Here is a 72,089-nt window from a genome sequence, read left to right as displayed (position 1 = left end):
ACTTAATACTGCCACAATACCCAAGCTCATGTACAAAGGCTTATGTATACAAACGCAAGAGAGTTAGTTAAATTATGTGTATATGTAAGAAATTTTAAGTGAGAATAATGAAAGTGCAATGAATGAAGCACTTATATCACTTAATTAGCATTGGTACAAATGCCCCAAATTGAATGCCTTCTACCCCATTGCTATTACTGAATACATATTTTCTTTAAAAATTGTTAATTTTTAATATGCATGTTTTCCAGTCAGAGAAAAAATTTAAAAGCAAAATTTATTTGTTTCACATTTGGTTCAATTACAAACTTAATTTGGCTGTTAATTATTTCATCCAGAGCTTCTAAGTGACTTCAGTTAATAAATATTTATATCTTGAAAGAACTAATCTGAGGATTAAGAAAAGTGTAGTGCCCTAATCCATACCAAAACGTTTAGGTAAGATATTAACATTTTATTGTCCCTTTAACTTTTTTAAATACCTGTATTTTATATAACAAGGTTAACTGAAAGTAATCCATAAAAGTCTTCTTGCAAAATACATGTTACTGAGGCTCTATTATGACTTACATTTAAGGAAAGTAAGCAAATATCTTTCATCGGCTATAAATTATTATATTTTCTATAAGTCCCATCATCCACTAAAGCATCAACCATTCTTATTATACTTCAAAGAACTTTTTAACTTATGCCAAAAGAAACCATATATAAATAAACACTTTCTCATAACATAATTATCTTATACATACAATAGGAAGATTTTGATCCATGATGTTCAGTGGATATATTTTTTTCACTGCAAAATGATGATGAAACTTAAAGGAGTGTGGCAAAAATCACAGTTATATGGAGAAGATGTTCACATTTTCATAGGTATAAAAGTGAGCTATCAAGTTACCATGTGACCTGAGCTAACTATCAAAAACAGGGTGTTATCTGACCCACCAAGCCATAAAGTTGGGCGTGCAAAGCAACACTCCATCATCAAATGGAAGTGGCATATTTGTGATCTGGCCCCAACAGGCCCCGAAGGCATAAGCAAGTTACATGAAGAAGTGGCCCAAATGCCTACAGTTCCCACTCTGGCTTCACTGCCTTCTCTCTCCCAGCCTGCACATGTGGCTTCATGAGGAGTTCTTGTGATCAGGGGAGAGAAGATAAGACATGGGCCTGGTTAGCAGAAGGTTCTGCATAATATTCAGTCATCACCACTAAGAAGACAGCTGCAGCAGGAACAGAACAAGAAGACTTAGAAAGGGCAAATTTGCTCTTGCTGTTTGTACTGGGGCATTCATCTTCTCCTGCCCTTGGACACTGGTGCTCTTGTTTCTCAGGCTTTTGGACTCAGACTTACTACGTCACTGGCTTTCCTGGCTTTCCAGCCTGCAGGTCAAGGGACTTTTGACCTCTACAATCATGTGAGCCAATTCCTTAATCTCTCTCTCTCTCTCTCCACACACACATACACACATACATGTATATAGATAGATACAGACATAGATATAGACATATTCCGCTGCTCAGTTTCTCTGAAGAACCCTGACTAACACAGATGCAGGATGGTTGCATCATCTTCGGCAGAATTGTGACCTTGTTATTGTCTTTATTTGGTGATTACGTATGGTTTAAGGAGATGCATAGGGGTGCCAAGTAGGCGAGTGGTGAACTTGTGGTAGTTAATGTTATGTGTCAACTTGACTCAGCTAATGGATGCCCAAATAGCTGGTAAAACATTATTTATAAGTGTGTCTGTGAGGGTGTTTCTGGAAGAGATTAGCGTTTGAATCAGTACGCTGAGTGAAAAAGATTGCCTTCACGGGTTTGAAATAATACAGAGTTTATAGGAGGATGCGTTTGTCACAAATGCCCACAATTGTTGTGTTCTTGAAATCATAGGTTTTAGCAAGCCAAGGGGAGAAAAAAATTCTAGAAATGAGTGATGAAGAGTTTCAAGTAGAATCGAGATTTTTGTGGAAGATAATATTTGAGAAAAGCCCCAGAGAAGGATGTTGTTAACAGCAGAGAGAATGATTCATCGGAGGAGCAGAGGCTCCAAAGTGCATCAAGAAAGCAGGAAATTAATGCAGGACTTATCAGAAATTTGAATATAGGCTGGGGGCAATGTGTCTCATGCCTGTAACCCTAGCACTTTGGGAGGCCAAGGCGGGAGGATCACTTGAGGCCAGGAGCTCTAGATCAACCTGAGCAGCATAGCAAGACCCCATCTCTACAAAAAATTTGAAAACAAAAAATTATCCAGGTGTGGTGACACCACTACACTCTAGTCCAGGCAAGGAAGTGCAACCCTGTCTCAAAAAAAAAAAAAAAAGAAAGAAAGAAAGAGAGAAAGAAAGAAAAATTAGCTATCTAAAGAAGAGGCAAAGATAGTGGAAATATTTTTGTTGTTGGTTATTTGGTTTTTCCTGAGTAAGAAACAATCTTTAAGAAATTGAAGGGAAAAAATTCATTGATTATGTTGCCATCAATTAGTACATGTCCTGGCTCAATATATATGGAATGAATAATTGAAAAATAGATGAAAATGGTAAAAATTATGAAAATAATATTTTTGGAAGTCAGAGAGACTGATGATATAAATGAAGAGTTCACGACTCACTTTTCCCATGAAACTTAAATTATATATTTGCTTAGTCATTTACATATATCACTGATTGCTTCTAAAAACAAAACTCTTACGTAGAGAATAGTTACTTTTCAATCAATTTAGAAATAAAATGTTACTAAGTCATTTGACCAGGTTTATATAGCTCTCAGAAACAAGAATCGCACTAAGGTCCAATAATTTCAAATTGTAATCCATGCCATCATGCCTTGAAGCCTTTGTTGATTTTCTACTTTCTCCAAACACTACCAGCATTTATAATTGATAATATGAAATCGGAAAGGGTTTCACCCTAATTGTTTCAGTTCTATTTGTCTTATACCCATAGATTTCCTGCAGGAAGCAGCAGTGTGGTACATTTGGGAGGAAAGAACTTAAGAGCAGATAAGAATGTCTAGATTTGAAGCCCAGCATTATCACGTTCTAGTTCCATGACCTTGGGCAGGTTATTACACGTCTTTGTATTTCAATGTCCTCATCTGTAAAGTGGCCATAATGCCTGAAATATTATTGGTAAGAGGATTTAATGAGGCAGTTTTTGTCAGGTAAATGGAGCAGTGTCTGAAAGGGGGTAAAAATTAACTATCATCCTCAATGATTGTGAGCTATTGTCCTGAACTGCCAATAGCCCCTTAAGTATTAAGCATGCAATAAACATCATTTGCATATTTTCTTATTTTTAACAGGTCATTGAAATACTTGATTTGATTTAAAAGCTGACTTAGTACTGACTCATAGTAAAATTTAACTTGAAAATTAATTGAAAATGTATATTCCAAATCACACATTAGTGAATTTAAGGACTTCTTGATTAATAGCTTTTGGAAAGGTAGAAATATACATAATTTTAAATGTTTAAAAAAATGTGGCTTCTAGGCACATTCCTTCAGATGCATTTGTTTTAGCTTTGCTACTTACCTAGATTAACTTCAAAATTGTGGTGACGTGGTAGATTCAAGATCCTGGACTAAATTTCAAAAATGTCATTCGAGATTATCAATAGATTTCTTTATAGAAAATATTGATGAGAAATACTAATGTCACTGTGCTGTTGATGCTAAATAAAACTCAATATTTAATTGTGTGTGATATATACAATAAAAAGGCATAGAATATAAAGCTACGGATACTAACATGTGAGAAGGAATCAATATTACAGGAATGAAGCATACTATTTGTACTTCATTAACTGAAGGTAATGAAAGTTCCCGTGGAAGGATAATTACCGTTAAAATGAAAATTCCATAAGAAATTGAAAGCCAAGGAACTGAAGTCACTGAAAAATATAAACAATATTTTACACTCTTTGAAATAAAAATGTAACTATAATCTATGATATAAGGAGATTCTTCTACCAAAATTCACACATTTAAAATAAGTAAAACATACACAAGGCATTTTACTTTTATTCACCACATCTGCTCAATAGGAACATTTCAGTATCTGCCCTCCCTGAAACTCCAGTGAAATCTTTATCAAATGTATTTTCTTTATTGCATAAAATCTTCTGATATAACAATTTACAATTGTTGACACTCATTTTATGCATAGAGTAATTTGAAAACTTGAGTAACTTTATTATCGTAGTATTTGCTCTGCCCAAGTTAAGTTCCTGACAAAAACCGGGACCAACCAGCCAGCCAGCAATCCACATTTAGCCCAACTCATTCCCACCTAGACACAGGAAAATAGTTCTAATAGTTCTAAGAAATAGTTTATTCTAGAATCTTCCATTTCTCTTAGCCATAAAACTCTACCAGTTGTCAAATCTTATCAATTCTATCTCCTAAATATATTTTGATTCTCATTTTTCTCATCATAATCATCTTTGTAGCAGAGCTTGTAAAGTAACTTCTATGTTCTTTTGCTTCTAGTTTAAGCTTCTTCATGTTTAACCTTCGTATTACCACGAGAAGAATAAAACCCAAATTTGCTTATGACTTTTATACATATATAAAACACACACACAATGCCTGGCATATATAAAGATTTCATTTTAAGGTAACATGATGTTCTTTTCCTCTTTAAAAATCCTCTTGTTAAATTGCTACAATGCTTCCTCATTAGCTTCACGATGAAAATCCTTTGCCTGATGAATTGATTGGATGAATTCACTGCAAGAAACCCAGACTCAAACAGGCTTAACAAGAAGGACATTTTATTATTTTTTTTAAAGATGTAAATCATATTTTTTTATTTTGAAATATTAAGGGGGTACAAATGTTTTTTGTTACATGGATAGCTTGTATAATGCTTAAGTCAGGGTTTTTAGTGTGCCCAATATCAGAATAGTGTTCATTGTACCCAATAGGTAAGTTTTTACCCCTCACACCCCTCTCACCCTCACCTCCTCTTGGTTTCCAATGTCCTTTACATCTCTTTATGCCTGTGCGTACCCATCATTCAGCTCCCACATGAGAGAACATGTGGTGTTTGTTTTTCCATTCCTGAGATACTTCACTTAGGATAATAGTCTTCAGTTCTATCCAAGTTGCTGCAAAAGACATTATTTCACTCCTTTTTATGGCTGAGTAGTACTCCATGGATGGAGTCACATTTACACCATATTTTCTTTACCCACTCATCAATTTACGGGCATTTAGGTTGATTTCACATCTCTGCAATTGTAAATTGTGCTGAGATAAACATTAGAGTGCAGGCATCTTTTTGATAAATTGACTGCTTTCCTTTTAGGTAGATACACAGTAGTGGGATTGCTGGATTGAATGGTAACTCTACATTTATTTTTTTGAAGAATCTCCATACTGTTTTCCATAGAAGTTGCTCTAGTTTGCAGTCCCACCAAAAGTGTATAAGCATTCCTTTCTCTCTGCACCCATGCTTGCATCTATTATTTTTCAACATTTTATTAATGGCCATTCTGGTAGGAGTAAGGTGGTATTTCATTGTGGTTTTAATTTGCTTTCCCCTGATGAATTAGTGATGTTGAAAATTTTTCAAACATTTTTGGCCATTTGTCTACCTTCTTTTGAAAACCTTCTGTTTATGTCTTTTGTCCGCTTCTTGATGGGGTTATTTCTTGCTTGTTTTTGTTCTTTGTAAATTCTAGATATTAGCCCTTTGTCAGATGTATGTTTGGGAATATTTTTTTCCCATTCTGTGGGTTATCTATTTAATTTGTTGATTATTTCCTTTGCTGTGGAAAAGGTTTTTAATTTAATTAAGTCTCATTTATTTAATTCTGTTTTTGTATTTGCCTTTGGGATCATTTTAAATCTCACATAACATGGAACTTAGAGATAGAGTGGGTTCTGGGCCTGGTACCTCAGGTTTCCAGCTCTGCTTTTCAGGTTTTCTTGACTCTGCCTATATCCTTGGACCAGATGCTTGTTCTCAATATGGCAAGCAATGTGATCTTTCCTCATGGAACAATAACTGTGGAACATAATTCTCATCATGCATCTAGTTGGAAAAAAGGTTTTTTCCTCTTTTTCATGGAGCTAGAAGTTGTTTCTCCTTGATTTCAATTTGCTTAGATCCACCTAATCCTGAGCCAAACATTAGAAAATGAATAAAATTATCATGATAGGTTTATAAGTATCTGGAGAATAAATATCTGGTATATAATGAACATTGAAGTATTAATTGCATATTTCATATAACATAACTGATTTTTGCATGTTATTGCCCTAGACTTGCCTATGCACCCTATAAATGCTAATAACAACTACCTCTGGTTTCCTTAATAGGTCAAATCCTTCCTGCCCTTTAGCCATTTTTTCCGCTTTGCCAAGAATTACCTTCACCATGTCTCCATCCAATTAATAATAAGCATTCTTTAAAGCTTAGCTTAAGAATAACATTTTCTGTATATATTTCCCTGATTCTATCAGGTTGAATCAAGAGCATCTTTCTGATCACCTTGCTTGCCCAGAGTACAATCTTTCTCAACCTCCTGAACATTGGGATTACTTGGTAGAACATTTCAAAATTCTAACAACCTGAAACTACTTCCAGATAATATTTAATTGGTTTGAGGTAGAGCCTGGGCATGGGATTTATTTTTTTTAACTTCTTACATGATTCTAATGTAAAGTAAGGCTGGAGAGCCCTGCTCCAGAATATCACTTGCCACATCTGATTATGACTACACATTTGTCTTTCTCCTCTACTAGAGTTTTAGTTTTTGAGGACAGGACTGTGTTTTTTGCCTTGGTAGCCTAAGTACCTAAAAGAGTGCCTGATACAAGATTAGTGCTCCAAAGTTTGTTGATGAAAAGAATTGAGTTTCAAAAGATGGTTATTTTGATTGAACTTAACAACTGTTAATCAAATGCCTTCTCTATGATGGACTATATATGAACTTTTGGTATACAAGGTAAATAAAATAGTGTCAGCATTTAGTGAAATTAATATTAAACTGAGTGCTTACAAATTAGCAATTATTATCAAGATGAGAATAGCATTAGGCCACTACATCTTAAATTATTCTTCCAGAACTCCAACACTCAATCTAATAGACCAATAGTCATACTTTTCTTAAATAATATTCCATTATCTTAAGTAATTGAATGCATAATTTTAAAAAAAGACTAGGTCTTGTAAGTACATACTTTTGAGTACGTAAAGTCTTACTATAAATAATTCCCTCCTTTTGTTTTCCCTTTTTCCAAATATTTAATACTTTTGTGTTTTTACCAAACAAAATCCAAGTTATACATAGGTTTTATATCCAAGGAAAGGCAGGTGTTCACTAAATAGAATGAGAAGATTAAAAGCAGCCTAACTGCAGAAAAATCCCTTTGAACCACAAGTTTAAATTTTTAATGGTTTTACAATCTTCTCAAGCTGTCAATGGAAAAACGTGGCTTGACATTGAACACATACCAAGTCAGTAGCATAACTATTTTATAATGTCTGATTGGTCATTGAAAAAATAGTTTAAAATTCAATCCATGTGATGGAAATGCCACTGAGAAAAAGACCATTCATACCACAGTGCAGCAGGAAAACTGTGGTTATAACAGCTCCCAATTCATCCAGCAGCAGAAGGGTTTTTAAAGAATTACAAATGGAAGGGTTCCTAGAATATCGCATGTTGAATATTATTAATACAAATTTTACCATCATAAAGTTCACCATTAAAAGAAGGAAAAAAACCCATAATATTACTTTTTTACTCTCCTGAGTTAAAAAAAAAAAAAACACAACTTTATATGTTGAATGAAGATTTTTAGGTTTATTTATGAAAATCCTTTAGGAATGTCCATTCATAATTTCATTAGGTCATTCATTCATTAATTTAACTAAAATATGTAGAACACTTGTTATATTGTTTCTCAGAGTGGAAAGGGTTTGCCTAGTCATCTGTCCAACTGGCATTTATATTAGTCATGGATTTTGTATTCTATTTGGGAAGTCTATGAGTAGGTATCAATGGTTGCAGATTACAGAATTACAGATTACTTGAAACAGGACTGGTTGCCTCAAAGGGTTTATAACAAACAAAAAAAAAAACTAAGTAATCAAAATAAATCAGATGATGAATTTCTTTAAATTCAAAAACTATTCTGGAAGATTGTAAAAAATTAAATGGACTTCATCCACATTTAGAAATCAGATTTGTCTCACACATCTCAGTACCAGACAAGCTTTAAGGACTGTAAACTTTGTACTTTTAAACTTCTGCTAATTTCAGCTAAATCTGAATTGCCTAAATTTGAGAAATCCAAACTCACTGATTTTCTTTTGTGCTTATTTTCCTACCTACTTCTAGACTTTTCATGGTTGATTAGCAATTTCAAAAGAGTAGGGGCAAGGAAAGAAAGTGTTACACAAATCAAATGGAATTTGCCCTCTCATGGTTATCAGCTCTAAAAAATGATTTAGAAGAAAAGGAGGTTGAAATTAGCAGCTAAAATGAAAGTTTCAGATAATGTGAGGATTTCCAAGATCTCTTTTACCCCTTTCCCTCATCATTGTAGAAAATCAAGAATTAGTCCTACCGTGTAACTGTTTAAAATTCATTCATGTTCTCATCTATAAAATGAAGTTAAGCATTATAATCCACTTCAATAATTGTTATGGTAATGATAATAAAAACTCCCATCAAATATTGAGAAGCCTTCAAGGACAAAATAATTAAGAATTGATGTCTAAAAAGTTCTTTGAGACCTGGGCAGGAGAGTGCTTTATGGCTACATTTATAGTTTTTGTATAACTCAGTTTACTTGGCTCCTTAAAAGAAAACATCATATTAAGACCTTGTTTTGTTTGTTTGTTTTTGTATTTGTTCTTTTTTTAAATAGACTTTATATTTTAGAGCAGTTTTAGAGTCACAGAAAAATTGAACAGAAAGTATAGAGAATCCTATTTACCCCTTCCCCACTCCCCATGTATAACCTACCCCACTATCAAACATCTAGCACCAATGTGGTACATTTCTTACAATTGGTAAACCTGTATTGATACATCATTTTCACCAAAAGTCTTACTTAACGTCAGTATTCACTCCTAGTGTTTAATAGTCTATGGGTTTGAAGAAATGTATAATGACATGTATCCATCGCTGTTATATCATACAGAATAGTTTTACTGCCCTAAAACACCTCTGTACTCTTGCCTATTCATCCCTCCCTTTATCTAAACTCCAGGCAATCACTCACACTTTTACTATCTCCATGGTTTTGCTTTTTTCAGAATGTCATATAGGTGGAATTTTACAGCATGTAGTCTTTTAAAGATTGGCTTCTTTCACTTAGTAATATGCACTTAAATTTCTTCCATGTCTTTTCATGACTTAATAGCTCATTTCTATTCAGTGCTGAAAAATATCTCATGGTCTCACTGTATTACAGTATATTTATCCATTCCTGTACCAAAGAACATCTTCGTTGCTTTCAAATTTTGGCAATTACGAATAAAGCCTTTATAAACATCTAAGTGAAGGTTCTTGTATGGACATAAGTTTTTAACTCTTTGGGTAAATATCCAGGAGTGTAATTGCTGGATCATATGGTAAGAGTAAGTTTAATTTTCTAAGAAACTGCCAAACTGTATTCCAAAAACATCTGTACCATTTTGCATTCCGACAAGCAATGAATGAGAGTTCCTGTTGCTCCACATCCCCACCATCATTTGGTATTGTCAGTGTTCTGGATTTGGACCATTCTATAATAGTAGATGTGTAGTGATATCACATAGTTGTTTCAATTTGCAGTTCCCTGATGACATATGATGGGACACGTTTTTTCATATGCTTATTTTCCATCTGTATATCTTTTCTGGTGATTTGTCCATTCAGAACTTTGGCCTAATTTTAATTGGGTTGTTTATTTTCTTATTGTTGAACTTTAAGAGTTCTTTGTGTATTTTGGATAACAGTCCTTTATAAATTAGGTTTTTCATCCCAGTCTGTGGCTTATCTTATCCTCTTGACAGTGTCTTTCACAGAGCAGAAGTTTTTTATTATAATGAAGACCAGCATATCACTTATTTCCTTCATGGCCCCCGCCTTTGATGTTGTATTTAAAAAGTTATGACCATATCCAAGAACATCTAAACATTTTCCTATTTTATCTCCTAGGAGTTTTATAGTTTTTAATTTTAAATTTATGTCAATGATCTGTTTTGAGTTTGTTTTTGTGAAGAGTGTAAGGTCTGGGTCTAGGTTCATTTTTTTGCATGTAGATTTCCAGTAGTATTAACATTTTAATGTTTGTTGATTTCACCTATCCTTTTGTGATTAAAAACTTTATAAATTTCATTACATTTATTTTAAAAATGCATTGTAAATTTAACCTTAGGGTAACTATCAATGCCAAATAATCAAGAATTATAGGGACCACAATGTTTACAGAAACAAAACCCTATATCATTACAAATATACAACATTTTTATAGAAATAAGGAGAAAACACACTGAAAACATTTTACTATTACATTTAAAATAATATCTTACTGAATTTGATTGAATAGTGATTTTACTATTAACTTGGGTAATATTAGTAACTAATTATTAGACAAATTCACACCTGAACCTAAATTAGAAAATGCTGTTTTTAAATGGAATGGCATAATTCCTATAAGAAAATTCAAGCCATTGCCTTCAAGAAATGATGAGAGGAAAAGCAAGGAAGATAAACATCTAACATGTTCAGCCTCTAACTTTAACAATTTGTGGATCATTCACTGTATACTCACTTCAAGTATTGCTGCCAAAAAATATTCTAAGTCTGGGGACTTACTTTAGAAGGTAACCTTTTATCATTTAAATGTAAAAAAATGCACATTTACCTTTAAAAGTTGTATGATGGGAAGAGTTTTGAAGAGTCATTGTTTAAAATGGTAATACATTAAATATCTTTTCCTCAATAGACAAATAACATCCTTTTCACTGTGCATTCTTAGGATGGAAAGTCAAAAGTTGTGGTGTGTGTGTGCATATGTGCATATACATGCTCTTTTTATGTACATATATTACAAAGTAAGTAGTGATTTTTTCCCAGGATTTTGAGAACTTCATATTTACATCTCTTCCTAAATCAAGTACAAGAAAGTGTTAAAAATGATGACATATAATAAGGAATGAGGGGAATGGAAATCGATGACAACAAAATTATATGATAAAGAGAAGAGTTAAGTATTTGTGCAGAAGAATTAAACTGATTAAAATTTTTCTGGATGTAGCTCCATACACACATTATTTCTATAACTTATCCTTTCTGGGGGTGATAAAAGAACATATTTAGTTATTTTGACCTGGGTATATTATTAAACACATTCCCCCTTATTTTTCCTGCTCAACCCCAATCCACCTTCCAATCCTCTCCCCCCCCCCCCGCCCCGATTCCATGTCAGCATGCTTTATTTTTGACTAGACAAATAATACACAGATTTATTTCTACAGAAACAATCTCTGGTAAAATCATAGAGTGCCTACTTGAATAATACCCAAAAGTTAACTGCATGCTTTTCACTGGCCAGAAATAACTCACAGCAAATGAATTCACAGAGCAGTCAATGGAATACTGTAACCCTCTTAGGGGAGCCATTGTACTATGAGAGAAATTTGAGGCAGTGAAACAGCCTTTTTATGCATACACACACACATACACATGCAACACACAAACACACACACACACTGTATTAGATATGGTAGAAATTATGGTAAGAATAAGTTCTACTATTGATCTGTGACAAATTTCCACTTGAAGCCACACAGTGTTAGCTTAAAATTCCTTTCTTTTACATTGTTTTATGGTGATAATTTATTCTAAATGATTTTTATATATTATTGTTGTAAGACTGACAATAAACTGGATTGCAATAATGCTAAGAAAGAATGGACTGATGTTATTTCTTAGATATAAATCCACACAGATTGGAAAGTTGGTGTTCCTTAAACTGAATCTCAGAATTTATTTGAAAGAAAAAAAGTCCTCACACTTTCAGTGCATGCACAGTATTCTGTATTTCTGGGATTAATGAGAAACATTCATTTAACAAATTTCTTTTACTAAAATCACTTTGGGATTGGGGGCAGGGTTAGAGCTGACAGTATGGAAAAGTGAAGATGGAAATAATAATTTTTAAAAGTAAAAATTATCACATGGGAAAAATTATTAACTTTTCAAGTTAGAATGTTTGACTATTGTTATTTATATGTATATCATGGTTAGACCAATCTACACATTCATTGTTTTATGTTGACATGCAGTGTTATAATTTTTTTTGTCATTCTTAGAAGCTAACATACTTTTGAAAGATTCTGGGAACATTCTGGGAGAGTATCTAATGTGCCTGAAAACAAAGAAGGGTAATTCTTTTAAAGAAATCAATGCACAATTAAAAGTGGAGTCACATTCTCAATTTTCATCCTTCTAATTTAAATATGCCCCTTAAATCTAAATGTCACTAAGAATTAACAGTCTTATTTCCAGCCTTGGAATTCACAAACCCTTTTCTCCTTCCAAAATGATATTCCAGGGGATTTCCAGACCTTCTTCCCCTATTACATTTGATTGATTCCTATCTCATTATCTCAAAATCTGATGTTCCCTAGAATATCTACACACTTACCCTCTCCCCATGCACACACTAACTACAACATCTACATTGTATTCCCTTTAACCGTAGTCATATTTCTTACTTCATCTAAATTCTGGGCTAGTCGCTTTTCTCACTTCATCTAATTTCTGGGATGGGCACATTTCTTACTTCATCTTAATTCCCTACAAGGGCAGGATTTACTGTGTCAGGACACATAGTGACAAAAGGCATGAGGAAGGTGAAGAGAGCACACTCTTGCCTCCCACCTCTCCCACTCCACCTCCGAGGAGGGTACGTAACTCATTCCTTCATTCTTCCTTCAGAAGTGACGCTCCAAGAGATAAAAGGAAGTGATCAGAGATTCGCTGCTGGTTAGAATGCCTCTGAGTACACAGGACTCTTCACAACCACACTGCAAGTTTCCGCACCTCTTACAGTTATTACTCCTGTTTGCTTTTATGTCTTTGTATTCTTAAGGGGGAAAGCAATGGGGTAAGGAGGGAAAATTAGAGGGAGATAAAAAAGGTGCCCTCTTTATAGCTTTTCATGCCTTTTGCTAACAGCTATGAAGAGTCTTTAAAACATCAGTGGGCGTCTGTGTTTTTTCTTCAGGGAAAGGAGACAGGAATGAAGCTGTTGACTTCATCCTGTTCATGGGAGGAGACAGAAAATAACAGAGTCTAGTGGGAACACGCAGAGCCAGCAGAGGGTTATTATGCAGCCAAATTCAGACCTCCAGGAACACAAAAAAGGGGGATAGGAAGATTTCAGGACAGAGAAATGTGCTCCCAATAGAGCCTTTTTTTCGACCAGCATTTTAACTTCTTCCCTGGGCCTTGTAGACCCCTTGTCCCAGACATGGAGTCCCCAACAGTAGCTTAGAGCTGATTCAATGAAAAGTACTGCAACCGGGCAGTCTTCCCATTCAAATGTCACGGCCGGGGTGTGATCCCGTCATCCGAACTTGGAGTTTTGATTGAATTTATCCAATGTTTAGCAATTTTTTTGGCAATGCTAAAACAGAGTTATTCTTTATGCACACATAGAGATTAAGAAGAACATTGTGGGTCAGGCTGGAAATATAACCACTGACAACATTGATTTTATTTGCTTGCTCAACAAATATTTAAGCACTATAACAATGCATTCCAATTTTCAAGCAAGGAGAATAAAAAGAGAATGAGATTGGTAAATGAGTAGTTATCTGAAAATGAGTGGAATTAAAATGTGCATGTTGAAATTTATATTTTTAAACTCAGTTAAATTCTCTTTCAGAAGATGACAAAGGATGAATTTCAATTTTTTTATTTTAATCACCACTATTGATTTAATATAACTTCTTCAATTAGAGTGTTATCTTCTGCCATAAATGTAGTAAATAGAAAATGACATGATCTGAAAAGTATTTTCTTCTAATTCAATTTCTTTGACATTTATTTTAAATTCGTAAGATGGTCCCTAATTTGAAGAAAGCAAGCTTGCATTTGAAAAATACAACAAAATTTATTTCTAAGTCCAGTTTCATGCACAGAGAAATGTTGAGACATTTTATTGTTAATCATTGTATATAAAGTAAAATTTCTATCTATAATTATTGCCTTGTATAATTTAAATCTCTATTTTATCACAGAAATAGAATAATGTAATATTTAATTTTTGTTGATACATATTTTAATTTAAAACACTCAAAATTTGAGTTTATTTTAAAAATAAAAGAATGGTTTAAGGAAAATAATATCATTGAATATAGCTAAAAAAATTTAAATATACATTTAGAAGCACTAAGCTGAATTTCTGACTTCTTGTCAAATTCTAATCATTTGCTTTTTAATTTAAATTTAGAATATTTGGATATATGTTTTAGTATGAAACATTTGGTTCAAAAACATTTGGGCATTTCCCATAACACCTTTAAAATGTAACATTCATATTTTAATATTATGCTTGATACACTGAACCACAAAAGCTATTTTCTTGAACTATTTAGAACATAAAAAGACTCTTATTTTAACCAAATGATATTCCAAATAGTAAGTTTCCTTTTAAAAAGACAAATGACACTAAACAGACTGAATCTGAGAGTTTGTAAAACGCTTATTATTAGAGAAGACCTGACTGAGGTTTGTGTTATTGAGACCACTACAGATAAAATAAGGATAGTGTCAATGTGCATGATTTACAATTGCTGTTACCATGATGACAAATCTTCACCTAGTCTTGAAATAATTTAGACCCCTGATGTTCTAAAACTCTACATATTCTAAATGTATATGCAAATATATGTGTATGTGTCTATATATACAACTAATATATGCATGTGTATATAGATCATCTCCCCCCCAAAAAAACCCACTAGAACAATAGAAAAAGAAGAAAGAAAAATATATTGGGTGATTGAAAGTCATTGACTTGATTTAAAATCTGGTCAAAAAGATTATGGCTCCCTGTAAACAAAGAAGCACAGGCTGCATGATTAACATCTCATTCTTTCCCACAGTTGTGTCCTGATGCGGGAGGATATATATTTGGATTCCCAAATTCTTGCTTCCCTGAGGGAATTTTAACTTCTATACAATTCTCAGCAGTAAATATGAACCATGATTTCACACTGTAAAATATTTCTGTCAACATAGCATATGCTAAAGGTGATACATATGACTGAGTCACATACCCACATGATACAATGCATTTTGAATGGGTAATAGTTGGAAATAAAAGTAATTTACACAAGTAAAAAAAAATATTCTAATGATATATTTAATTTAGCCAACACACATTTTTTACAACTTTCCCTTTACTAGTTTTATAATTATAGCAAGAAAAAAATATTTTTAGATCTCCCAGAGCTGAACTTGAAAATAAAAGTCAAAATGTTAAACTATCTACTTTTTAAAAATAATGTTGTAGAGTTTAATGCCTCAAATTTAGAATGCTTAAGTGCCCAATTTATACATGGCCTGCATTAAATACCATGTGAGCTTTACAGAGAAAAGAGATGACATAGATATTACTTTCAAGAACCATCCTTACTTGTTTTTAATATAAAATTCTAATCTAAAAAGACATTTAGGTGGTCTTTACTGAATGTTACAACTACAACCATTAGAAAATGGGCATACTTAGCTGACAGATGATCCTTGTTAATTTTTACAATCCATTGAACAAAAACATTTTGCAAAATGTTGTATTTGTGCACTATTTAAAAGTTTATATTTTAAATTTAGAATATAAAGCAATAGGCCATAACTTCTCCAGGTAATTAAATTTTAATTTTTAATATTAGAGTAGATCTATGGACAAACTTGTAAGAAGTGTTTTATTGTTGTTGTTGTTATTCAAGAAATGACCCATAATATGTAAATGTGGAAAATCCCTATTTTTCCAGCAGTTAGATATTTTGAACTTCTGTTGACTGAACCCTAAAAATGGCTGACTCTACCACTCTACCACTAAGGAAATGGAACCTGAAAGATATATTTCCTTGTTTTGTTCCTGTGGTTTTTTTCCTTCTAAATCACTTGATTTTTCAACAACTTCAGAATCCCTTTCTTATATTTTCAAATTATACGTTAACCGCTCAAGCAAGTGAATGAGAGTCTTCCCCGCTTGAGGTGACAAAAAGAATTGCTGCACCACACAGCTTATTATCATTTTTTAGCATACGTGATTTTGAAGGTTTAGATGTTGTGAAACGGAAAAGTTGCACTGAAAAGAATACAGTTACAGCTACAGATAAGAAGGGCCTTCCTTATTCCCTAAAGAGCCTCTATTTCCCAGACCAGTAAGATCCATCACAAGGACCCAAATGTGGGGGAAAATATAAAAATAAACAAACAAAAAATAAATTAAAAAAAGAAAAAGTGGAAAATACGTTTAAGTGTTGGAGAAGTGAGAGTCTGTCAGGAAGGCTAGAAATAGACGTCTTAATTACCGGGAACAATGATTGCCCAAAAGTACTTTACGAAATACAATGACATTCCTGAGAACTACCTGGAAAATTAATTCTCGGTATGCTTAATATCTAAGAACATTCCCCAACAGACTGTAGATAAGGAACTGGCTTTAGAAAAGCTGAGGAAAGCATGGGGAGTGTTTCCATCTGTAGCAATGAATCACGTCCTGACTGCGCCACCTACCAGTCAGAATTCAAACTGCAGTGCAAAACTTCATTCTAAAACAAAGCCTCTAACTATAAATAACCCAAACAATTTCTGAAACAATATGTGGTTTTGTCTAATATATGAAACATTTTATTTGTAACTCATCATTTTATACTTTTATTATGATCTCATAGTAAATGATATAGCTGGCTTCTTGTTAACCAAAAAGATATGGTCACATAGTCCATGAATCATTATGTATAGATCTATGTAGCACAGAAAAATATAGCTTCTTAAGCTAATTACTATTCCAAAATTGATTCTATTTTAGTCACTACCAATACGTTATCTAGGACAATAAAGTGTGCATGATTTTCCCATGTCCTTCTAACTGTGATAGTGTCTCATGCCATGGATCATTTCGTGACTTCCTGTATCACTGGCTTTCTCATGGTATCCTAAGGTCCAGAAGAATCTGATTTTTTAAATTCTATCTACTATTTGAGTAAAGGCCTAGAGGGCTAGTCTTTCTTTTTCTCTTGTGGGATTTGAAAATAATTGAAATGAAATATTACTAAATCCTGAAAATGTTATCACAAGCTGTTTTTTACAGTCATTTGGTTTGGAGCCTGTGCAATGGGAAGCCCATTATTCCAGGTTTTGCCTCGAAACCTTGCTTTAGGTAAAAGACATTAAAGTCTCTCATGGGCATGTGGTATAAGTTTTTCTGTCCAAAACCAACAGTCAATCGGCTCCATACTCACTCATTTCCTTCCCTCCTGTTCTTCCTTTCCCTCCTCCTCCCTCTCCTCTTCTGACAGAGGCAGAGAAATTATTTGAGCATTTTAAAATAAATGTCTCTTTGGGACCTAAGATGTCTCTCTTTTCTACTGCCCAATTAGAAAAGCAGAGGGGGCCACGTAAGCTTGGGAACTAGCACAAACTGCAGGCTGAAGAATAAGCACATTTCCAAGATGAAGCACAAATGCTTCTATGGGTAACTGAATTGGCTTTGGCACTTGAATCCACTCTAGGGATTCAAAAAAGAAAGCTTGCTCATAAGCATAAACAATAAAAAGATGTGAACATTTGTTATTTGCCTCAAAATATGTTTTACATGTAACCTCCATTATGGATCACAAATGAAATGAATGAAAAGAATATTTGTGGAATCAGAAAGCTCTGGTCAATTTCTTCTTGAAAAACTTTATGAAGAAGTTTAAGGGACTCTAATAATGTTCCTTTTTTGTTTTCTTTTAGGAAGAAAGAGAATTTAGTTTGTACTTGTTTGGACATCAGCCATATAAAGATCATCTCCTTTTTTGGAAAAGGAAACTTTTTATACCCTTGGTTGACTTCACAATCTGGTACACAAATGTAGGCAATTTAAACCAGTCATTTGGGTGAAAATCTCTCTGTCTTCATCTCACTCAAAATATTACCTAAATGTAATTTGAACCATTTAGAGTAGCTCTACTTAAATCCTGTTATGTTTTCAGTAGTAAAGACTGATAACTTGATAGTTCCCAAGGGTTTGATGCTTACGGTTTAAGTACAGAGTTGACATTACATGCTATTTTTCTGAAATCCCCAGGGTTATATTACAGATGAGATAAGTAAAGATATATAGAACTGTGAAGAAATCTGTGGGTATCTTCAAACACAGTACTCTTAGTCAACAGCCTATGGGTATCCTTCTCATATTTACATAATCTTGTTACTGGTAGTTAATAAAAGATAATTAAAACTTGACCTCAAAGTTTTAAATATTTATATATTTCTTGGGAAATAGAATTACTATGAAAACAGCATTTACAATACATTGCAAAACACTTCAACAGTATTAATTATTGAATGTTTCAAGTTCATGTTTTTCACTCATTCTCTCCCTCTAACATAGAATTAGAGTTTTATGACCAGAAAGGCTCACAGGTAGGTTATCATAATTTCTCCCCTCAATATTTCTTCACTCCCTGTGTCCTTAACTTCAGTCTCACCATTCTTTAATTCATCCTCTGCACAGTTATCAGATTGATCTTTCTAATCTTATTATTCCACCATTACTGCATAAAAATATGCACTGACCCTCAACAATGAGGGGGGTGACACTTCATCCCCCCATTTCTCCATCTTAAATCTGAAATTCAGCCACACTGAAGTGATGACAGTTGTTTTAAACGCTTTGCTCTCTCCCACCCCTATTTCTCAATTTCATATGCTTAGGACATTATTTTTTAATGCCTACTAAAATGGAACTCTTAGGAGAAACCTTTCCTGACCTCTTGAACCCTTCTATTCAGTACCCCACGTTTCTAACTCACATCATACTGTAAATACCTACTTGCAATTCACCAGACTATAAAACTTTTATAGGCAGAAAGCATGCGTGATCCATTTGGAAGCCTAGCACTGAAGACCATGCCTGATAAGAGATAGTTCTCAATATAATAAGTTCAATGAATAGATAAAGGGTTGATTGAGTAAACAGATCAACTCAGTAATGTTAGAAACAAAGAAATTGAGAGGTGGTTTGATCATGAGGCTTGCCTAAGGTCACTTTTTGAAGGAATGACACCCTAACTCCAGATCACAATTATCATTCAGTGCCCTTTCTCCGTACATCTTGACAACAGTTCCTGAAAATTCTAGTATCAACAGTATTAATTTATGGCTAAATATTAGCCATATACAATGTCCCAGTAAGAATAATATGCTGTGCTTTTTGCTTTGTATTTAAACAAATTGTGTGATCTAGAAGAACTGTGCAATTTGAATTTAGTGTCCTCTGTCCCATGCCTGAAGCTGAGAACACCACTTTGGGAAATATGATTATGTGGCAGCCTGTCCAACGAAGCAGCAAGATTACACACACTTAGTTCTCTTTTCCATGGTTTCTTAGGATTTTCCTGACTTCCTCCAGTGGAGAAGTACAGCCAGCTGGCTAGAATCTGCTTCCCATGTGTTCTTAATAATTATTATTTCCCCAAGGATTACTGGCCTATGCTTCTCAAACCTGGCTACACATTAGAATAACCAAAGTAACTTTTTTTATAAAAAATACCCATATGTGGACCCACAACCAATGATTCTGATTAATTTGGTTGGGGTTGAGCTTGGACAATAGTAGGTTATAAAACTTCCCATCTGATTCTAATGTGTGGCTCAACCTGGCCATCTCCACTCTAGACCTTTTCAGGTAGAACACTGGGATGGCCATCTGTTCAATTTGCACACCCTTCTGTCCGCAATTCCCAGCATGGGGATGCTGCATGCCCAATTATATACTGATTATTCAAATGTGAAATGAATGATGCATACGAAAAGATTGATTGTTCTTCCCTTTTAGTTTGGAGATATGGCTGATCAAAGATGCCTATGAGGACCAATAGAAAGAGAAAGTATCATTGGATTCTTAAAGGTCAATGTTTGACATTGTCTTGCAAAAAATGTACTAGAGTACTATTTGGAATTGGCTTTGGAAAGTCCTTCCTTGCCCCGGGGGCTGAAGCATATGATGAAAGAAGTTGAGTACAGAGAATCATTTTCATCAATTTAATTCTTAATATTTCCTTACTAAATTCCCATTCTTCTAATTTCAATACTGTCTTGCATTGAATATTTGATCTGAATAGGTACTAAATCAATGTTAGTTGCTAATTAAACCAAAGTGTTAAGCTGTTAGTCTTATCACAGTAGAAAACTAATGAAAAGTGAACAATCACATCCTGTACTTGACATAACAATGCAAGAGCTAATAGCACTCTGGTGCTTTATGACTGCCTAATCAGTTTTTGTCATTTATGGAGAGACTTATAATTCTCTTGAGATATTAATTTTGGTGTTGGCAAGAGTTTAGGGAAAGGAGGTATTGCTAATGTACCAGTCAATTCACCATCTTTTCTATGCTTCTTTTTTGGAGTTGATCTGGCCCATAGTGTCTGCTGAGTAGCTGATCTAGAGAGCCCTATATTTTTGTCATTGCTTATTAGACAAAAATAGGCATTTGATTTAAAGCTATTCAGTTTATTGGTTGTTCAGTGACCAATCTGATTATTTTGCAATGATTCATATTAACAGTGTCAGAGATATTTAGAGGGTTTTGGAAACTGACAGCTTAAAATTATATATTCTGAAGCTGGTGGCCAATTTCAGTTATGTGTAAGTTGATAATTAAACAGAGAAATATGGTTGCAAATAACAGGTATTGAGTGTTTGGCTTAATAAGCATACTTTGGAATGAGCAGCAGAGAAGCCAGCCACCTGCTGACTTTCTAGTTCCTGGGAGTCCTGGCTATGCTTTCTTTGAATTGGCTGGTGAGATTCCTTTATAATCATCCAATACATTAATTTTTTTCTTAGCTAGTTTTGGTTCATTAAAATAACACTGTCCTTAACCAGAAAGAATAATAAAGTGTTCCAGAACATAGATATTTAGATTAATCTGCACTTTGAATTTCTTTTAGTAAAAGAAATTCAAAGAAAGCATTTAGTCTTGGATTGACAAATTTCCAACGGAGGCTTTTCACCTAGAGAGATAGACTGTGGAAAGAACTATAGGCTTATGTGCTGGAAGAAAAATAAGGAGAACTCAAAAGATGAAAAAATCATCTTGAATGTTAAATTCTGTGTTACTTTGAACAAGTAATTTTTTTTATCATTTCCACTGTAATATTCTCTAAATGAACAAAACTATTTTGTGTATTTTAAAACGCCATATGCATACATTGATAAGAAACACATAAAAGTTGAAAAAACAATATTGACTTGCCTAAGAATGATAATGATAACGATTGTGAATATTTATGTGCTAGGCTCTATACCAAAACAATAGCACTTACAACAGCAAACTTTATGGATTATAACATTGAATTCTTACAGTAATTTTACGAATTTAGAAATGTTATTATGTCTATCTTATGAATAAGAAAACATAGGCTTAGAGTGGTTAAATCATAGTCTAAAGTTATACAGCTGCAATGTGGTGGATTCAAATTGCAAAATCAACTGAGTTTAGTTTTAGAGTCCATGGTTTTAAGCACTCTGATTTAATATACTGGGAGGAAAACTTTCTTCAATTTCTGGAGATGAAGAAATGGAAAATTGTCCAAGCTAGTGGCAATGCAAACCATCTGAGAAAAGAGAGACATCATTTCTTTACAGCTGGTATTCTTGGGAAGAGTTAGGACTTTGTAAGAAAGATTTAATTTAAAAAAGATTCTCTTGACACTTCTGTGGAGGGTTTATCAGAAAAAGGAAGATAAATCAGAAGACTACTTTAGTAATTAAAAAGAAATGGAGACATGTAGTTTGGGGTTATGTTTATCAAGGTTTGTAGAAATTGTTAACATAGAAAAACAGTTACAGATAATTCTAAATTTTGAGCCTGGTGGGCTAAAAAAATAATGGTGTCATTGGGGACAAAAGGAAAATTAGAAGTGTCCATTTTTTGATGAAGGAAAAGAAAATAATTTATCTTTTGAATTGTGTACAAAGATGTGAGATAGATCTTCTCTCAAGTGAATTGTCTTCCCGTTCTATTCTGGTCAAACCTCCTGAGTGTATAGCTCAGCATCTCAGCCACAAATTAATATTTTAGCTTATCTTATTGTGGTCTTTATTTTGTTCTTGGAGACTGTGTCTTCTCATATCTTATTCATATTTCAGTAGCTGGATAGTACACTGTTTTATGCACTGATATCCTGTCTTGTTTCCCAAAAGGATTCAAGATTGTGGAGACCTATGGCTTAGCCAAGTGATTGGAGATTCTAACTAGTACTAGCTGATTTGTGCCAATGTTATACATAATTAGATTTTGGCTTGCTGACTACTATGCCTGGTTCTCATAGTGCCATATTCCTCCTGCTTTCCACTATATCAGCTTGATAACTGTCCCTAGGTAACCTTGATTCCCAAAGGAATATCATCATAGATATCTATCAGTATTCCAGAAACCAGCCATTTCTAGTAGAGCTAATTATACCACAGTCCAAATACATATAGTCTTTAATTCCCTTGCATATTCAGAATGCTTTGATTTTAATAGAGCAGATATATTTATTAAATCTATAGGATAATAGTCAACATGCCATAATCTTTTCTTTCTCTTGCTTTATATACTTGTAATTATAAAAAAGGGAAATGACCAATAACCTGAATTTTGCACATTCTAATTTACACAATTAAAGTTATTATCCTGCTTGCTTGATCAATTCCATCCCCTTGAAGTAACTACTACTAAATTTGCTAAATATAATTTTCTGATTTAACATATATTTTTATATACACAGACATGCACTCATATATTTATTAGTTTCTTTAATTATAAAATTGGAATTATACCAAAAACATTGGCTTGTTTATTTATCAACTTATTAAATTATCATATGTTGTTTTACAGGTTAGTACCTTATTCTTTCTAATAGTTTTTTTTCTTATTTCAAAGTATTACAGGAGTACACATGTTTATGCTCACCTGGATTGCTTTTATAATGGTTGAGGCAGGGTTATAAGTGTACCTGTCACCCAGATATTTTTCATTGTACCCATTAGGTAGGTTCTCACCCATGCCCTCCTCCATGTTTGATTTCCATTGAGGTATATATGTCCTTCTATGCACATGTGTAATCATCAGTTAGCTCCAATTTAATAGTGAATACATGTGGTGTTTGTTTTTTCATTAAGTACTTCATTTAGGATAGTGGTCTCCAACTCCATCCAGATTGCTGTAAAAGGCATTAAGTAATCTTTCTTTATGGCTGAGTAGTATTCCATGGTATACATATGCCACATTTTGTTAATGCACTCATGAATAGATGGGCATTTGGATTGATTCCACATCTTTGCAATTGTGAATTGTGCTTCAATAAACATTCAAGTTCAGTTGTCTTTTTGATAAAATGACTTCTTTCCTTTGGGTAAATACCCAGTAATGGGATTGCTAAATAGAATGGTAGGTCTACTTTTAGTTCTTTGAGGTATCTCCATACTGTTTTGGTAGAGATTGTACTAATTTTCAGTCTCACTGGCAGTGTATAAGCATTCCTTTCTATCTGCATCCACACCAGCGTCTATTGTTCTTAGACTTTTTAATAAAGGACTGGGGTAAGGTGATATCTCATTGTGGTTTTAATTTGCATTTCCCTGATGATTAATGATGTTGAGTATTTTTCATATGTTTATTGGCCATTTGTCTATCTTCTTTTGAGAAGCTTCTGTTCATGACTTTTGCCTACTTTATAATGGGGTTGTTTGATTTTTTTTCTTGCTGGTTTGCTTGAGTTCTTTGTAGATTCTGGTTATTAGCCCTTTATCAAATATATAGCATGTGAATATTTTCTCCCATTCTGTAGTTTGGTCTACTTGCTCTGTTTATTTCCTTGGCTGTGCAAAAGTCTTTTAATTTAATCAAATCGCATTTACTTATTTTTGTTGTTGCTGTCATTGTTTTGGGGGTCTTCTTCATAAATCCTTTGCCTAGGCCGATATCTAGAAAAGTTTTTCCTACATTTTCTTCTAGAGTTCTTATGGTTTCATACCTTACATTTACGTCTTCAATCCATCTTGAATTCATTTTTTTAAGAGGTGAGAGATATGGATCCTGTTTCATTCTTCTGCATGTGTCTATCTAATTTTCCCATCATAATTTATTGAATAGGGATTATTTTCCCCAGTGTATATTGTTGTCTGCTTTGTCAAAGATCAGTTGGCTGTATGTGGATAGTTTTATGTCTGAGTTCTCTGTTCTGTTCCATTGGTCTATGTCTCTATTTTTGTGCCAATACCATGATGTTTTGGTTACTATAGGCTTGTAATACAGTTTGAAGTCTGGTAATGTGATGCCTCTAGATTTGTTCTTTTTCCTTAAGATTGCTTTGGCTATTCAGGCCCTTTTCTGGCTCCAAATGAAGCATAGAATTGTTTTTTCTAGTTCTGTGAAATATGACATTGGTATTTTTACAGGATTGAATTGAAACTGTAAATCATTTGGGTAGAATGGACATTTTAACAATGTTGATTCTACCAATCCATGAACATGATATGTTTTTCCATTTGTTTGTGTCATCCACAATTTCTTTCCTCAGTGTTTCTTAGTTCTTTTTATAAAGATCTTTTATCTGTTTGGTAAAGTATATTTCTATATATTTTATTTTCTTTGTAGCTTTTATTAATGGTACTGAGTCTTTGATTTGACACTTAGCTTGACTGTTATTGATGTATAGGAATGCTACTGATATTTTGAATTTGTTGAGACATGTTTTGTGGCCTAAAATATGATCAGTCTTGTAGAATGTTCCATGTGCTGATGAGAAGAATGTATATTTAGTCATTTTGGGGGAAAATGTTCTGTAAATGTCTGTTAGGGCCATTTGTTCTAGAGTCTGGTTTAAGTCCCTTGCTTCTTTATTTTCTGCTTGGATGATCCATCCGGTTCTGTCAGTGTGGTGTTGAATTCCCTGGCTATTATGATGTTGCTATTTATCTCTTTGCTTCAAACCAGTAGGGTTTGCTTTATGAATCTGGGCACTCCTATGTTAGGTGCCTAAATATTTAGGATTATGTCTTTTTGTTGAATTGTTTCCTTTACCACTATATAATGAAATCTTTGTCTTTCTTTACTATTGTTGATTTAAAGTTGATTTTACCTGATATGAAAATAGCTACACGTACTTTCTTTTGTTTTCCATTTGCAAGGAATATTTTTTTCCACCCCTTCACCTTGAGTCTGTATGAATTCTTGTGGGTTAGATGTGTTTCCTGGAGATAGCAGATACTTGGCTTGTATTTTTTTATCCATTCAGACAGCCTGTGTTTCTAGAGTGGGGAATTCAAACCATTCACATCGATTGGTAGAATTGACATGTGGGATGCTGTTCCATTCATCCTGTTATGTAGAGGCTTACTGCTTTGTTCTATCTTTTGTAGTATTGTTTTATATGAGCTTTGAGCTTTTCTTTTGTCTGTTTTTACACTGGTGGATGATTCTTGTGCTGATTCATGTATATAATGCAGTTCTAAGTATTTCCTGCAGGTTAGGTCTGGTCTTGACAAATTCCCTTAGTGATTGCTTGTCTGGAAAAGTCTTTATTTCTCCTTTATATAGGAAACTCAGTTTTTCAGGATGCAAAATTCTAGGCTGGCAGTTGTTCTGTTTAAAAAGACGGAAGATGGGGCCCCAATTACTTCTGGCTTTTAAGGTCTCAGTTGAAAAGTCTGCAGTTAGCCTGATGCGTTTTCCTTTGTAAGTTATTTGATGTTTTTGCCTTATGGCTTGCAAGAGTTCCTCCTTCATGTTGACTTTGGCCAGTCTGATGACTATGTGTCCTGGTGATTGCTTCTTTGCAATGAATCTCCCAGGTGTCCATTGAGCTTCTTGTACCTGGATGTCTAAATCTCTAGCAAGACCAGGGAAGTATTCTTCAATTATTCCCTCAAATAGGTTTTCCAGCCCTTGTGCATTTTCTTCTTCACCCTCAAGGATAGCTGTGATTCTTATATTTAGCCATTTTACATAATCCTGTATTTCTTGTGGGGTTTGTTCATTCCTCTTAATTCTCTCTTCTTTACTTTCAACTGAATTAATTCGAAGAGTTGTCTTCAAGCTCTGAGATTCTTTCTTCTTCCAAGTCTAGCCTATTCTTAAAACTTTCCACTGTGTTTTGTATTTCCTTAAATGAATTTTTCATTTTCCAGAAGTTCTGTTTTTTTTTAATATGTTGATCTCTTTAGTGAATTTTTCATTCATTTCCTGTATTGTTTTTGTTTTTTTTTGGTTTCTTTAAATTGGTCTTTTCATTTCTCTTGGATTTCATTGAGCTTCTTTACAATCCATATTTGGAATTCTCTATCTGCCATTTCAACATTTTTGTTTTTGTTGGTATCCATTGCTAGAGAGCTGGTGTTCCCCATTGGGGGTGTCCTTTTGCTCTAATTTTTCATAATTCCAGAGTTCTTTTGCTGATTCCTTCTGATCTGGAGCAACTGTTGCTTCTTATTTTTGGATTTTCTCTTGTTGTTTAGATGGGTCTTCCTCCCCAACTCATAAATGTGTGTTTGTAGCATATGTTTGAACTTTTGGCTTTGCTTGTGGGTACTTTGATGGTGATCTAGGTTTTGGATGGATGTCTTTGTTATAGATATCCTCGGTGTGGTGGTTTCTCAGTTGCTAGCTGTTTATAGGGCAGATTCCCTGTCTCTCTTTGATGAGGGATGATGGAGGTATTTGAAATCCTTATCTTTCCCCAGCCCTGTGGTCCTCTCAGGTGTATGTACTCTATTGACACAACCAGTTTAATCTCTGAGACGTTAGGTGGTGCTTGTGGGTGAGAATCAACCACACCCTGTATGACTGAGTCTGTAAAGGGCTCTAAAAATTGACCTCCCTGTCAGTAGGTGGTGCTTGGCAGAATTAGCAAGCTGCAGTGTTGTTTTGGGACCTGTTATTGGCTCCAGCCCCTAAGGAGAAACACTCAAATGCCCCAGGTGGTGGGTGGGGCCCTGGTACTTCCAGATGAGTCCCTATTCTCTGCCACAGCTGACATGGCTGGGGGAGTGAGGCTGGATGGGGCTGGGTTGGGTGAGCCCACTCTCAGGCTCTAAAAAAGCCAGCAAGGTAGCTGTTTCTGCAGGTTTCAAAGGTTCACCCCCAACTTATGGGGAAAGCTGCCAGGGAGGGGCTGAAATGGCCCCACCCAACCAAAAAGTCTGCTTGTGGAGATGGGGCTGTCTGAGACTCACAGTGTTGCTGTCAGGAGTGGGTTTCACTCTTCTCCTAGCTGCCCTGCTCTGCAGTCTTTCTCCAGCATGTGCTGACAAGCAGGAACTCAAACTAGTTCAGCTCACCTACAGTTGTTCTATGGGCTGGGAGCATCTCTACCCAGGATCCCAGCCTGGCTGAGAGTGTGGCCTTCCCATTGGGGAAGGGGTGCTCCATGAGTACTCTGCAGCTGGGAGTACTCAGCTGCACTCTCCTCTCAGTTCTGCCCACACAGGCTGCCTCACCTCCTGAGATTAGTTCACAAATCTCCCCGCTGTGCCCCTGAGAAACATAATTGAGTCCTGGGGATTTGGGATCTGGCCAGTGGTCCTGCCCCTGTATCCCCAAAGATCAATCCCTGACCATGCCAGGGAGAAGTGTGCTGGTCCTAATTTGCCTTTGGGGTACTCCAACATGTTTGATGTCCCTCCACTTCAGGGTGTGCCCTGATCTGATGGAGCTGCCTCTAGGCAAGGCCAGCAAGCAGAGAGCTTATAGTCTGAGCACTCCTTAGTCTCTGTAGGACTTTAAGAGGAAAGGTTTGAGTCCCACTCTCTGTAGAAGCCTTGGTGTGGTGGCTCAATTGTCTCTCTTAGCATCCATGGGTTGGGGAGGGTAAGGTAAGGAAAAGAATCTGGATGGAAGAAAGGTAGTACTCTGGTCATCTCTGTCCCTCTCTCTGGAGGGAAGCCCACCTGGAATGTCTAGGCTCTGGGGTCACGCAGATCCCCCAGGACCCACTGGACCCCTGTGGCTCCCACAGTCTGGGCCTGAGCTAGGAAACGTTTGTGTAGGAATGAGCAAGACATAAACTGAGGATCTGAAGCCCCCCCCCCCCCCCCCCCGAGAAGGACAAAGGCACACAGTGGGTAGAGAAGCAATATGGCACTTGCCGTCTTGATTTGGGTCTGTGATGACAGAAACTGCCTCAGGGGGCTGGGAGCCTGGTGCTTTCTCAGCCTGGTGCTTTTCTCATGGGCAGCAGCAGCTTTTGGGTTCATGGGTGTATAAGTTCTCTCCAGCAGCTTAGGAGCTTGCTGACTGTCAGAGATGTGAGAGTAGAAAAAAGAAACTGTTCCACCTACCCTTTTTCTTGGACTCCAAACCACTTGGGGGTTGATATCTCCTGATATCTTGCTCCTTCTTGTTCTACTCCACAACTTCTTCCCATGGAGTCACTTGTAGATTCTGGCACCCTTCCCTCAGAATTACAACCGATCGATCTATGTTTGTTTGTTTCTTTTTCTCTTTCATCTAAAACTTTTCCTTCTTACTGAGATGCTCTGGCAACTGGTGTCTCTGGTCAGCCATCTTCCTCCTAGAGCTCTGATAGTTTTATAGTAATCTTAGAATGTAGGTATTATAATTCTTTCTCTCATTTTATTGTTTATTGACATTGAAACTGCAAATAACATTTGCAATGAATATTATTCTGCATGGGAGTCTGTGATTGAGTGCATATATGTGTGTGTGCTACCATGGTTACCTTTGTGTGCTATCAAGGTTAGAGTAAATTCTTAGAGGTTGGATTTTTGGAGAGAAAAGTAGGCAAATTTTAAAATTATATACATATTCCCAGGTTACTATCCCAAACCCAATTTTACTCATACCCAAACTCTTTTCTTTTCTTTTTTTTTTTTTTTTTTTTTAGAGACAAGGTCTCACTCTGTGACTCAGGCTGGAGTGTAGTGGTCATAGCTCACTGTAACTTTTGACTTCAGATGATCCTCTCATCTCAGCCTCCCTACTAACGGGAGCTACAGGCATGGACCACCACACCCAGCTAATTATTTTATTTTTTGTAGATACTGAATCTCCCTATGTTGCCCAGGCTGGTCTCAAACTCCTGGTCTCAAGAAATCCTTCCTCCTTGGCCCCCATAGTGCTGAAATTACAGGTGTGAGCCCCTGTACCCTACCTCACACCAAATATTTGTGAGCACACTTTTTACCATATCTTTGCCATCACTGAAGGTTATTAATATCAAATATCTTATTTAATTAAGTAGCTAGGTAAATAGCATATCATTATTTTATTAGGTTAATGAAGCCAAACATCTTTTATGTGTTTACTGGTTATCTATATTTCTCCTTAAATTAATTTGCACCTTCATTTCTTTTATTTATTTTCTTATTGAAGTATATGTTTTCTTCTTTTTTCCTTTGTATTGGCTCCCCAATTTTACTAAATATTGTATGCAAGAGCTGCTCTTTATTAATGTGTTACTGATATTTTACTTTGTGGTATTTTATTAAGATTAATTAAATTTATTTCTCCATTTAAATATATTTTAAACTGTATGTATTAAATAAATGTACATGGAATGCTTAAAAGTAAATTAAAACAACCATGAATTGATTTTTTTTTCTTTTTTAAGGATTGTACATTAAGTGAGAACTACATAGAGAAATAGACTTAATTTATCTTAATGCACATACATTTGCAACAAACACACAACATACACATTCTAGACTTTAAAAACATGTAATATATTTCAGACTTGTACTGTCTGTTCTTAATCATAGCAATATGTTAAAAGCAATTTAAAAATATTTAGCAGACATAATTGAAGTATTTACCAAGAATAAAAGAAATGAGATTATGTTTGCCAGAAGTCCTATGTTTCATACGTTTCTTCATGTGGTCTATTTTTAAGGCACAGCTAACTTTTAGCATATTTATGAGAGGCATGTATAAACAAGTGTACTAATGTTATCTCTCAACAAAATATTGTTTCACAACTTCATTTTGATTTTCAATGTAATAGGGATTGTAATGGGAAATTAGCACCAGATTTACAGGCAATCATCAGATTTCAGTAACTATCTTTTAAAAGATAAGGATTGAGCAGTTGGAAGAGAAATGGAAAATGAGAAATTATAGCTGGAAAGAGATACTCAAGGAGCAAATCCCAAATTGCCATGGGACTCAAAATAAATTTATTTAGCAGGGGAAATTCTACTTCACTCATTTTTTCACTTTTCTATCAGCCAAATCTCTTTCTTAATTCCTCTAAGAAAATAAAATCAGTGAATAGAATTGATTTCTCCTGTAGATAAACTCAACTCAAATTCTCTGCCATTGGATTTCAAACAATGGTAAGGAGTAGTTTTAAGAAATCCACATATTAATAGAAATCTGTATCTTTCTTTCATTTTTACGTTTTTCCTATGAGTAAAGCAGACCAGTTAGAAACTTTCTTCACAACTTCAGGGCATCTTGGGTCATGAAAAAGATATTCCTGAGAGTTTCAGAGGAGCTAAGTTCTTGCTACCAGAGACACATGTCTATTGTCTTCTAAGTGCATAACTGGCATGAATTCAGGGTTAAACATTATATATTAAAATTAATCATGTGTAAACTAATGAATTAATATCCAACATTGATTGTATACTCATGATATGTTAAAGAATACATTGATGAGCAAAACCAGAAAGGTTTTTCCATGAAACTCAAATACATTTTAATAGAAATGTATTTTAATTGGTTTTATAACACTATTTAAAAAATATAGTGGCATAGTATAAATCATGGGCATTGGTGTCACAGATATCTAGATCCCTGTCCCATCTCAGCATTGTCACTTACTAGCTATGTGACTTTGGGCAATTTATTTGACCTCTTTAAGTGGTCTTAATTATGTTGTCAGACATTATTTCCTCCTGTCATTTGGAAGGTGTAATGCAAAGAACTCTGGACTAGAAGTAGAATGATGGCTTGTGGTTTCTGCTCCTGGCTCTGACACCTCCCTGCCCTGGGCCTCAGTTTCCTTATCTATAAAATAAGGGGATTGAATCAGGTAATTTCTTAAGCCTCTTTCATATTTAAGGACACAAAGAACCTTTGCCTTCACATTCAATTTCACATTCATGAGGGAAAATTAGCTTTCTTCGTGTTCCTTCATTCCTTTATTGTTTTACATTCTATTGCAAGGCTATAGTTTAAAATCTAGGTGCAAAACATGTTGAAAGTTTTAATGTTTCCAAACCATTTATTTACCAGAAAAGACCTTTGCCATTGGATTTCAAACAACGGTAGGAGTGGTTTTAAGAAACACAGTCTACACTACAACTTATTTCCCAGGGGCTCTAAAAGAAAGACCTCACCTTCTAAAACTTGCATTTTTGAGTAAGGTGGAGCTGAACTCTCATCTGCGGAAAACATCTGTCAGAATCTATGATTCATTGCCAGAAGGCTTCTTTTGGAACTTTCTTAATAACAGCACTGTATAACAAAAAGATGCTTTGTATTTCAGTGATGCCTTTATTTAGACCACCTTTCCAATCCATTTATAAACATGTCTAAGAAACACAGGCTATGTCTAGACTACCAAACCAAAAAGGCACCCAAATCAAACATAAACAGTGGTATAGCATTGTTGAACTGGTATGTTCAGTAGTTTGAACATCCATATTAGTTTATTTCATTGATAACTTCCATAAAGACTGTAGAAAAAATATAAATTTTATGGCAGAAGATTTCATTTAAATCATTCTCTATCAGTTTGGACATATTTAAAACATCTTTCTTAACTGTAATTGGTGCTGATAGCTTAAAGAAATGTAGGCTATTCAGCATTTACCCACATAAAAATATAAAAATCAAAACAGAAGTATATATTAAAATCTTTTACCCAGTTTTAAATTGTGTTGTCTATTTTCTTATTGCGTTAGAAGAATTTTTTATGTATTCTAGATACAAGTTCTTTCTCAAATACCTGTCCTGAAAAATACTTTTTCTCCATTGTTTGCTTGCCTCTTTGTTTTTATGACAATGCCTTTTGATAAATAAGCATTTTTAATTTTGATGATATCTAATTTACTGAGTTTTTTCTTGCTTTTTTGTGTTATAATTTAAAAATTTTTGTCAAGGTCACTAAGAATTTCTCTTGTTTATTCTTCTAAAGTTTATAGTTAGTGCTTACATTTAGGCTTATAATCCATTTGCGTTATTTCTGCATATGGCATGAAATAACAATCAAGGCTTATTTTTTTTTTTTTTTTTACATATGTCTATTGAATTGTTCCACTACCACATATTAAAATGCTTCTCCTTCCCAACTGAAAAGTCTGGGACTCTTTGGCAAAAATCAGTTGACCATAATTGTGAGGATATATCTTTAATATCTGTTCTATTCCATTTATCTGTCTATGTTTATAGCAATATCTCACTTTCTTGATCACTAAATCTGATCATCAATTTATGGCAAATAGGCATATGAAAAGATCAACATCATTAAACAGTAAGGAAATGCAAGGTAACTGTACAATGAGATATTACTCTATACTCACTAGAATAGGTAAAATTTAAAAGTTAGGTAATAACAAGTATTGATGAGAGAGTCAAATAACTGGAACTCTCATGCACTGCTAGTGGAGATGTAAAAATTGTGCAACCACTTCAGAAAACTGTTTGAAAGTTTCCAGAAAGTTTTAACATATACTTACTTTATGATCTAGTCATTTAACAACTAGACATTTATCAATAGAAATGGAAGCAGATGTTCATATATTGTACACAAATGTTCTTAGCAGCTTTATATATAGTAGTAGTTTGCAAACATGTTCATCAAAGCATGAATGGATAAATAAATTGTACAATATTCACATAATGGAATTGTTCTCTGGAACATGGATGAATACTAAAAGAATTATGAGTGTATGATTCCAGACCAAAAAAAGAGTTCATAGTGAATGATTCAATTTTATATAAAATTTCAGAAAATGAAAATGAATCTATAGTGACAGAAAGTAGCTTAATGGTTTGCTAGGGATGGGGGCCAGTGGGGAGAGGTGAGAGGAAAAAATTACAAAGATTGATGAGAAAACATTTGGGATTAATGACTAACATTTGGGATTATCTTGAGTGTGATGATGGATTCTCATATAGAAAGATAGATATTAAACACCTTAAATATTTTTTATCTGTTTTTATTTATGTATATGTTGTATGTGAGATTAGTGCAAAACAACCCTGTCAAAATATCCAGAAAGCAGACGGAGGAGCAAGCAAGAGTTAGGAGAAAGGCCCAAGTTGCAAATATATACAAGGAAGTCATATTTACAGAAGTGACTTACAAAGGTGTAAAGAGGAGACCATTGAGGAAAAACATGACCAGGAAAGTGCTGAGAGCACTATTTTGGGGTAATCCCTATATTTCTTAAAAGGAGGGTAAAAGAAAAGGCAGTTCCAAAGCCCTGCAGCTTTTCTCCTCTAGGGTTCCTCATTAGAACCACAGGACACAGAAAATACTCTGAGTGACTATTTTCTCAATTCTCTCAAAGATAGTCATAAGCAGTAACATTCTAGATGCACAGCAAGTTCATTCATTCCATTCATTGGATGCCTTAGGGCTTAAATCGCTCCTGGACTTAGGTTGAGAAAGACTGCTGGAGAAATAGGGATGAATTAATGTCACCAAGCAAGAGATAGCATTTCATGAGTAAAGTGGTCAATACCGCATACGTCACTTTTCTGAATTATAAACTGATCATCTTTCTGGTGAATTCATCGCTAACCACTACCCTACGACAAATAGCCAACGATGTGCTATTTGAATCAACAAACTCAGAATGACTTCACCACCAACCGCCTCCAACAGCACCCCAATACACCACTTCTCCAGGGAACTTGGTTCCCCCCCATTCTTCCAGGCAGTGGAGACAGCGCTGTCCCTACTTGTGTGCAAGGCCACAGTCACTGGGCTACAGCTGCCCAAAGCGGCTAACTACCCCGGGGGTGGCTCCGGAGTCCCACCCGCTCAGGTCCCAGCCCCTCGCACCCAGCCCCGGCAGCCTGTCCCACCAGACAGCGCATACCTGGCGTCGGCTCCCCGGCCTCCAAAGTATTGGGTGGCCTGGTGAGGACCCATCCGGGACAGCGGCCCACGGACACGCATCCCACTCTGGCTGGGAACAGGGAAGAGACAATCGTCTGGACAGTCAGATGCCAGAAGGAGGAACCCAATGCCTCCTGTGCCCCGCCGGACGGAAGCAGTGGTCACACCCGGAAGTCAACACTTTAAATATTTTATATCAACTATAGCTCATTAGAATTATTTTTAAAAAAGTAACACATGATATTTTAAACAGAATTCAAAGTAGAAGGTAGAAGAAATTTACATTCTAGGAGTTCACAGGACTTGGTGATCACTGAGAACTGGAGAAGTGTAAGGAGGTATTTTACAAGGTATGAGACTTAAACTGTGTCTTGCTGTGTATTAACAGGAGTGTTCGTGAAGGAAATGTATGGTTAGAAAATGGGCCCTGTGTTTGAATGATGCCAAACACCAGAAGTTTCTTGTAGTTTTACACTGAAAGAATATGTCTGTATATGATACAAGCAGAAAATAACTGCACTCTATTTCCTTTTGCCCATTCAAAACTTTTCCATGGGGCTAGTCATTTCCTGTTCCTTGGTGATATCTAAGTCATTTCTCTTGTCATTGTCTGGTCTTATTTCAGAAATAAAAATGTCCAGACCCATCTAATTGTCAAAACTCCCAATTTTATTTATAGCCAATGATCTCTCTCCAGCCTCTCCTGCTGCATCTGTTCAGGTATGGAGCCTGCATTGAAAAAGGCAATGTGTCTTCATCATTTCTATTTTTCAACCATTGCTTTTTCTTCATCCCCCCAGTTTGTTAACCTAGTTTTCTATCTTACGCAGGGAAACCTCTTTGGTTTCCTCTTTGGAAGAAAAAAGCAAAGGGACAAGGAACAATTTTACTTATCTGGTACTGTTGTGATCTTGCTTTAACAAATGTTTAAATTTGATTCTTTCATGAAGTGTTCTCCCGCACTTCTCATTACTGGGATGATATGTGTTTAGTTGGTCCCTCCCCCCACCAACCCAGGATTGCTCCCTCAGTCTTGGATTTCTAAAGATGTACCCCTTTGGCTGAGGTAATACCAAACCTGCAGATGGTCCTCTTTGTCCCAATTTAAATTTATCCCCGGTCAGTTCTTTCTCATACGTCACAATTCTAGATCACAGAAAATACAGATTACAGGAAGTGTGTGATGACTTCTTTAACTCTCTTTTTCTGTCTCTCTCAGAGATTTCTCAGGCAACTGTATATCCTTCCTCTGACTCCAAGGGATGTATATCAAGCTTTCCAAATGATTAGATTAAAGGCCCCTTAGCTGACTTCAGTTTAGCATAAAGCACCTCCTTTCTATTCTGTCTTTCTGAGTGGAGGGAAGGAAAAAAATATCATAGCAGTTCAGCAACTCTATCCACAAACACACTCAAAAAGTATTCCTCTTAGCTTCTTTAACCTCAAAAATTTTATGCTATAAAGAATATTTAATTAGCGTTCAAAACTATTTTCATTTTTATTTTGGTACTGTTTCCTTTGCTAGTCTTGTATAGGCAGTATATCACCTTAGTGTGGAATGTGGAAGCACTTGCTTGCTATTGTTTTCTTCTTGGAATTTGAGGTCTCAGCCAAAACTGAAAAGAAAGGTTTCCATTTTAACATCCTGTTATAAGGATGTATACTGCCAAGGACATGATGTAATTGAATAGGACTATCAAAGTCTATGGTTCTCAGAACGTAGGATTGCAAGAGGCATCACTTTTAAGCATCTTGAAAGAATGTGTGATAGAGTCAGGATATTTAGTTTTTTGTTTGTTTGCATTTACTTCAGACTCTGTGCCAACATGGTATGAGGATTTAGATTGGATAACAAAACACGATTATGCATAATTCTAAAAATGTCAAAATATTGGAAAGCAATCTTATTAACACAATAATTTCCATGAAAGCTATCAAAATAAAAATCATGCTTTGAAAAACAGTTACTTTTTATAATATCTAATTGACATTAAAATCATGACTTGCTTCTTGCAACTAATAATGTATGATTGATCATTTTGGCCATGGAATAATATTACTAAGTGCCAGTTTTATTATGTCTTGAAATTATTAGTGAGAGTTTAATGTCAAAAAATTCATAACAAGTTAAAATTATAAATTCCTTAAAACTTTTTTATAAAGCTTGGAAGAATATGTATAAATTTGCTTAGAGGGGGTATCAAAGATAAAAATCCAAACAAGTAAGGAAATTGATTTATTTAGGGTATTGCAATAGAGACAGAACTCCAGATCTGAATATCAGAGTGCCTCATCAGGATGGTTTTGCTTTGGCATTCATAAATAAAAATAAATGAGTTATAGGTGGATGATTATACAGTGGGGATTGTTTTTGTAATCAGGGAGAATCTCAGTTAGTCACCTGAATAAGAAATGCTTATCTCTGTGCCTAGCTAGAGGACAAACATCTAAGCTAATCATCTGGCACCTAAAGAATGGGATTTGGAGAGTTTGTATCTGATCTCGTTATAGGTAAACAATGAGGTCATCTGTCAGTCTTAGGAGAGTCACAAACAATAGTGAATGTGGAGTCTTATCTAGGTCATATGGGGAAGGGTATTCCTTGCACTAAGCTATTTCCTGGAACACAAAAGGGCAGAGGATTGTGAAAAAGGAAAGGGTGATGGATGTTTCTTAACCACCATTGTTTTTCTGGAGGAAAGTCCTCAGGTAACGTTCAACATCGTCAGAGTTACCTCTGGGAAGGTACTGAAAAGTTGAATTAGCAAATCTTCCTTTATGTCTTTAAAAAAATCTGATGACATTGTTATGATTTTAATTTTTATCAATGGTGCTTTGTAAATAAAAAAATATTGTTGACTTCCAGTCCAACAAATGATGAGCTTAAACTCATCAATCCCACCCCTTAAAACAAGAGAAAAGCTAAACAAATTGAAAAGCAACAACTCTACTTGGATCCATCAGAGAACTGAAGTCACAGACAAACCATTGCCTAAAAAACCAAAGAGAAAGGGGAAGTACAGAGAATCACAGTTTACCAGGAATAGAAGCAGCCCAGAAAGTAACTGATGGGAACACTTACTGGGTAATTGACTAATTGTTGGAGAGTGACCATGGACTAACTCAGGAAGTAAAAACTTCTGGGGCCCAGATTTAAGAAACCTGTCATACATTCTGGAGGTGCTGGAGTTGTACCTCCCGGAGCCCAGCAGTTTCTCAGGATGAAGAGCAGAGGAAATCCTGTCATGCTACTAGCAGAGGAAGAGGAAAAACAACAATTTTGGAATATGCCCATAGTCTTCTGTTCTCCCTAACAAAGCCCTGCCCTCAAGAGAATCTATTTTACCGGAACTTTAACAATTTGGGTTTTTCTTCAGAGACTAAAGGACCTTGGAGAAAGGAAATACCCAGTTCCAGCCCTCTCTCATCTTCCTGTATCACCTAAGGAGGAAAAAAAGGATGAAAAGCGCTTGTGAGGTCAAGGGCAGAGGCTTACTGAAACATCCATCAGAGGATTATAGCACATTCCCCCACCTCCTGTTACCAAAAGTTCGGCACTTATCCCCAAGGCCACATCAGAAGAATGAAGACAAGTGGTCAGAGGAGAAGGAAAGAGAAGTTTATTAATTTGCCAGCAACTGAGAAGGTTGGCAAACTCTTGTCTTAAAGTACCAATGTCCTCCCTCTGAGCAGGGTTACAGAGCTTTTAAAGGGGAAGTTTTCAGCTTCAGGCTATTACTGTTCAACTATAGTTGACAGTTCTGATTCATCCCATCTTCTGCTAAGACAATTTTGTGACCTCTGCTGGGACAATTTCCTTGAGCCATCGCCTGTGGTACAAAGAACAAGGACACTCCCCTCTTCCTCCCTAGCACTGGCCTGAGGCAGGGATGCAGGTTTTAATTCCCAAAACAAGTGGGGGAGGGTTTAGAGAGACAGAAAACATTTTTACTATGAATCTAGGTATATTTGTGCTTATTATTCTTTCCCCTACCCCAGTTCCCACCCCAGCAGGTGACTCAGATACATGCTAGAGTCTGAGCAACCTTGGGCTGGGGCGATTATCCAGTGAAGGGGCTGCTGAGAATGGCTGGCAGCCCTCACTGACTGCAGCTAGTGAGTGCACCACGGATGGGAAAAATTAACAGCCTGCATGAAAGGGTGCTGAATGCCAGCTCTTCTCTTTTTATATTCATTCAAAAATGTTAATTCTAGGACAGGAAAACTCCAGGGACAGAGGAGACAAGATAGCTTAATGCATATTAAGATTGATGATAATCTTAAAAATTTCTAGGTTCAATAAGAAGGCACTCTCTAGGAGCAGTGTATCTTATTATATCTTAAGTAGATTACACTTTTATGATGGAAAACTGCAGACTACACTGGTATGTGAGTCCAACAAAGAAGTTCTACCACTGGATCGCACAGCCTCATGGGGTGAGTACTTGTGAGGCATGCAATGAAGTTGGAACACTTCTATCAAATGTGCTTCAGATCAAGGTGGATGTACACTGTCAAGACCCATATGCCCTTCGAGGAGAACTTCAGAGTTCTGGGTTAAGAAATGTCCCCATTCATGGATGACAGAATCCATTTGTACACAAAACCTCAGCACAAAGTTCATCAACAATTCTGTTAAACAAGAGAGATAATATTTTTTGAAGATTTGGGAAAACAAATATCTGAAAATGATTTATTACAGAAAACAGAAGATATTTGAGAAAATTTACTTAAAATGCTCTTGCAAAAGATAGAGGAAAACATTACCTGAATGCTTCCTAAAAAACTGACTTAAGTATGTCAATGGATATGAATTATAATTGAGAACTCAAACTATGTTTTATTAGAGTCTCTATATATACAATGGGGCATAATGTAGTTTATCATAAAAACTGTCAAGAATCACCATTGGGGGTAAGTGTGGTGGAAGGAATGGCCTCATCATTGAACCTACATGTATATTCAGGATCATGCTATCCTTTTATAGTGTAATCTGGCTCATCAGATTACATGGTAATCGGTAATCACCATTATGAGCCAAAAGAAAAATTTTCCTTTTCTCCGTTACTGTTTGCAAGTGCTCCAGTAGAGTTTGCTACCAGGTTCTGTAGTCTAATGAAGTATTATCATAATAGGGGGTAAAAACCTCACTGATGTCTACTATAACAAAGTTAGCTTATATAATACTTAACATTCCAGCAAATCAACACTATTAACCATGTCTAATTTAGTTACTCATACATATTATAGTAAATATAGTAAAAAAATTTATTTGATAATTACCACTAAATAAGCCCACTAAACAAACTCTTGAAAAAGTAATATATAATGTTCTCTGATTAAATACTTATTACAGAAAGCATAAGCAGATTCTACCAAAGCATATCCCTGTGACACTTTGAGGTGCATATGATATTCATAAATACTTTTATGCATTATATTGAGTTAAAAATCAGTGGCATATGTTTAACATTACATGTTGAGGAAATTCCAAGTTTACATTCAATAGTTAAAGTAAACAAATGCCTAGAAACACATAAAATTCTTATAAACTGTCATTACCTGTCACCTGTCAATGTCAACATTTTAAAATTAACAGGCATGTATTCATCAGCTGGAGTGATCACATGAAAACCATGCTCAGATAAAGTTTGGGAAGATGAACATAAATCTTTCATGCAGAAGAAAGAATATAAAAGAGGAGTTGGTCCACCAAAATTTGGAAAGATCTCAGCAGAGGCCTCTCTTGCTTTGTGTGCTGCCTAGGCAGGAGGGCCAGGGGTCTTCCTGGATTCTAAAGAGGAGGAGGTCGATAGGATGCTTGGGTTGTCATGCCAGGGTAACCTAGGAAGGTCTGTATGTCTGATCTGGCCAATGTGTGTGACATAGTCATTGCATATGTTATCTGGCATGCCTAAAATTGTCAGAATGTAAGAGCCATCACTATGTCTTGACTCTGGAGTATCATATCAGTCATCTGGTGCTGCCAGTTTATCTGGAAGGGCACAGATGCTTAAGTAGGTGGTTGCTGAGGTTATCACTTATACCTATTTTCCAGCATTTTTGTAGGCTTGAGGTGATCTGCCTTTGCAGCTAGGATGTTGCCAGAGTCAGATTGCTGCTGGGGTGGGATGTTTTAACAGCTCATTTTAGAATTCAAACTCTTGTTACTCCAGTAATATCCTTCTAGCTGAGTACATCTGAGCTGTCTGACACTCTTCTCTCCAGGCTAGTAGGCAGGGAATGGATTTCTAGAATGCAGCTTGTGTCCCAAGTAATCTGGATAGTAGGAATCTCTTCATCCCCAAACTCTCTTTCCCAGATGATCCTTCTCATACTTGGGGGCATGCAGGTGCTCTGTCCCCAGTGGTTGCTCTCTGCCTCCTATAGTGTCCGAGTGAATCCAAGTCACAGTTTTACCAGTTACCGGTTGAACAACTCTTTTAACCCCTCTGTGCCGTTGCTAATTCATGTAAAGCACTGGTAGGAATAGAATTTAACAACAAAGATTTAAAAAGCCCAGCTCCACTGTTTTCAAGCTGAGTGACCATGGGCAAATTATTTAACCCTTTTGTATCTCAGTTTCTCCCTTTGTAAAATGAGGATCATAATAGTGCCCGCTTCATAGACTTGATGTGAAAATTGAAAGAGTTAATGCATGTAAGTACGTAGGACAGAACCTGGCACATTGTAGACACTATGTATTTGCTATTATTACTGCCACTGTCATCATCATTATCATCGTTATTGCCTTTTCCCAATATGCAGCTGGACAGTTTTTCATGTAATCATTGGATGTTTCTGCTTCATTAATCATTGTGATTATGTAAAAATTATACATAGGTGAAGCTTTAGAAAATGTGAGTAGAGAGATAAATAATGTAATACATGGGTAATATTTGAGTCATGTTTCAATAGGCTACTTTTTCCCTTTTAACTTTACTGTTTAAACATTATAAATGAATATATCATTTTAATAAAAATATAAACTTGAAAAATGCTTATATCTGACAAAGAGTAATGATAAGCTTCTGGAGAAAGGAAGTATTATTTACCATATGGTGGTTAGACAGTCGGCCAGCTTCTGTCAAAATAAATTTTTAATGGAGAGAAATTTAAATGTTGAGATAACAAATAAAAGAGAGAGAAAATAAAGGGAGAGAATTTCTGAATAAAGATTGAATTTATAAGGTTAAAGTCCAGAAAGTCTCATCACAATAATATGTTAGACTTGAGGTAACACTTCTGGAATGGTGGAGTGAGGACCTTGGTAAGCCTTTTCTTCTACAAAAGCAACTAAATATCACCAAGATCAACTTTTTCAGGATGCTAAACAAAGACTTACAATACTCTGAAGAGCAATTATATGAACTTTGTGATTTTTTAACTTGGCCTACTCCCATTCCCCTGCCCACAGAAATGCAATTTGAAAACCACAATAAAACACCATTTACTTCTACTAAAATGACTATAATAATTAAGACAGACAATAATAAATGTTGGTGAGGATGTTGAAAAATATAGCTCAGGGGAATATAAATTGGTGCAACCACTTTAGACAACAGTTTGGCAGTTTCTCAAAAAGTTAAACATAAAATTACCATATGATCCAGCAATTCCACTCCTAAGCATCTACCCAAGACAACTGACAACTATTCAGAGCTTTATTGCAGAGAATCCAGTCTGATGGCAATAGAAGAAACATTCCTGATATGACACTGATTAGCAGAGATTATAGTCATTGTCAGTGATGGGAGGAGCTGTCCTCAGTTTGGCCTCAAACCCTGACTCTTGCTCCTTACCCTGGATCTCGAATGAGACAGACACCCACAATGGATTCATTCACTTTTGTGATGGAAAGTAGGAACTCTCTTATCCGAGACTATCGAACTGGTATCAGGTTAATCAAAATGTCAGTTGTAGGCCTTCTGCTGTGGTCATTTGAACCCAAATTTTTAGTAAAAAACTAGGGAAGTAAAGACTTGAACAATGACACAAGATGTGATAATAATTTGGTAAAAACTAACAAAAAGAATCCAGTTGCATAAAATTTCACAGAAAAAAAAATTATGATATTTAAAACATACTGCGGGATAGGGTTAATTCTCTGAAGATGTATAGAAAAATCAGTCCGGCGTTGGAGGAATGGAATGCAATGTTTAACAAAAGTAAATTGCTGAAAAGTTGTCATTACAAAGAAATCCTGAAGTGTGCAATTGCTGTAGTTGAAGCAGATGGAGTTAATCATGCCACGTTCAAGATTTTTTTTTCACCTCCCTTGAAATAATTAGCCACGAGACTATAAGTACATTTTTCATGTCAAATGGACAGTGGCTTCAAAGCAATTGGAGGGCAGAACTGAGAGAGAGTGAGAAAATACTGACTGGATGCACGAAAGACAAAATATCAACATTTCTTGTTTAACCACTGAACATGTGTCAGCAAGCATGAGGTCACTGTTTGACTGGGAACAATAGAACTAAAATAGGTAGTTTGTTAAATAAGAGAAGCAAGGAAGTGGAGTTCATCTTGTCTATCAACTCAAAAATTTGCAGAATATTGAGGCAACATAGGAGTTTAGCTAAACCTAAATTCAAACAATATGAGGTAAAGTACAATTAAAGTGCTAGAAAACTAATGTTAAATACAATGTCTGGAAAAGAAGAGAAAAATCCTAATTCCAACACTGCTCACATCAAACTTGACATCTTTTGGTCTAAACTGCACACTTGGCCTAATGGTGGCAAGGTTGGGTGTATCAGGAAAGCATCTATGTAATAGAAGATACAGTAGGAGCCCTCTTATCCAAGGCTATCAAATTGGTATTAGGTTAGTTAATCAAAATGTCAGTTATAGGATTTCTGCTGCGGTCATTTGAACCTGAATTTTTAGTAAAGAATAGTGAATCTTATGAGATTCAGTTTGGCTGCTCTCAGATTCTATAATAGTTACATGAACAGAAAGCAGGCATATTTTTGGTTTGGCCGGGCTAGAACTACTTAGTGTCAAAACTAGTGCAGGATATCACCAACCAGAAATAATACTAATAATAATAATTGTAATTTTCTGGTCATAGCCTTACATGTACATATGTGCGTGTGTGTGTGTATATATATATTTATCACACATTAACTCCTGTAATTGTAATAGTACCCTTTGAAGTAGGTCGTATTATTATGCCCTAATTTTACTAATAAGCCAGCAGAGATGCTGAGAGATTAAGTGACTTCACCACATCACGCAAATAGTAAGTAGGAAAGCTGAGATTGAAACCCAATGATCCCACCTTCAGAGACTATGCTCTTAACTGCAGTAATATATTGGTGTGACAGCTACACTGAAAACATAGTTTTTGCTATAATAATATATGTCATACTCTTCCTCGTGGATCTAACCAGAGGTTTCTTACTTGCTATTGCTGACTATTCTGTGAAGTGTCTCTTTTTGCTTCTTCTCTAGAGTAATCCCAGTCAACTTTTATGAGAATGCCATAACTCACATGCAGCCTCAGTGGAATCAAGTTGCTTTTCTGCAGTATTACAGAGCATGATCCTGGGAGGCCTAAACATAAAGTCAATGGAAATTTACCCAATTCAAAGATATAACATCCTATATATCATAAGATAAAGATGCTCAAAGGGGCTATATCTAAATTCTACTTATATAACCTGGGAATAATGATTGAAAAATGTTTTTAAAAAACACACAAAAAATGTTCTAAGCACTTTTGCAATGAGTAATTGATGTTTGTGGTATCCAGGGACAAATTAGTCATTCAGAATTTCAGAAAGGAAAGCAAAGCCCCATGGATGTTTCTCCAAATTTTATTTTTCTTCTTTTTTTTTCCCCTATTGTCCCTGTTTATTGTAATGACCTGTCTGAATCTGGGATGCCACCATCCTCTCTCCATATAATTAAGACCACTTGAGGGACCCCTGAATGTTCTGGTGTTTCCACGGGATACAACCAATCCTGAGGCTGGTCAGAAATGATATACGGAGTTGCAAACCAGAGAGGTTAACTCAGTCCTGCCCTAACCGAGGGCTTCTTTCTCCCTACATTCTAGCAACTATAGCCCAGACACGTGCCCCTAAGACTTGGTCTGGTTTTACAAGCTTAGCCAATGCTATAGCCATCTTCTATGGCAGCAGTATGTCCTTCCCTTACTGGCCCCCCTTCCCCAAACTAAAACCAACCACAGTTCTATCTTTTGAACTTAAGTTTTGCAACCCAAGGGTTTAAGCTCCTGCCTATTCCAACCATTAACTGGCCCTCAGGGCCTAGAGAAGCTGCCTTTCTAAACTCACTTTTGAGTACTTTTACCATTTTACTTCTTGGCAGAATATTCTGATGCTTACTGTTAGTTCAACCACTGCTTGCTTCCTCTTCTCATTTAGTTTTTAAAAATTCACGACCTTGCTGTATGGCTCTTTCTGATCCATGACTTAGTAGATTTGTCCTCAACCTGCCCCCATTCTGCCATGTCTACAGGCCAAAAGCCTACCCTATTTCTTTTTCTCATGGTTTTCACGTTTCTTTACAATTATTAGAGTTTACTATTTTTCATTATTTGATGCCTAATTCAAAGAACACTAGATTTTAATCTCCAATGGGGCAGGGATAGTCATTCCCATTTTTTTTTTTTTTTTGGTCTTTTCATGGTTAAATCCCTGATATGTAGCACATTAGCATAAAACCTGGCATGTAGTAGACACTCAAATATATGTGTTGATAAAAGGAAGAAAAGAAGGAAGTGAGGAGGAAAGAAAGAAAGACTGGGCTTGGAGCTTTAAAAACTAGAACTCATTCAAGAAGCAATAATTAAAGATAAGGTGCTAATATAATTCTTGGTTTCTGAATTCAAAAAATATTACATTTTGGCAGGTAGCTTAATCTACCAGTGATGACATTTAGATCAATAGTCATTGACAACTTAGTGATAACTAAGATTTAAATATCATTTAAGTGCTAGGAATGTTTATTTAGAAACCAATACTAACATTTAGATTTTTGATACTAAGAACGATAAATGCAAACTAGTGAGGCAGGTAGAACGTGATGTCATACGTACTCATGTTTCAATTTCAGCTTAAACTGTTAATAGTCATGTGAACACGGATAAGTAAATGAAGTTCTAGGTAATTCACTTTCCTCACCCTAAAGGAGAAATAATACTTTTCATTTAGATTAGAAAGCATTAGCAGTTTTTGCCTCTAAGGGCAAGATAGAATATTTTGTTTAAGCATTAGAGGAAAGAAAAAAAGAATGACACTATAAAAGAAAAATTAGTCACTTGAAAAAATATAATTAATACTTTAAGGTAATAAAACATTATAAATAGTTTGGATAGCATCATTTTTATAAAACAATCTAAAAAATAAAAAAGCATAAAAATGTATTATCCTGAAAGAGTTACCAGGAATTATCTCTGTGTTGTGGGTTTGTATTTTCTTTGTTGAACATTTATGTTTGTTAGTATGTATTATAATTAGAAATAGAAATAGATAGATAGATAAGATGCAAAGGATAAGGGAATTTAATATATGTCAGATCAATGTTTTTTTAGCACATTTGTTTTCCTAAATACCAGAACACTGATAAACAGAAACTTGCTGAACGTTAAGCATTATGTTAAAACAATATTTGTTTTAGTAGTGTTTAGTAGTAGTAGCTAATTAGTAGTGTTTTAAATGAAAAAAAAAAGCCAGTTTTTACTATTTGTCTTTTTAAATTTTGGATTTTAAACTAAACAGTGAAATTGATAATTGTCACACATAAATTTTTCTTCTTGTAAGAGAAATTATACTACCTTTCTAAGTATAGAAGACACAACATAACAAAGCTTGAGGATAGTTTTGGTTGCTTTGAACAGCTAATTGTTGATTATAATAATGGTACATGAAGAAAAACGTGGATGCAATATAGCTGACACTTCCATGACTCAAGATCTCTCAAATATTGTGTAATTTGGCCTGCTAGTTGTACTGGTATATTTCACTTGTCCTCACGGCAAGCAACGTAATGAAATAGGATATTATTTGAGCCAAGTAATTTTATTGGAAATCATACAGTTCAGTTGTAGTTGTTGAATCTCTCCAGGACAAGTCAAAGTACACCTTAACTTACAAATATCCAAAGTTCTGACCTTTTGATTTTTCATAAATTTTTCTTCACTGACATGAGTTATTCTTCCCACCCTTTTCCAGTTAGCAATTTGGATTCTTTCCTGAAGAGGATTTTTCCATGCACATCACATAAAGCTATCCATCAACTTCTTCCCATGCTTAGGTTTTTATTCATCTTAACCAACACCAATTTTTGTTGGCAACAAATCAGAGTTAGGGAAACTACAAATGGAAAAGATATGACATGTCAACCAGTATAACTTCCTAAAACAGGATTACTTCTTATAATTTATTTATTTTATTTTATTATGCCTGACATCATCACAATAGCATCATTATTCTTTAATCAGAGTGAGAATATTTTCCTTGTTTAATGCTTAATATAATATTCAGTTTTATGTTTTCTCCCTTCTCAGAGTTGGAGGAAAAAATGAAGAGAAATATTTTGGCTGCATAATTCTCCTCCCATCCCTGCCCATGCCAAGTCTTTTCTTTTGAGCTCTGAACTATTAACTCTTAGTGCAAATAGAGGCATTACTATGCCAAAAGGGATTTTCCTCACTGGAGAAGAAAAGGGAACAAAGTTATTTGTCATTTACTGGAGAGGAGAGAGAGAAAAGTTATCCAAAATGTATTCTTCTTCTTTGCTTAAAACTGGCCAATGCCGTGGTCCTCCTTATAATTATTTCCTTCTCTCCAAACTTTCTTGTCCATGACTCAACTTTCTTACCCAGTTTTTCACCAATTATACAAGCAGTTCATACTATACAGCAGGCATTGTGCTAAGTGCAGGGTTTATAAAATTGAAATTCTGTAATCTCAATATTCGAGGTTGTGGGTACAGATGGCAAACAACAGTTACATACTACTTAAAAAGTTAAGGAGGTGGGTCAGAGCTAGTCTGCGGCCTTGCCAATCTAAGCAGAAGCCACAAATGCCTGCCAGGTTTCCTCCAAACAGTAGTTTGACAAGGAGAGGAAATGAGGGGATTGTATACTGCACTGGATTAGCCAGAGAAGGGAAAATTTAATTGGTGAAAAGGAGAGAACACTAGGAAACATTTGGGAATCTGCCTCTATCCCAAACCATGCCTGAGATTTGACACTCAAATCAGGGTTTCAGTCTTCTGCTTGGACCGTGGCTTAATCTGCAGTTTCTTCAAAATGCCCAAAGCCTTGTCTCCTATTACATTTGATTGCAAACCAGTCTAGGGAAGTCTATGGGAAAGGACATTTAATTAAAGTTAAAGAGAAAACTTAAAAAAAAAGTATTTCTCTGTTTCAATGTTCGGAGACTCTTACTTTTGTTCTCTCCCTTTCCTGAATCCTGTTCTGATCCTGAACCAAATTTGTAACAATATAATTAGTGTTAATAGAAGGTGTTATCCATCAAAAAATTGCTGCAATCTTTATAGTTGAATAAATAAAAACTGCATAAATGTAACCCCCCCAAAAATTGATTTAAAGAGGAATATACACACTGCAATGTAGATATGAAAAGTCATTATCTGTGGAACTACAGAAAGGCTTCAGAAAAGGAGAGCTTGAGTTGTGATATGAGTTGTGAGCTGAAAAATGACTAGAAGGAATTCATTCAGTCAAACTGGCCAAGCCAAGGGAACAGAGTATGCAAAAAGTAGAAGCTACGAGTGAGTGTGGCATGCCAGGCAAGCAGTTCTGTGTCATAAAATGAATATCATAAGATCTTTTGATTTTTTTTTCAGAAAAATCTCATCTGGGACTATGGAGGGTTAAAATAATAAAGGGAAAACAACAAAGTTTAGATTTCTAAAAGTTTGTTCATCTTATCGGTATAGATCTTCTGTGAAGATATAATTATTTAAAATGTTTAATTAATTTTAAATGATGGACAAAAAAAATCCCATACTAAAAGAAAGACAGGAAAAATGTTTCTGAAATGGAAAAGGAAGGACCTCTAAATTCCTTTCTTTCAGAAAAGCAATTAAAACAAAAATAGTCAAAATCAATTTTTATAGAATTCTGGAAATTGACCATAGGCTTACAGCAATACTAAGAGAATTTATTTTTAAAATATGACTGAATCTCAATACAAACGAAGATCTTTGTGGCATTTTGGCTTATTCCCATTTTCATTCTCCAACTCTGTGGTAGCCTTGAAAACCAATAGCCTTGCAACTGTAGTAGCTGTGAAAATTAGCAACCTATCCACCATGTGATGGCAGAATTAATTGGAAGCACCCCATATAGCCTGTTCCCCAGAAAACTGCCACTATTTGACTAGTCTGGCAGTTTCCTGGAAAAGCTCCAATCTCAGGGCTTGTGTGTGTTTGGCATGACTAGAAGATTGTTATGTGTGAACAGTCCTATCTCTGAGTTGTTTGTTGGCAATAATCAGTGGCAAATGTTTAATATTGTATCTGTCCAAGATGGTGATATTAGTAAGACTAACAAAGGCAGACCAAAATACTTTCAAGAAACTTTGAATGAGGTGTCCACAGAGGGCTTTGAAAAGCTCTAATATATTCCTGGAAATCAAGAATGCCAGGTCCATATACATGGCTATGTGCATGCCCAGAAAAGACCTGAGAGGCATTCATCTTTCACCTCTTATTAATTTTGAGACTCTGCACAGCAGGAAGTAAAGATTAAGGCCTGGTTATTATAAAATGTCTGCCAAGGCATTAAGGACACACCCCAACACATACACAGAGCCCTTGGCAAAGGCTGAGAGATTCATTTGTTTGATATATTTAAATAAATCTCTGTCCAACCATGAGCTGATCACTAAGCTGAGCAGAGACTTCAGTGGCCACATATGACAAGGAATACAGACTTTACAAAATTAGTCCAGGAAAGTCAATAAATAAACAAATAGCAACAACAACAAACTAGGTAGAAGAGACTAATTTTAAGAGTTACCACATTATATTATTTACAACGTTCAGTTTTTAACAAAAAATTATGAGACATGCAAATAAGCAGGAATTTATGGTCTATACATAGGAGAAAAGCAGACTATAGAAAGTGTTTTTGAGGAAACCACAACATTGGACGTTCTAGGCAAAGACATTAAATGAGCTATCAGAAATATGTTTGAACAACTAAAAAGCCTGTGTTTAAAAAATTAAAAGAAATTAGAATATCTCATCAAAAAAAGAATATCAATAAAGATATAATTTGTTCTTAAAAATTAAGAGAAATTGTGCAATTGAAATGTATAGTAAGTGCAATGAAAAATTCACTAGAGCTCAAAAGCAGATTTAAACTGGCAGAAGAAAGAATCAGAAAACTTGGAGAGATGTTAGTTGAGATCATCCAGTCTGAGGAACAGAAAAAAAAGTGAAGACAGATGAACAGAGCCTCAGCATCCTGTGGGACACCATCAAGCATAGGAATGTACTCATTGTATTAGTTTCCTATTGCTGCTGTGATAAATTACATAAAATTTAGTGCCTTCAAACGACACAAATTTGTTATCTAACAGTTCTCAAGGTCAGAAGTCTCACTGGGCTAAAGCCAAGGTCTCAATCAGGCTGTGTTCCTTGTACAGGCTCTAGGGGAGAATTTGTTTTCTTGTCTTTTCCAGCTTTTTGAGGATGCCTACAATTTCTGGCTTGTGAACACACATCAGTCTAAAATCTGCTTTTGTTATAACCATCTCTGACTCTGACTCTTCTGCCTCCCTTTTATACTTAGGAAGACACTGGTGATTATATTGTACACACATGGATAATTCAGGATAGCAACTACATTTTCAGATTCTTAATTGCATGTTCAAAGACACTTTTGCCATGTTATTTAACACATACTGTGGATTAGGACATGAAAATTTTTGAGGAGACATTATACAGTCTATTTTATGCAAAATGAAAGTCCCTAAAAGAATACAGAGACAGTAAGAGGCAGAAAGGATATTTGAAGAAATTGTGGTAATAGGCTTCTCAAATTTAAAGAAAAATATTAAAATGCAAGTCAATAATCTTAATAAACTCCAAGCATGATAAACTCCAAGAGATATAAACCTAGACATGTAATAGTCAAGCATTCAGAAGAGAGACTTTTAAAGCTGCAAGAAAAAAGTGACTTATCACATAGAAGAAAATGTCAATAAGCTTAATGGCTGGCTTTTCATTAGAAACCATGGAGATTAAATGGCATTGGGATGACTTTTGAAAGTGTTAAAAAAGAAAACACTGTTAACCAAGAATTCTGTATCTAACAAAAGCATCCTTCAAAAACAAAGGAGAAATTAACATATTCTTAGGTACCAAAACTGAGAGGCTTCATCATTAGCAGACCTGCCCTACAAGAAATACTAAAGGGGAACAAAAAACATTCTATAATAAAGACATCTGCACTTGAATGTTTATGGCAGCACAATTCACAATTGCAAGGATGTGGAAACAACCCAGGTGCCCTTCAATCCATGAGTGGATTAATAAAATGTGGTATATGTATACCATGGAGTTCTACTCAGCCACAAAAAACAACAGTGATCTTGCACCTCTTATATTACCTTGGATAAAGCTTGAGCCCATCCTTCGAAGTGAGGTATCACAAGAATGGAAAAATAAGCACCATATGTACTCGCCATCAGATTGGTACTAACTGAGCAGCACTAAGATACTCACATAGTAGTAATATTCACTGGGTGTCTGTCAGGTCAGGGGGAGGGGTGGGTAAACTCACAACTAATGGATGTGGTACACACTGTATGGGGGAAGGACACGCCTCTAGCCCTGGCCTGGGTGAGGCAAAGTCATTTCTTGTAACCAAAATATTTGTACCCCCATAATATCGTGAAATAAAATTAAAAAAAAGAAAAATACTAAAGGCAGGAGGGGGGTCCTTCAGGCTGAAATAAAAGGACAGTAGACAGTAACTTGCTTCAATGTAAAGAAATAAAATCACTGGTAAAGATAACTACATAGAATAAATGGAAGTGAAAGCATATATATCTTTTGGTTTGTAAATAACCAAAGACAGCATATATATCTTTTGGTTTGTAAAGATAACTACATAGAATAAATGGAAGTGACAGCATATATATCTTTTGGTTTGTAAATATTTTCTTCTTTTATTTGTTATAAAATACAAGGGCATAAATCAATAACTCTAAAACTATGTTGGTGAGATTATAATATATAAAGATGTAATTTGTATACCAATTATAGCACAAAGGATGGGGGAGAAAAATAGAGCTATACTGGAGCAAAGCTTTTGTATAATATTGATATTTAAGTTGATAATAATCTGAACTAGATCATTTAAGATGTTAATTTTTATCCCTAGAGCAATCACTTGGAGAATAAGTCAAAAAATAGTGAAAGAAACAATAAGAATTTTAATAATATATTAGAAAATTTTCATTTAACCCAAAATAATAAAAAACCACATGAGATCTATAGAAAACAAATAGAAAAATGGCAGCTGTAAACTCTATCTCATCAGTAATTACATTAAATATAAATAGACTGAACTCTACAATAGAAAACCAGAGATTGGTTTAGAATGATTAATTTTTTTTAAAAGATCTGACTATATATTGTCTACAAGAGAGACACAGTATATTCAAAAATACAAATAGGTTAAAAGTAAAATGATGGTAAAATATATGCCATGCAAACCATAACCACAAGAGAGCTGGAATGGTTATACTAAAGTCAGACAAAATATACTTTAAGACAAAGATTGTTCCTAAATACAAGACAAAACATTTTACACTTACAAGAGTCAATTCTTCAGGATAAAACAATTTGACATATATATCCACTTAAGAACAAAGACTCTAAATACATGAATAAAAACCTAGCAAAATTGAAGGGACAGATAGACTTCAACAAAAATAGGTGGAGACTGAAATATCACTTACAATAATGGATAGAATTAGTAGGCAGAATATCAGAAAATAAAGAGAAAAACTTGAACAACACTATAAACCAAATAGACTTAATAGACATTTATTGAAAATTCAGCTGAATGACAACAGAATACCCATTGTTCTCCAGTGCACCTGGGTCATTCTTCAAGATAGACAATATGTTTGGCCCTTCAAAAACCTTTATAAATTAAAAAATTTGAAATTATACAAATGAACAAAATTATATATCAATAACATAAGGAGCTTTGAAAAATTTTGAAATTTGAGGAAATTAAAAAACATACTTGTCAACAACCTATGAATCAAAGAAGAAATCACAAACAAAAATAGAAAATACTTTGAGATGAATGAAAATAAAAACACAGCATACCAAAACTTACAGGATGCCTGTAAATCAGCGTTTAGAGGTAAATTTATACCTGTAAATGTCTACACTAAAAAGACAAAAAAGATCTAAAATCAATAACCTAAACTTCTGGCTAAAGAAACTAGAAAAAGAAGATCAAACTAAACCTAATGCTTACAGAAGAAAGGAAATAATAAAGATTACAGCAGAAATAAATGATTTGGGAAATAGAAAGAAAATAGAGAAAATCAACAAAGCCAGATGTTTATTCTTTGAAAAAATCAACAATATTGATAAACCTGGAATGAGATTGACTAAGAAAAAAAGAGAGAAGACTCATATTACTAAGATCAGGAATAAGAGTCCACATCACTACTGACCTCACAAACCAAAAAGAAACCAAACAAGACAAAAAAGATAAGACAAAATACCATAAGAAGAGGCATACCAGTATCTCATGAATGTAAATGCAAAAACCCTAAAAAAATGACTAGATAAACCAAATCCAGCAAGAATAAAAATAAGTATATATCATGACCAAGTGAGATTTATCCCAAGAATGGTTTAACATATGAGAACTAGTGAATTTACTATACCATATTAAAAGGATAAAGGATATTTATTACATAGTCATCTCAATAAATGAAGAAAAATCATTTGATAACATTTAAACTCTTTTTTGTTAAAAATTTCAGAAAAGTATGAATAGATGGGACTTTTTACAATGCAATGAAAGGTATCTATCAAACAGGTATTTGCTCTAGCCACTTATATTCAACATTGTACTGAAGGTTCTATCCAGGGAAATTAGGCACAAAAAAAATTCAATTTGATTGGAAAAAAAGAAATAAAGCCATCTCTATATGTAGATGCCATGCTCTTGGATGTTAAATATCATAAGAAATTCCCTGTTTCCCTCTCAAAGTTTTGGAACTAATGAACAAGTTCAACAATGTTGCAGGATATAAAAACAATAAAAAAAGAATCAATTGTTTACCTGTACACTACCAATGAGCAATTCAAAAATAAAGAAATCAATTCCATTTACATTAAAATCAAAAAGAATAAAATACTTGGTGTTTTATTAGTTTGTTTAGTGTTGCTATAACAGAACAACAGAGACTAGGTAGTTGGTAAAGAAAAGAGTTATTTGGCTCATAAGTCTAGTGGCTAGAAGGATCAAGATTGGGCAACTGTATATGGTGAGGGCCTCAGTCTGCTTTAACTCATGGCAGAAAGTAGAAAGGGAGAGGGCATCTGGAAAGAGATTGCATAGCAAAAGAGGAAGCAAGGGAGACAAACCAAGGAAGCCAGATCTATTTAACAACCCACTTGCAAGGGAACTAGCCCATTCATGGGAGAAGAAGAACTCACTCACTTCCCTGAAAGGAAATTAATCTATTTATGCATCTTTCCCCACACACCTCCCACTATGCCCTACCTCTTAACACTGCAACATTGTGGATCAAATTTCAACATGAGTTTTGGAGGGACAAATGAGATCCAAACCATAGTAGCAATAAAATTTAACAAAAGAAGCTCAAGTTTTCTACACTGAATACTACAAAGCATTGCTGAAAGAAATAATACAATTCCTAAACAAATAGGAATACATGTTCATGGATTGGAAAATTTAACATTGCAAGGATGGCAATACTTCACAAATTGATACATATGCAGCACAATCCTTATAAAAATTCCAGTTGTATTTTCTGAAAAAATTGACAAACTGATCCCAAAATTTCTATGGAGAGGCATGGGACACAGAATAACTGAAATAATATTGAAAAAGAACAAAGTTGGAGGTATCAAACTTCCTGATTTCAAAACTTACATCTATGATATTTAAGACTGTGGTACAGATATAAGGATAGAAGTGTCAATAAATGGAATATAGTTAAAAGTCCAGAAATAGACTATTATATTTTTGTTCAATTTATCTTAGACAAGAGTGCCAAGATAGAGGAAAAATAGTCTTTCCAAGTGTTCAATAGTTTTTTCCAAGTGGATAATTTTTTAATTTTTTGTGAATGACTATTCTATGCAAAAGAATAAAACTGAACTCATTCCTCATAGCATATACAAAGCTTAACTTAAAATAGAGGATAGACCTAAATATAGAGGCTAAAACTACAAAACTTTTAGAGGAAAACATAGGAGTAAATCTTTATGACCTTGAGTTAAACACAAATAACAAAAGAAAAAATAGGCAAATTAGAGAATCTAAATTAAAAATCTTTTGTGTTCAAGGGACACCATCAAAAAAAAGTAAAACAACCCACAAAATAAAAAAAAATGCAAATCATATATATGTTAAGGGACTAATATCCAATATACTAGGAAATCTCCTAACTCACCAATAAAGAGACAAACATTTCAAAATAAAATGGGCAAAATGTTTGAATAGACATTTCTCTAAAGAGGATATACAAATCCCAAATAAACCCATGTAAAGATACCCAACTTTATTAGTCTTAGGGTAATGCAAATCAAAGCCATAATGAGATACTACTTGGCATCTACTATGATGGTTAATATAAAAAAGACAGATAGTAAAAATGTTGATGCTCATTTCACATGGGATGGTAAAAAATTGTACATGCATTTTGGAAAATAGTTTAGTTCTTCAAAAAGCTAAACATAGAGTGACTACATGACCCAGCAATTTTACTCCTAATTATATTCCCCCTAAAAAATAAAAAATATGTGTCTACATAATAACTAGTACATAAATGTTCATAACAGCTTTATTTATAATAGCCAAAAAATGGAAACAGCTCAAATGTTCATTAACTGATAAATGGAAACATAATCTATGGAACATTATTCAGCAAAAATGAGTAAAGTACAGATACATGTTGCAGTATAAATGAACCTTAAAAACAGTATTCTAAATTATACAATCACAAAAGATCATTTATTTTATGATGTTATTCATATGAAATGTCCAAGATAGGTAAATCCATAGAGGGAGAGGCTAGATTAGTAGTTGCCAAGGGCTGGGGAGTGGACATTTCTATGGATTTGGGAGGAGATGAAATTCAGGCCATAGCATTCTGCCTTCTGCTCCCTCCCAGTACATGTCCTTCCACATGCAAAGTATATTCATCTCATCCCAACAGTCCCCAAAGTCTTAACTAATTCCAGCATCAACTCCAAGTCCAAAATCTCAACTAAACATTGTCTGAATCAGGTATAGGGGAAACTCAAGGTATGATTCTTCTTGAGACAAAATTCCTGTCCAGTTGTGAATCTTTGAAACTAGACAAGTTAATTGCTACCAAAATATAGTGGTGAAACAGACATAGTATAGAAATTTCCATTCCAAAACGGAGAAATCAGAAAGATGAAAGAGCTGATGGATCCCGAGCAAACCCAAAACCCAGCTAAACAAATTCCATTGGATCTTAAGGCTAGAGAATAATCTTCTTTGGCTAGATGCTCTGCCCTCCAGCTCCTTTATGCCTACTGGGGTGGCAACCCCACCTTCAGGGCCCTTACATGTGGCAGCCCCTTACCCTCAGCCCTGGGTGGTGATCCCACCCTCTCAGCCACAGCCTGTGGATTGTCCCTGAGGCCCTGGGTTGGGCAGTCTTTCCCACTGAAACCAAAGAGGTGGTTCCACCCTCTGAACCCAAGGAAGAGACAGCCTTTCCTCTCAGGGTTGCACACTCTGGGGCTGTGGTGCCAGTGAATTAACCACCATTCACCTGATAGCAGGTGTTTACCTAGGAGTAGAATTGCTGGGTCATACAGTAGCTCTGTTTAACCTTTTGAGGAACTGCCACACTGTTTTCCAAAATGGCTGAGCTATTTTATATCTCCAACTATGAACGAGGGTTCCAATTTCTCCACATCTTCAGCAATATAGTGTTTGGTATTGTCCGAGCCTTGTCATTTTAATGGAACTCTTGGGCACGCTCAATGTCATCATAGTTTTAAAGTACAACCTCTCACATTCTTTCCTCTGCCCTTTGATAACGCATTTGCCTCTGTCTCTGTCATTCTTTCTCATCAAACCAGTGCAAGCTGACTTCCAGAAAGCAAAATACAAAAGGGATCTTGTGAGACTGTTTAGGGTTTTTATTATCTATTTTTAAAATACTTTGTTTTAGTACTGTGACATTTGCTATCACTTAGTTAATTTGGCTTTGCAAAGCAAACTCTCTGAAGCTAGTTAATTTTGCTTAGACACCCTTCCTACAATTGCCTTCCAAATAGTTTCTGGTTGCTTGGAGTTCAGCTGGAGTAAGCCTCAGGCCAAAACTGTCTAGTTAGTGTCAGAGTATTTACACATGCAGAAAAAAGCAAATTTAAAAAAATCAATGTAACTAATTAATATAATAGCATAAATTATATAATTGCTCAGTAATTAGTGATGTTTGCATAGCAAATTAACTCACGGTTTTAAAACAAGTTTATGTTCTTACAATAACCTCTTCACAAGCACCAACGTGAGACATGTCTAAATACCAAGGGAAACATAAATGAGGTAAAATAAATATTTTTTATTCAGTTAACTGTGAATTTTCTTAATAGCCCAAGTAAAACTGGTGCTTCTGGTTTCCAGCTGTGTAGTTCCTGTCTGTAATTTTTTTAAAAAAAAAAAAAGATTCTAATTTGGTTCACAGGGTCACATAAACCTGGAATATCCTCCTTAACTTTAAGTTGAAGATTATCAGTATCAGACTGGAATTAAGTCATGAAGGATTATTGACGGATTCATTAGAGCTGATGTTGTAATGTTTCTTCAACTCATAAAATACATTTACTGTGAAGCCAGAGCTTCACAGATTTTCTGATACACAGATTTTTCCATGGTAACAGAGGATGATCTTGTCATTTTGTAATTTACTAGACTGAACTAAGGCACAGGCCAAGCACGTGTTTGAGAAAATCAGTGGAAGCTCACAGCATGCAGAACAAATTCCAGTCCAAAAGTAAAGGCATTACAAATGCCTAAAATTACAGTCTTTATCTCTAAGGCAGGTGTTTCAAAACTGGAGTGGTCCCAAATATTTTTTTTTTCCTTCTTGGTTATTGTTTTTCTACAAGAATTTGAAAAGGATGTTAAAGATAAGGCAGGTGTTAAGATAAGATTCTTGACCAGGAATGACTCATTGAGAGCCAATCAGGGATTTTGTATCTGTGAACACAAGCAGGGCGGTGGCTTGGCTATGCCTATGAAAACTCCTTTCAATTCAAAAGAAAGAAATATTTTTAAACAAAAGTTTGAAATAATTCCCACTTTAAGGGAAAAAAAATCTCCGGAGTCATTTGCACTAATTAGATTACAAAGAAGGTGTTACTATGTCACTATAAAGTTATTTGTTCTGACTTTGCTATTATGTTAAGGTGTATTACACCTTAATATTTAAAATATTATTAGCTGATACATAAAATATCTTAGTACATTTAAGTTATACATACCAAAATGAATTATTAAAAATGAATATATTAATGAATGAGTGAATCAATAGCAAAAGGGAACAAACGTAGAGTTTAAGATGTTCAATACTAGTGTCTTCCAGAGCTATGCTAATTTATTTTTCCTTGCAAGAAAATTGTCTAAATAGATAATATCAAGACAGAGGTTCATTGGTCAGTTTGTAATTCACCTCCACTGGGAATTATGGCAAGGAACAGTTGCCCTTGTTAACCTGCGAACATTTTTCACTCCCTTAGGTCATTGACTCTGGCTCAGGGGTCCAATTTTCCTTTCATTCATTAAGCACATTAGGAAGCAGAGTTCCTAACCCTTTCCAGTCTAAATGTGGAACAATCACATCCCCTCACAATCAACTGCCAGCGTGCTGGGACCTTTACGTTTCACTGTGCTCTTGCAGTGACGCAAGTTTTTAACAATTGAAGGATATTAACTCAAAAACTTGTTTTCTAATTGGAGGAGCTCAAGGGATTTCAAATAAATGAACTTGTATAAACTGGAAGCTGATACATGTGCCTTTCCAATTATTTTTTGTTCAAATTAGGGGAGAGGGCACTGCTAATCTCAGAAAGCAGATTTCAAAAATTAGTTTAGCTATGAAGCCAACTCACAATAACAAAACTGAGCAGCTGTGAATTGTTTAGATAATTGAAAAGACAAAATGTTGTCTTTAATCTTAGTAAAGATACCATATATTCAGAATAATTGCATTTAATTATTTAAATCTATGCATTTTTGTTAATCCATTGGATTATTTTCTTTCATTTGATCACTTGGAAAGAAGGAAAAAACTGCACAATTGAATATTAGATGTGTATCAATCTTTCTTACTTCCCTCTAATTAACATAACTTAATTGTGAATTTTTTAAAACATGAATTATCTATTTTTAACAATTATGATCAAAATGTTGCCTTTGTTAGTAAACAAGACACTAACAAATCTACATTGTTAGTATCATCAGGAAAAGTCTTCCCCCATGTTTAAGCACATCACATTCAAGAGACTAAAAGGAATATGTCAAACAGTGCTTTCTAGAAATTTTCAAACTGAACACTGCCATAGTGAATTAAGAAAACTTGGTTTGGAAGAATGATAGAGAAATGTTCAGTATTCATTATCACTTCCCATATCCTCACAGGAGTGAGAGAGAGAGAGAGAGAGGGAGAGAGAGGGTTAGGGAATAAGAGGAGGAGAAAGTGGATGCTCATAGTTAATTAAACCTTTATTGAGATAACATTAGATAAGTTTTAGGAAAAACAAGGTTTTTACACTTTTCTTAAAATCTATAATTGATCTTCACAAGCGAAGGTATTTGTTAAGAAAATATTTTATTTTATCATCCAGGAATATCTTTTTTACATAAAATTATATGTTAATATATAAATCTATCAAAAGTTCAATATTAAAAAAGCTGCCAATTCAAACACACACACAATATCGCTAATGGCAAAATAGTGTCTTATACTTAATAAATATTTCTTTTAGTCAGCTCTTGAAATTAAGGCACTTACTTGGCCAGTTATTAAGATGTGCATATTTGGCTATAGGATTGGAATAATTAACTATTTATTTAAAAATTTGTTTAAATTACATGAGTGATTCATGAATATATATGTCTTGTAAAAGATTTATATAATACAAAATGCAACTGGGCAACTAGTTCTGCAATATAGATTACCAGTAGTAGAATGTTTGGAAAATGTGACTCCATAGTTTTCATTCCCTTATTTGTTCTACACACATTTATTTTGTAACATATGACCAATTACCAATTTACAATTCCATAAGAGTATATGAGATTGCCTGTTTTCCCAAAACTATATTGAGACAAATATTATCCTTCAATTATTCCTTAATATTTTGTATAAACAAATCTTTTCTTGCTTTTTTGATTTGCCTTTCTCTTATTATTAGTGTGTTCGAGAATATTTCAATGTATTTTTGACTACTTATATATTACTTTTATTTGGCTATTTGAATGCTTTACTTGTATCTTTCAGGTGGTTCTTATTTTTCTATTTGGTTATATCAGAGCTTTTTATATAGTCTCAACTTGGAGTAGTTGCACTGAATGGTTTATTTTTCAAGATAGTTTTACCAAGGATACTAATTGTCACTAAATTTAGTCCCTATTTTGCATCCTATGAAAACAATAATAAGATCTTCCATTAAGGAACAACAGACTAAAAATAAGTAAATGAATTAATATATAAGATAACTTCTGTAAAGTAAGTAGATTATAAATGTAAGTTACAACAGGAACACTTATTCATTGGTGATGGGAATACAAAACTGTGCAGCCACTTTGGGAGATAGTTTGGCAGTTTCTTACAAAATTAAACATACACTTACTACTTTCTAGTAATCATGGTCCTTGGCATTTATCCAAATGAAAACTTATGTTCATGCAAAACCCTCCACACAAGTATTTATATAAGCTTTATTTATAATTGCCAAAACTTGAAAGCAACCAACATGTCCTTCAATAGGTGAATGGACAAATAAATTGTGGTATAGCCAAACAATGGAATATTATTCATTACTGAAAGAAATGAGCTATCAAGCCATAAAAAGACATAGAGGAATCTTAAATTCATATTATTAAGTGAAAAAAGCCAATCCAAAAAAGCTACATTCAGTATAATTCCAACTACATGACATGCTGGAAAAGGTAAAACCATGAAAACAGTAAAAAGATCAGTGGTTGACGGGATGGGGGAAGGGAGGGATAATCAGGTAAAACCCAATATTTTCAGGGCATGGACTTATTCTGTGTGATATTATAATGGTGGATAGTTTTCATTAGACATTACACTATCAAAACTCACAGAATGAAGGAAGTGACATCAGCAAGGTGGCAGAACAGCAAGTTTCCAACACTTGTACCCTCACAGAAACATCAATTTGAATAACTGTCTATGCAATAAATACTTTCATAAGAGCTAAGGAATCCAGGTGAGAGATTACAGCACCTGGATGGAATGTAGAAATAAGAAAAGATACAAGGAAGAGCATAGGAAGGGCAGTTTCATACCGCCTGTGTCATTTTTCTTCCAAGCCCACACAGAGCAACACTGAGTGAGATACTCTTCATGTGGGGAAAGAAGAGTGAAGTGAGCAACTGACTTCATTGCAGACCCCAGCATCAGGCCTGCCTCGGTGAATTCTGGTGCCAGAACAGCCGTCACAGATCCGCTGCAGCCCTGTGCTCTGACCTGCACCTATAGGACTAGCCTCCAGGGCATCCTTCATGGACACAAGACCCAGCCCTCCACCCATGGTTCCAGGCTATAGGCCCACCTCAGTGGATCCCAGACTGGACCCCATGGACTCAGCACCAGGACCACTCCCATGGACAGTGGTATGAGGCTCACCCCAGTGCCAGGCTGGTGACTACAAATTCAGACTCAAGGCTTACTCCTTTGCCAGGTCTTCCTCTGTGGACTCAGGCTTTAGGCAAGCCATTCAGTAGCCAGGCCCACCCCAGCAAACCCTGGTGTCAGGCTGGGCCCTGCAGACACAGGATCCAGGTCCACACACAGATCCAGCACCAGGATCATCTATGATGACAAGTTCCAGGCTCACCGAAGTAGACCCAGGAATGGGCCCCACCCCTGTAGTCCCAGGCACCAGGTTATCCCCTGTGGACCCAAGTTCCAGGCCAACCTTCCCACCGACCCAGGCACTAGTCCAGCCTACCTGAGGACTTGAGCAGCAATCTCTGGACAGGCTAACTGATAAAGGCTTTCCTAGCTAATGCCAGTCTCATATGTGTAATTCAAATGCACAGATTCCAAGGCAATACCACTAGGATGACAAATAATAGGGAAAACATAATACCATAAAGAAACAAAATAAAACACCAATAACTGGACCTAAAGAAATGCCTAACAAAGAATTCAAAATAGTTATCCTAAAGAAGTTCAGTGAGCTACAGAAGAACACACATAGATATGTAAACAAAAAAAAAATCAAGAAAACAATACTTGGACAAAATGAGAAGTTCAACAAAGAGATAGATGTCATAAAAGAAAACCGAACAAATTCTGGAGCTGAAGAACACAATAACTGAACTACAAAATTTCCCAAAAATTTTCAAAAGCAGAGTCAATAAAGCAGAAGAATCAGTGAAAGAAAGTCACTTGCAATTACTCAGAGGAACAAAAAGAAAAACAGAATGAAAAAGAGTGAAGAAAGACTATGAGACTAATAGAAAACCATCAAACAAATAAATATTTGCATTATGGGAGTTTTAAAAAGGAAGAGAGAAAGAGAAATGTGCAGAAAGCACATTTAAAGAAACAATGGCAGAAAACTTTTCAAATCCGGAGAGGGAAATAAACATCTGGATTAAATATAAAGAGATTTTCACTGAGATTCATTATCAAAGTCTCAAAAGTCAAAGACAGAAAGAGAATTTTAAAAGCAGAAATTTAAAAAAAAAAAAGGGAGGACTCATCACATACAATAGAATATTTCTAAGGCTATCAGAAAACTTCTCAGCAGAAACTTCAGGCCAGGAGAAAGTGGGATGGTATATTCAAAGTGATGAAAGAATAAAACCACCAAACAAGATTAGTATGCCTAGCATATCTTTTCTGGCTGTGACTATAGTATTTCTTTATGCTGAAATATTCTTCCATTCCTGAAACTGTTGTCGATGTTGCACTCTTCTTTTAATATATTGCTTGATACATGTTGCCAAAAGTCTATGTGGCATTTTTCGCACAAATTCATAAATAAAATTGAACAATAGTTATTTTATTTTTTTCAAGTTCTTTGTTTATTTATTTCAAGATTATGCTCATTTTGTGAAACAAATTGGGAAAATTTACATCTATTTATACCTATTTCTGCTATTTAAAACAGTTTGTAAAAGATTGGAATCATCCATCCTTAAATAGAACTCATTGATAAAATTATCTGATCCGAGTCTCTTTTACAGATGTTGATCATCAGCAATATTTAATTACTTCAATGGTTATTGGTATGTTGAAATTTTTCTACTCTATTTCCTCTCTGTTCTTAAACTAATTATAATGATGATTAAATGACAGATATTTATTATCTCACAGTCCTGGGGTCTAGAAGTCCAAAAGCAAGATGTTGGCAGGGTTGGTTTCTTCTGAGGGCTGTGAGGAGAGGATCTGTTCCAGGCTTCTCTCCTTGACTTACATATGGCCTCTTCTCTCTGTGTCTCCTCAGATCATTTTTCCCTTATGTGTCTGTCTCTTTGTTTCAATTTTCTCCTTTTTATGAATACCAATCGTATTGGATTAGAGCCCACCCTGACCACCTAATTTTTAACTTGGTTACCTCTGTAAAGACTTTATCTCCAAATAAGGTCATGTTCTGAGATACTGAGGTTTACATGTCAACATATGAATTTTTGAGGTACACAATTCAACCCAGAATGCAGGTGTTCTTTTATTTTTGTCTTTTCTATTTAATAGCACTCTATATCTGTATTACTCTTTACTTATCACTTCTAATATTATTTAGTAGTGATTTTACTCATTTTCTTCCTTTATTAGTCTAGCCACAGTGTGTCTATTTAACATTCTCTTCAAATAATAGCTTTCAGCATTTTGGTTGTAACTACTCTTTTTTGAAAATTGTGTTCTTATCTATTTATTTGTTTCTTCTGCTTTATATGGTTTTTATTCTACTATTTTAATATGAAGCTTGGGTAACTCATACTTATGTTTTTTTATTTTTTAGTAAATCTATTCATGGGTATACATTTTCTTCTGACCATGACTTTGGTCACTTCCCAGAGATTTTAATACATAGTAACCCCATCTTTAATTTCTAAAGAGTTTTTTTGGAAAAGAGTTTCATTTTCAGAATGCAGGGGGTGGGGGGGGGGAGAGAGAGAGAGTGTGTGTGTGTGTGTGTGTGTGTGTATGTATATATAATGATGTTTGTCATTTGTCTTAAAAGTTCTCTGGACATTTTCATTTGTTAAATCTCCTTGTATTTTTCAAAAGTATTTTGTTAATGCCTGGAACATCTTCTTGGTGAAATGCATCTTTTATCAGAAAGAATTATTTTTCTTTGTTCCATTTAAGAGTTTCATATTGAATTCTTATTTTTATTGTGCTGCCTACCTTTTGTATTTATCTACTAAATTGCTTCTTTCTCAAAATGTTCTTTTATAGTGCCAGTAAGTATATCTTTCATAAGTTTATATTCTTAGACAATCTGTGAATCTCAAACTTTCTAATAGATTTTCATTCTCTTTTGTAAATTTTGACTAGTGATGTGTTTGGAAATCTTTCAGTTATCATATCTTGTATGTTCTATTTAGTGTGCTCTTGATAGTTATTTTTCCTTTCTGTTTTTTGATGCTTTAATTTTTCCCATTTTTCCTCAGTTATTTTGAGATTATTCATCAATATCTTGTGTGATAGTGAAAATTATGGTTTTTATTCCATAGATCTGTCCTTAAATTATTCTATCAGAGTTCAGGATTAATCAATATACTCTCCCTCAAACCAATCTTCTCTCTCTAAAAATTTTGCGTGTATTTATTCTGACATTTCTGCATTTCTCTCCACTCCCAGGTTGTATGCATCTGGATTTAATATCCATATGTTATTATTACATTTTACATTAGAAATTAACTGCTACATAGACTTAACATTTAGGTTTTTTTTTTTTCTTACCATATATCTATTACCACTTTTAGTCCTATTTATTGGACTTATTTTAAAATTTGCTGGAAATAATCTCCTAGTAGTTCTCTTTGAGAAGCTTGGTTTTTAGGGAAATTTATGAGTATTTATATGTTTTATGATGTCTTTATTGTGCTCTTTCAATTCATTGGTGGTTTGGCTATAAGATAAAATTTAAATTCACAATCATATTCCCTGAACTTGATAAACACTATTTCTTGTGCTTTAGCCTCTACTGTTGACAAAGAAAGCTTATACAAATATAATTCTTGTTCTTTTGTAGGTACATTGTTTTTGTTTCTCCAGAAGCTTTTGAATTTTCTTTTTGTCCTCAGAGTTGTACATTTTACTATGGCATTTCGATATGTAGTTCTCTCTTCATTGATTTGTCTTAGGATTTTGTTGTTCTGTGCATTCATGTTGAAAATACCAATTTTCATTGGGGAAATTTCCTTCTATGTTACACTTATTATTGAATTTTTTTCTATATTTGGTGATTCATTGTCATCTGGTCATTTCTTTTTTTTTTTTTTAATTTATTTTTTTTTTAATTTCATCTTGTTATGGGGGATACAGAATTGCAGGTTACATACGTTGCTCCTGTACCGTCTTTCCCCCCAAGTCAGAGCTCCAGGCGTGTCTGTTCCCCAGGTCGTGCGCATTGCACCCATCATGAGGTATATATCCCTCTCTTCCCCATCCCCCCTTCCCGAGTCAGCACCTTCAAGGGTTACCACTCCCCAAACGGTGAGCAATGCACTCATTGTGTAGGCAATCATCTGGTCATTTCTATATTTGAGAACACCTGTTCCAATTTTATTATATCTGCTTCTGAGTATAGGAATTTGTATGGTTGATTGTGGGAGATGAATAGAATGTCTGGATGACGTGTAATTGTAGATTTTCTTCTGGATATGAAGGGTTCACCTCCTCTTAAATAGTTGCTAGCTACCTGGGATATTGTCCAAATACCTTTGCTTCTTCTTAGCCAATGCAAGAGACAGCGGAGCGTCTAACTGGACAATAATGCCTGTGAAGCTTACAATTCAATGTTCCAACAGATCCCTGGGGCGTCATTCTGCTCCTTACATGCACTTACTTTGTCCTGTCTTCCACTATAGATAGCTGGTCTTCAGGTGTTTCATGCCTATGCTGCAGTTTCTACCTCCTTTCAGTCTTACAGAAATCCCTCTGAATTCCTCACCCACTCGTTCAGAGATGCCATAATGTGTGCGTTAGTTACCTTTTGAGTCATGACCTGCATAGCCTATTTCTGTTTGTGTTGGTCCAGGCAGGCATTAAAGGCATTTGCTTTTATGTTTAGATTAATTATCAATTTAAAAATAGTTTTCCTTCTCTTTTAAGGGATTTAATCAGGAAGGAAGCTAGAAGTATTTTATTAGTCTGACATCTTGTAACCAATCTCTTTATTATCTGTTGTCTATTGCTGTCATCTGTTTTTCATAACCTAAAATTCCTTCTTTTAAAAAAAGGGATATAGAAAGATCATGTCCTGTCATGCAAATAAAGACCATTATTACAAGAAATAACCTAATATAATGTTCCCTCTTCTCTCTTTTTATTTTTTTACTTGGTATATCATGATGACTGACTGTTTCTAAAGAAATTTGGTATATGTTGGCTACAAGTAAATAATTATATTCTTTTGGTTTTCTCTAAAAATTTGGAATTAAAAGAACATTATGAGAGTTAATTATTCAAGGGAAAAAATTAATTCACACCTTCTTAGTCTTTTCAATAGAGTTGTGATTTGTCAAACTGATGTATGAAATAATTGGCTTAATTAATATCAAATATTTTACCTGGCCTATGTACTGGAGATAGTTTGATTCTAACTAGTGTTTTAGGAAACAGAAACATAATTTTCTAGGTAATTTGAAAACAACATCAGGAAATAAGATTTGTCCCTTCCTATCCTCTACGTTTCTCACCACAGAGAAAAGCTTTTAGAACTTTTTTCATTTTACTGTGTATGACTCCACACAGTGAATTACTAATCTGAACTTCCTCCTCTGCACAGCCCATTATGCTGCCGTTCTTCACCCACTAACCAATCCATCTGGAACTTTATCTAGTCACTTGCCTAAATCCTCCTCCCTCTCTTAAAGATGTTCTGACCTACCTCTGAGTTTTAATTTCCTCCCACTCAACCCAAGTGATGAGCTCTAACCTCTTCCTTCCAGCTGTCAAACCCACATACTCCCCCGAGATAAAATATCTATAACAATCTTGTTTCTCTGCCAACTATTCACCAAGGTAAAAATGAATTTTCATATCTTCCTGTCAAGTGTCAAAAAAAAACCATTTTCAAGTGGAAAAAATTATATCCCCTTTTCAAACATATCACCGCTCTGCCAAATATATCAATTTGGATGCAAGAAATCATTTTATTTTATTCTCAACCATTCTTACAATTCCTTCAGTGAACGTACACATATACACATGCACACATGAAATTCATGATATATTTTATTTATAAAGCCCATTTCTATGTATTAACTCATGAAAAAATATATACCATCATGTTCCTGAGTTATTTGAAAGCAGGATTCCTAAATCTTTCTCATGCATGAGTTATATTTTAAATCTTTTTTATAATTTTTTATAGCACTGGCTGCTTATAATAATGATAGAATTATATAATCTGAACACAAGGGAAAATAGAAATCACCTAATGTAGTTCTTATTCCCAGCATGGAGCTTAAATGCATCTAATTTTAGATGCTTACTGTTTTGTGATGAAGGTTGTTCATTATTCGTTCATTCATTCAATAAATACTTATTCAGCATTTTACTAAGTCCCAGTCTTAATCTAGTAGCTGGGCATAAATCAGGGAACAAAACATATTTCTGCACTTTCAAGGAAATTACATTTTAGTGAGAAGATTAAAAGTAATATAAATAAGTAATTGACATATTAGTAATTAATAAACATAATAAACAAGAATAAGTGCTAAATGTAATTAAGTCAATAATATAATGTGATGATGTATTCTGGGGTTTTACTTTCCTGCAAGTTACTAAATTAGACACTGCTTAACCTGTTGCTGTTTGCTGGTTGCTGGCAGAAAACATGAGACTCCTGAGTCAGAGACAAGATTATCTTTTACTCACAGCACAGAGGGCAGATTATTAGCATATCTTGCTTGAGGATTATGCAGACCACCCCCTCCCAAGGGAAATATGCAGATGAGACTGGATGGATAATGTGCATACGGTGGGGTTGTATTCCTGGCATACCTGGCAAGATGTGTGTGAGCACGAGTGACCCATGGAAGGTGATCTCCCCAAAAAATGGAAGGCAGTAAATATTATGGAGTAAAGAATAAAGTAGAAAAGTAGATCATGGTAATTAGCGCAGAAAGGTAGGGAGGCGAGGGTAATTTGCAGAGTTGAAGAGGTCAGTTAATATAGGTAGGATAGGCTAGGTTATGCTGCAGTAACACAATTTCAACTCTTAGTGGTTTAGAGGAAGAGAAATATTTATTTCACTCACTACACATGTCCATCATTTATTGGCAGGGGACTTTATTCATGGCAGTCATCATTTCTCTTGTACCTAGGCTAGTGGAGCAAGAAAAGTATGTTCCTAGTCCTCATAATAGAGGAAAAGGGGAACACAGCAAAGCACAATGTATGTATTAAAGATTCTCTCTTGCTTAGGTCTTATTAGCCACACAAGTCAGATAGCCAAGCCTAACCTTACATCAGCAAGAAGACATGGATGTTGATAGAGTTTGTATCATGAAAGGCTGTATGTACAATAAAATTTATGTTTAATTTATCCCAACATGAATTATTAATATAAGCATGTTCTTAATCTTCTTCATTTTATTACAATTTTCCTGCTTTTTTTTATCAGTTTCTAAAGACAAGTGCTAAAAGTCTCCCAAAATGAATATGTATAAGAATTTAGAATTGCATATTTTCTCATTGAATTGACAACTTCATTTCTTTAGGAAGTCTGTCTCTCTATGCCCACTAACACTTCCTGCCTTAGAGTTAATTTGTCAGGTATCAGCATAACCATACCAGTTTTCTTTTGTTTAGAGTAGGCATGGTGTATATCCAACATTTTTACTTTTAATTTTTTTTTTTTTTTTTTTTTTGAGACAGAGTCTCACTCTGTTGCCCAGGCTAGAGTGAGTGCCGTGGCGTTAGCCTAGCTCACAGCAACCTCAAACTCCTGAGCTCAAGCGATCCTCCTGTCTCAGCCTCCCGAGTAGCTGGGACTACAGGCATGCACCACCATGCCCGGCTAATTTTTTCTATATATATATTTTTAGCTGTCCATATAATTTCTTTCTATTTTTAGTAGAGATGGGGTCTCGCTCTTGCTCAGGCTGGTCCCGAACTCCTGAGCTCAAACGATCCGCCCACCTCGGCCTCCCAGAGTGCTAGGATTACAGGCGTGAGCCACTGCGCCCGGCCCATTTTTACTTTTAAACATTCAAAATGTTTGTATCATAAGCAGTATATAGTTGACTTTTTTTAAATCCAGTCTGACAATTTTGAATTTTATCTGGAACATTTAGTTAATTTACATTTAAAATTTTATCAATATATTTGTATTTGAATTCAGCATTATACTATCTATTTTTTATTTTCCTAATGATTTTGTTCTTCTATTTTTTATTTTAATCTATATATTTTATTACTTTATTTATCCTCTCTTAGTCTGTCAGTTATGTATTCCTTAGTTATTTTCGTGGTTATCCTGGAGATTGCAAGATTTGGCATTGATTAATTAGACTATATTTCACATTCATATGTTTACCATTCTCCAGAAATACTAGAATTTATTTACTGTTATTTCATTTAACTCTTATTTTTTCTATTATTATGTACTTTAAATCTGCATATAAGATATTGCTTTTGACAATCAATATTCACTGAGATTTAACCTTTCTATTGTTTATCATCCTTGCCTATATTACTATGTTTCAATCTTTAATCATTTTCCTTCTGCCAGAAAAATTCCCTTTAATACTTATTTTAATGCTAATTCTTCCCAATGTATGTTTTTTAAGTTTAGATTTCGGTGTCTTTGAGGGCTGGCTTATTTCTGATATGTTCTTAAATCTAGGAAGGATCTTTTAGAAGGACCTCAATTATGAGGGCCCTTTCTTCTTAGTGGGCTCTAAATTTTTTTCTATCTTTAATATTTTTAGGCACATAAAGTCTATGTTTTATTTTTTAGCTCCTTATCGGTTATTTTGTAATTTTTTGTTTTTTAAATATGGCCTAAACAAGAGTAGCTAAAGAGTTAGGAAATCTCTTAGAAGGAAATTGTACACAGAGTTGCATTATTTTTTAACATTGCTGGTGTTTAACAATTAAAAATTTTTTTAATAATCAAAAAATATCTTTAATATTCTTCACAAGAATGTAGTTAGTGATTGTTGCCAAATTCATTAAATTTTTTTTTTAATTATTCCTTTTAAAATCTGGCTTTTTTCTATCCACTGTCCTCTGTCACTTCAACTGTTCTGCAAAATTGCTTTAACTACCTGAAGTAATATACTATCTATGTTTCCTTGCACTCAGTTCAGAAGATATATAAGGATTTACAGTTCTTAAAATTGTGTTTTCAAGGCATTGTTTTATTTCTGTTCCCTTTGATCACCAGAAGATGTAAAATACTAAGTCTAGTAAGATAGGTATTTTATGTATGTATACTTCTAAATTACATATGTATTAATTTCAGAGACAAATTATGGCATAAAATAGAAAACATTAGCCTGTACTAACATATGAGACCCATTGCACTATAAAAATTGCATTAATGTCTTTTGTTGCTTGAAAACAATTAATCTTGTAGTTTGATTTTATGATCAGAGTTTCCAGGCTCTTTGGTAAGACAGATAAACACAGGAAATGTATCAACTGACAAAGCCTCAATTTTTTTTGTTTTTTGTTTTTTTCTTTTTAAGTGCATCTGGCCTGCCATGGTCAATGAGACCATTCTTAAGGCAAGCCCTGGCTTAGTAAACTGGCAGACTTATCTGTAATACAATTTTGTCTAGCTATTGTCTCAGTTCTTTGTCCAACCCCGATTCTGACAAATACCACATAAGCATTAGAGCATCTTTCTTTCCTTCCAGTATCTATATTTGGCTTTTATTTTGGCCTTTTTTACTTTCAGATTCCCTCCACAGAGGGCTCAAGATTGAGTTTTCTACTCAGACTCCTTCTATGATTGTAGTACTTGCCAAAATGAAGCTTTTGCCAATATAGTATAATAAGTACCTAGACCTCTCTGGAGTAGATCTTTCCATCTCTTAGGGAATGGCTTGGTGACCACATAGTCTAAAAAACTGAACTTTTACTAAAAGCAGTAAACCCAAGCCTATCCAAGGAAAAAATATAGGGAGATATAAATGGTAATAATTTAAACACTATAGTCTTCTTCTATCAGTAGTCTTGGATTTGGATAGACAATCAGAGTCATGATACATAATAGACTTTACCCAGCCCCAAGTGGGCTTAGCTTTAAGAAAAAACACATGACAGGAAGCAACACAGTGTCACAGCAGTAGCATAGAACTCCCAGGCCCAACTTACAGTGTCCTAGTTATTTCATATTTGCATCTTGTGTAATTAGGAAAGATGAGGCTGTTTGTTTAGACAAGTTCAGCTCAGGGAAGCCATCTACTCTGAGGGCCTTTCGTATTTTATACCTTGTTAGTTACACAACCCCTTTGAGAGTACGTGACTCTGCCTCCTCTCTAGAACAACTGTATCTCCTCAATACCTTCTATTCATTACTTGGTAACAAAAGCTTGGTACAGTAACCAGACATTGGCCCAATTCCTATTTATCTTAGATGCAATACAGATAAACTCATAATAATTAATTGAGTTACAAAGAGAATTGACCAAGAATAAAATCCTTAGGTGTCGTGAGTACAAAGGAAATGCTACAGGACCAGTTATTAACCCCAACTATTCAACAGTGCTTATAAATTAATAAATAATGAACAAAAATAACATATATAAATATAACTATTATCTTATAGTCAATGATATCTAGTTTAGAAAATGTTTATTGCTTACTCTATATTGGCATTAAGCTGGTAGCTAATATAAGGATTTCCATTCTTTTAAATTAGTAGTTTAAGGCCAAATGATAGAATCGTATTTTTAATGGAATGCCCTACTGAACATTCACATAGGAGTTATTTTGTATTTTAGCTGATATTAACACAGAAAATATTTTGACAGCAAATAAGCTGACATGTATGGATTCGGCTGGCTACGTCTTTATGTTCAAAATATTTGTACCAA

This window comes from Eulemur rufifrons, chromosome 29, assembly GCF_041146395.1.
Source record: "Eulemur rufifrons isolate Redbay chromosome 29, OSU_ERuf_1, whole genome shotgun sequence".
Classification (NCBI taxonomy): domain Eukaryota; kingdom Metazoa; phylum Chordata; class Mammalia; order Primates; family Lemuridae; genus Eulemur; species Eulemur rufifrons.
Note: the sequence above shows the minus strand (reverse complement) of the source record.